Source organism: Dreissena polymorpha, chromosome 10 (assembly GCF_020536995.1).
Source record: "Dreissena polymorpha isolate Duluth1 chromosome 10, UMN_Dpol_1.0, whole genome shotgun sequence".
Lineage (NCBI taxonomy): Eukaryota > Metazoa > Mollusca > Bivalvia > Myida > Dreissenidae > Dreissena > Dreissena polymorpha.
This window is the reverse complement of record NC_068364.1, coordinates 24,786,664-24,858,752: the sequence shown is the minus strand read 5'-3', so window position 1 is coordinate 24,858,752 and position 72,089 is coordinate 24,786,664. Positions and strand designations below refer to the sequence as shown.

The window sequence follows — 72,089 nt, the reverse complement described above, 5'->3', positions numbered from 1 at the left end:
CTTGTTTACTCTAACTCGTGGTACTTAATTAATTAAACGTTTTTTGTTCTAATATATAAAACACATGTTTTATTATATGAGTCGGTCTGTCAAGTGAAAAATATGTGATAACCTAAAAGGTCAAGGCTATGCTATTAAGTCAAATGTCAGACTACCGCAGGTTTGTTAAATTCAGCTTTTCGGTTCAATAACTTTATCATGCTTATTTTACTATTTAAACGACAAAAAGGTTTCTATATATGGACAGTATTTTTTCTCTCCTGAATGTCATTTCTTGATATATATGTGTGCGTCAAAGCGGCGTGATTATAAATCGCTTCCAGCGGTTAGCTCCTATTTCGTGAGTGATAGATAATCAAAAGTAAACACAAATCCTTAGTATCAAAACTATTCGCTAAAGAGGTCACCTGACTTACTTATCATGACATACTTACTAGAATTGACGTAGACTAGACATAATTATCACTTAAAACTTAGTAGTAATTTATATGCATGCTATTTCTGAAAACAAAATAGTAACTTATCGTTTTATATAAATTGCATTATCATAGTGTAGGTCACATAGCACACTTGTTGAAATGGTTTATTTCTCTAATAGGTTTATTGTGTTTGAAACATTAGGACCACCAATCAATTGAGCATCCATTCGCAAAAAAATGATTATTTCAACAAATTCTAGTTAATAGCAAACTATTTGTAGAGAGAAACATTAGGAGCCTATATCATAAATATGTTATATATATTTCAAGCCAAGTTTGCGAATAGATACGACTAAAATATTTTTCCTGGGGCTCTCCAAATGTAACATAAAGACGTAAAAACACTTAAGGTTTATATTTCGGAATATGTCTTAGATGTAATCAGTAGTTTTGGACAGTTTTGAAAACGCCTCACTGGTTACAGTGTATACCAGATAAAGCCTTTAACACCCAATCTTTAGAAATATGAATTGCACACATAAGTGTTATTGTGTTGAATTATCGCATTTTCCAATGTCAGACGCATTTCCGGACAACGTTAAATCTCATAGTTGGTATCATGTTCATGTTTCAAGTTCATGATTTCTGATTAAATGGCTACACATGACGTCAAAAGTTCTTCACCTGGTAGGGAAATATTAAAGTGCCCTCAAATTAAAGCACACTATAAGAAAACAAAAAAATATATCGTTAAAGGGAATAGAGGGGCCTGATGTAAAGAGAACATTTATACTGAAATAAAAATCGCAAGCATAATTTCTACGCGTAATTTTGTATAAAATGAAAATAACATGTAAACACATGGAGTCAAAAAGCCATGTGTTGATAATACTTTAAACTGTTTTTAAGATAATCTATATATGTGGAAGCACCTATTTTAGTTAATAAAATCTAGAACAGGTATTTGTAAAACAGCAGCGCCCTTACGTAGCTTCTTTGTAATGAATTTTTGCAACATTTTGGCTTCGTATGACTACTCACTACAACGAATAAATGAGCACACAGTAAGTCGTCGCCGTGGCGTAGTTGACATGGTGTCCGCCTAGCAATCGGGCGCTCACTGGTTCGATACCCACAGTCGGAGCGTTCTTTAGATCTCCCCTTCAGACACCAAGTACTAGTTCTAGTCCCAGGAAACAGACTTGAGAGCGTTTCAAATTAGCCTTAGACTTTCTATGCAATCGATCTTAAATAAATAGGTTTAAACAAACTGAATTGTTAAGACGTACATCACTTAAAACAGATAATTGTTTATTGCTTGCCCGAATGCTTTATATGTTATAATTGCAGTATATTAACATTCAAATAAACAAGTACGTGTTACATTAAAGCTCAGTTTTTATTGCTATAGCAGCTGTTGCTCTGTTAGTAGAACATTATTAACGCATGGATAATCCAATATATTTACCTCAAGCATTTTACGCATACTAGTTAACAAATCAAGTGAACTGTGTGGTGCTCTGATGTATTATGTCATGTTTCGCCTAAAGGTATCTTATTGCTTCCTAAACAACGCGCTTATAGTGTGGCAATTTGTTAATTATTTATCAGTATGCGTTTTGCTTCCAGAATGGATATAGCCCGAGGCTTTCTCGATCATGATCTCTGAAATGGTACACCCAACGTCAAACGATGTTGGGGGTCGGCATTTATCATATACGAGTGGCGTTCATGACACTAAATAATCTATATCTGTTCGGGGCTATACAAGAAAATTATGACTGATGTCTTATGTTCAAGTTTACCAAGTCTCACTAAATGGATTCATTAAAAATACTTATCACGTAATTTTTATATATTTAAACGCCCTACCGGAGCAACACTTAATACATGGTTATTCAACTTTTTATGAACTAACACGTTTGAATTTTTTTTATTACTTTAAGTATCAATATAAATGGAAGACAACGATGCACACTCCGTATTGCAATATTCGCTCACTAGTACAGTAAAAGCCTTTAACGATTGAGTTCGTTTGGGATAAATTTACTTGAATTTTAACAGCTGCAACCGCTAGTTGCGCTGTTTTTTAAGCAATAGCGTGCTACGTATTCTGGCGATTGAACAACAATGACTTTATGTCTTAAAGCAAAGTGTACGAATGGCAGAAAATAATTCTACTATTTTGATAATAGCATGCTTTGTCTAATAATTTTTTCCATGTTTTCTTATAATTAGGATTACGTGGTTATTTGTTTTTCTGAAAATAAAAGCCATATATTAAACAAGTATGTTTGAATGCAGAAACAGCAAAACTAGTATTGTCTGTGGAACTATACTTATAGGATAACTCATATTTTTATCGTATCTGTATTTTTTACATAAATTTTATGTATTGTCTTACCTTTCCGAGAATACAAGAAAAATATGATACATGTCACGGATTAACGGTCTTTTAGAACATTTTATCGGTCACTGTGTGACAATTTATAGGTCAGGCAAACCTACTGATATATACTGTAGGAGGACATTGTCGCATTTGGTTTTTTTTCAGTGGTGTATATGACTTTAATACGATTATTGCGTTAGTTTTGTATGTATCCAGAGTGCAATAAGAACCGTCGAGAAGAATTGATTTTCATTATGTGGTTTATGTATATTATGTTGTATGCTGTCTGCTGCCTTATCTGAAATCTAGATTGTTCTACTGTAAATAAATAATGCGCTTCCGTATTAATAGTAATGCATTGGGTTGCATTCCGTATTAATAGTAATGCATTGGGTTGCATTCCGTATTAATAGTAATGCATTGGGTTGCATTCCGTATTAATAGTAATGCATTGGGTTGCATTCCGTATTAATAGTAATGCATTGGGTTGCATTCGAAACATTCCTATTTGAAGAAAGCATATTGCGATTTAAATGTCTTCAACATTTTCAATAGAAAATCTTGTACATATTCTTATACCTTTTGAATTTTGAACGATCCATTTAATATAAGTTTCCTTAAATTTGGATATATTTAAATAAGCTATGATAACTTATAAATATCATACACATTGTTGATTGTCCTGACGCTTCACAAAGTATAAGAATGATCATAATTTTGATGTATCGAACGTTTTATGTTGTTAAGAAAGCATGAATAATGCTAACAGGAAGAACACTGACACGTTATTACAATTTATCACACCAAATAGGATAATAGGATAAAAACCGAAAGCATCAACCAATGATTTGCATTAATAGACATTTACTTAAGACATACGCAGAGGGTTGTGGCGTAGAGTTGTTTCAACTACATAAGGGGATTATTCAAGGTGTGCGATGTACCATGAGGAGAATATACAACTATTTGGTAACTAGCGTTTTTTTTTAATTTGCCACAAAATTTGTAATAACTTCAACAACGAAAGACAGACGGATCAAGACCACAACTAACTGGACTTCTAATTTGCAATATACTTTCAGCGAAAAAGAAAATGGTGAGCTCGATTAAAGGAAAACACATGAAAATTGAAATACAAGCAAAACATCAGCAACTAAATATGCTTTGACTTAATCTTACTATTAAAAGCATAATATCTAACGCAATGTCCAATAAACTCGTTTTGATTAAATCGTACCCAATTAATTTATTGCGGTTCCATTAATGCATACATGTGCCCTATACGATAAATAACTATAATCTTTAGTCAGCTAGCCTGCTTGTATGTGATTTCTGAAATGATAAACTGCATGTCACATCGGAGAGGTTGTCGCCATTTATTATTATCGAGTTTCTTTGATATCGAAGGATGCATGATGCTTTTTGGGCTACTTACCTCTCGCAAGTTATAAGAATTACCATGGCGACACTTTATGACAAAGAAAATATGTTTTGAACGACATCGGCATTTTTTCTTGAAGGGATAAACAATCAGACCTGTTATATATTATACAACGAACTTAAATTTAAATCATATTGCATAGCTTTTTATTCTACCAGCCAAATATGACCTCTCTGTATGCTCAAAGTAAACAAGATAAAAGTAAAGCAATCGTCCTTTGACGTCAACGTAAACTTCAATGATTTTCGAATGAAACGAATGAACAATTGAACTAACTAGAAAATGTTGTTATGTGTATAAAGCTGAACAGAACATTCCAAAGAAACATAACTATGTTCATTTGTGTTATGTATGACAAATACTTGGCAATTTATTAGTACCGATGATTCTTCTTTTTGTATTTAAAAAAAACACACTGAAAGAATAGATCGGAGATGAACATTTATGCATATAAAAATCTTATATTATATTTTTGTTTCATCCGCTTCTTAATGAGTCTATACGACATGCAGTAGATAATTATCTCAGGGTTAAGGACTAGACTTTAATAGAAATGCATAGCCTGAATACATACGTGTACAGTCTTAACGCTTCTATGTATTTTATTTGTTTGAAAAGGCACCATCATCTCCAACATTAATTGCCAATTATCAGATGACAGAGAGTTGTTATGGATAAAAATAATAAATAATTGTATTCCTTAATTGTCATAATATGAGCTTATTTGCAATAATTAGGGAAACAAATCGCTTTAGCAAAGGGAATCTTAGGAAATGTGTTTGATCGGATATATCGATAATTTATGTTTTTAAAACGGATTTCGCGTTTGTGACCTTATTTTATGCTAGAATAATCTTGATATCCATGCTAATGAAACATAATATACTATTTACAATATATGTACATTTTTAGAGCACTATGACTTCGAAAGTAAAACCATGTCTACACAAAATTTTTGACTTTATATAAGTCTAGTCGGCCCAAAAGTTGATTTGTTAAGGTATTTAAAGGTAAACTACAATAGCGTGACGATTTTATTAATAATTATAATGATGATAATTGTAACGATCATGATTGTAATTATGATGTGCCAAATTAAAATTGAGATGCAAAAGCAAATCTAATGATACAGGGCATTGTGTTCTTACTAAGAGTATTAATACAGTAAATCAGACTAGTTGGCGTCCATTAATCATTATCCACCGATGCATCCAGATGGTATCATTTTCGCTTTTGCTCGTCGCTTTTATAGAATTTTCCTGAGTGTAGCCGCGGTATTGGATGTCAGTTACATGTTTTGTTTTTGCTGAAAAAAACTGATCTAAGTCATGTACTGGCCACTCTTAATCAATTGTATTTGTTTTTAACCAAATTTTTTTTCTTTAGTTCGAGCATGTTATAACAGTTGCACTGGTAGTCCCGTTTTGGGATCGCATACAAATGTTAAACACAATCTAATAGATGCACAACGAAAACAAATTTTTGAAATTAGTTGATTTGCAACTTATGCATATTTGGTAAACATTTTTACATATTTCAAGTTTACCGTCGAGCAGCCCTTATGGCAGTAAATAAAATTATAACATAAACAAATTGATACAATATTTTAAAGAATTATCTAAGCATATTGTTAGACGAGCTTTACGAATGTTAAAAGCGTGTTCCGACATGTTCAGCAATAGTTAATGTACGATCAAACTGAATAGAATCCGGTCGGATGCAGAAGAACGCGAATGCGAAAATGACATATTTAAAAGAGAAGGAATCTCATGAGAATGCACCAACTGACGATAATGAAGTATTGTGACTATTTTGATGTCCATTACTAAAGCACTTATGATGTGGTCGACCCCACTGTCAACGTCACAGGAATGTGAAAAGCATCAAATATGACCAAAACCAATTTGTCGCGCTTGTAACATGATGCGTTTACATTACCATGGCACGCTTGTAATGACATGCATTACTTAATTAAAAAAATAGGGCTTCGATTAGGAAAAGGTGTATATTTGATTCATGTGAAAGCAAATAAATTCAAGATAAATAAGTCTAGTTGAGTTATATGCGCATTATTGAAGGTGGTGTACTTCTTTTACGTCAAACAAATGATCGGCAAAACATAACGAAATAGGAAACACATTAAGCACATGAATTTCAAGTCATACTAAAACCGAAAGTTTATAGATAGTTATTGTGTTATGTTACTAGTTGTGTATCAAGGATACACTATACAAATATCAATTGTATCTCAAACATGGTGGCCTTCAGGTGTCATAATGACATCACGTGCCTTTGATACCACAAAATAGCCAAAGCCGTTTTCACCAACACATTCTGAGATATACGAATCAATAATAAACGTACACCAAACAACATGAGATAAGCTTTTGAATATATACAGGAAAGTGCTTATGACAGAAACTAAGTTGTATATAATTTTAGTCAAATAACAAACTTAGCCAATAAACTAAATAAAACAATACAAATTGAAGTTGGATTATCAGTAACCAAACTATCTGCTAGTAACGAAAATGATGTGGTATTTTAAAATTTTGTGTTAAATTGAACTCTTTAAACACTTATTTAAAAATTGTCAAAACATTCGGATGGACGGCATATGCCAAGATTGGCAGTTTGTTTGCACATGCATGTGTTGCACAAGATTTACACAGAAATAAAGTGCTTGCTTGTTAATTTATTCGTAAATGCATTTAATAACGCATACCCATCTGCATCCGATCAGTTACTTTACATATAGAGCTGAAATTTGGCACATCTACATAAGGAGGATACTTGGTTATGCCAGTGCCATACCGTTTAGAATAGTACGTAACACATAAAATTAGTATTATTATTTTTAATAGAAATTTGGACAAAACAATGCAAATAACAAGTATTATAAACAGTAACTTTAGTAGTAATTTATATAATTATTTGTAATTTACAATGCACAGTTTGCATTAAACAATTTTATAACTGATAAGCATCGAATATATAGATTCTTTTTGCACATATTTTGAAACGACAGGTATCCACACCTTCAGTAAAGACATTTCCAAAACATTAATGATAATTTGACAATCGTCAATGCAAAGTTTGCATGTTTGAAAAGTAAGAACGCTATATATTAACAACGGCACTTCTGGAATTTTATCTAGGGGAGAACCTAACACCATTGTCGGGTACATATTTTAGGTCTGTATCATTTTAAATTTTGAATGATAATCCGACAGGCGATCACTTTGCCAAAGTGTTTGTCTTTTATCTTCATTGCGCTCGTCAGATCGTAAATTCGACTGGTACAGGTCGATTGACGTCATATATTAATAAAAGAAAACGATTAGCTCGACATCGGAATAGGGATCTTTCATACCCAAAGCTGTTAATCTGTTGGGTGGCATAACTGTCTACAAGTTGTTTATTGCGTATTATAAGGAGAATAAAATTAACATCATATGTAACTTATGTACGTTCGCGTTATCATTTCATAAATGTGTTACTATATTCGGCGACTTTGTATTCATAATCGGTAAAAAGTACAAAGAAAAACCATATCAAGATAATTTTATTCACATTATTCCAATAGGGCACACTTACATTCAGGGCAATGATAGATGAGATTATTTTCAAGCTTAAAGTGACTGATAACACTTATTACCTCGCACATTTTTTGCGATATCTGATCACTGACCGATAATCTAACAATTAAGAACATACAACTCATTAGTCGCCTAGAATGTTATTTCTGTCCGGCCCTCTTTATGGAACAATTTACGATGGACATACAGCTGAATAATTGCTGATATTGTGAGTCACTCACAGGATCAAGGTCAAACTATGAGGTGGAGAAAGGACATTATTATGCCACGACAGCGCATTTACGTTGGAGACGCTGACATGATATTTTAAAGTGTTATCGGATACCCATCCGATAACAGTTTAAGCTCCGCCCATCAATATCCGTTTTAAAACTCCGCCAATATTTGGTTTAGTCAATTTTTTTAGCGTTCCATGTTTTAGCCCCGCCCATTCTGAGAACTACTTTTTGAAGGCGTGGTATGTCGCTTCTTTGGTTTAAATGGAAACAAACAGCGATTCATATTTTATTCAGGAGTTAGAACATAATTAAACAAGAAGTTGTTTTTTTTAAACCAAACTAACATTTTATTAAGTATATATCTATAGGGAAATATGAATTAAATGAGCATTAATCAATGGAAAAAAAATAAACAAATACAAATGTGCACCGCTACCATTCATTAGGCTGCAGATGAACACAATTTTAAACAGTAATGATAAACATTTAACGTAACACAAACATACTTAACACGAAATAAAACATGACAGATTTGATCAATTTGAAGAAGAATTTATGACAAATATTCACTAAACATCTCGTCTAAGATTATATATAAAAAATTAACTAATACTTTACAAATGCTTTCCTTTTTTGTGTCGTTCTAATAAAAAGCAAGGCAAACAGGTGAATAGCATACACAATGAATTAACATTGACAAAGTTAAATAATTGATACTTGATTGAGATGCTTTGCTAATACCTGCCATGCCTAATAATACATGACAATTTCAATTTTAAGTGTCTGAAATCAAACTTTTACAAAATAATGGTTCTATCTCCACAACCAAACAGGAAATTTGTGTAGTCAACCTGAAAATAAAATAAAGAATCCTTTAGAAAAAAAAACATCATCAAACACTCATTGCACAACTGCTTTAATAATAAAAATCCAGATATATAATTTGTATTAAAAAATTTAAACTTTATAAATATAGTGACATATAGATTTATAACATGTTCAGATAAAACAATAACATAAATACACTCAAAAATAAATTTGTCGACAAAAAGTATTACCTTTCCGACAAATTAATTAGATGGGTTGATGTGAAGCTGTGCAGGGATGCAGTTGGGGGGGGGATATCTCGAGTTGGTTGAGAGGCAGAGAAAGACTCAGACCAGTGCAACTGACGAGGGTAGAACTGTGCCGCCAAGAATTTTGGTAGATATCATCACCCATGGAATGTGTGGTCGCAACTTTCTGCCATTAAAAGAAAAACATTTCATATTAAAATAAAATAAAACAAATCCAACAGGAGATAACATTTCAAAATAGAGTGTATTAATAACATTTTTATGGCACAACTTGAACAAATTACAACTTTAATAGACACAATATTATTAATACAAAATGAAAATGTATAAACTCCACTTTATATAAAAATAATTAAGAATTTCTTTTAACTGAAAATATTTTTATTATGGACTCGGGACTTTTTTGCTTATTAAGGGAATATGTGTTTTCCTAATTTGAGAAATTTGCGACTCAAATTTTCACAATTTAAAGAAGTTCGCGACTCAAATTTTCACAATTTAAAAAAAGTTTACAACTCATTTTTTCACAATGTTGATCTGTGGGCTACACAATTTTGAACAGTTTTCGACACATGTTTTCAAAAAAGTTGCACAGCGCGCAACTCATTTGTTCACAATTTTCAACAGTGAAATTTTTTATGAACAGTGCGTGACTCAATTTGTTCACAATTTTGAACAGTGTTCAACTCATTTTTTAAAATTGTGTACAGTGCGCAACTCATTTTTTCCACCATGTTGAATGAACAGTGCGCGACTCAATTTTGTCCAAATTTTGAACAGTGCGCGACTAATTTTTACAAATTTTGAACAGCGCGTAACTCATGTGCTTTCACAATTTGAAGAGTTTGTGACTTATTTTTTGTAATTTTGAATGAACAGTGCCCCACTAATTTGTCCCCCATTTTTGAACAGTGCGCAAATGATTGTTCCAAATTTTGTACAGCGCGTGACATGATTTTTTCACAATTTTTAACAGTGCGCAACTCATTTTTCCACAATTTTTAATGAACAGTCCGTGACTTATTTTTTTCCAAAAATTGGAACAGTGAGCAACTCATTTTACAAATTTGGTACAGCGCGTGACTCATTTTTTCAAAATTTAATTTATGAAAAGTGTGGGACTCATTTTTCCATAATTTTGAAATCAGAATGAACAGTGGGCACTAATGTTTCCCACAATTTTGAACAGTGCGCGACTCATTCTTTAAAATTTTGGTACAGTGCGTGTATCATTTTTTCACAATTTCGAACAGTGCGCAACTCATTTTTCCACAATTTTGAATAAACAGTTCGCGACAGTAGAACAACTGGCAGTGATCATTGGTTCATCAGCATTAGAATGGGTGTAAAAAAATGGAACAAATAATGAAACATGCGTGTATAAGCATGTATACATAACAATGAAACTTACCAACTATTCGGCCAGGAAACATATGGTGCAGAAGCGGCGGGATTCAGCATGCTCTACCACTGATATCATGCAGATCAGTGGTCAGACTGGTAGTCAACTTATGTTGGGATTTCCCAATTGTGAAGATATTAATCTCACCAATCTCCAAACACAAACATATGTTCATTTATTGTGAGTCAAACAGCAATTAATCCATCATGTAACCCAGACAGTCTCAAAACACGATGCAAAACCAAAGCATTTTCGTTTCGTCTAGCACACAGCTGGTAACGTCGCTGAATATTGCACAAAGGCAGCTTCATTATGAAGTTCCAGCGACTCGAAATACACAAGTAGTCGCGTTCCCCACCCACTTTGACTTCGCACGTGAAGACCTGTTTTTGGGGGAAACTGTTAACATCTCACAACTAAACGTATATTACGGAGATGGACAAGTTGAAAAATAAATCACTCTTATCACTTCCAAATTGCGCACTACGTTAAAATCCCGTTCCATTTGATTATTGTCTTTATTGATTGAAATTTTCACTCTATACATTCGCTTTGAAAATAACGGTTGGTGTGTACTCTTGGAAGTACATGTCGAATGTGTTATTGTAAAAAATATTGGTATTGTGTTTTTAGTGCAGAAATTGTTCTTGTAAGTATCGATTTCTCGATTCAATTTTTGTATTTTTTTTTTCAAATTATGTGCGTTTCAATTTGATGGTTTGTTGATTACTTGCGAACTATTTTTTTATATGAAAATATTTATGCATAGACGCTAGCGGATGTAATCAGGTTGCTACTAATTTGCATATTTACTACATCAATGAAATTTAGCGGTTGTTTGTTTTGTTTGTTTTGTAAATATTTTCTTATTTACTTTACAATGTGGCATAACAAATAGAATATATGGTTGGTGACTTTTGATATCATGTGATATAAGACTCGTCCTATATGGCGTGTGAAAAGGCTCGGCAAGCCTCGCCCTTTCCTACGCCATATCAGACTCGTCTTATATCACATGATATCAAAAGTCACCAACCATATATTCTCTATTTAGTGTTACATTTTATAATGTCGAAGCTATACCCTTACCATGAATCGAATGTCAAAGTCGAACGTTGTGTTAAAACAAAATTTTCAATACATGACATGTTAGTTCTAACAATTAGTCGTAAATTAAAATGTTGTCAAAATCTGTTACACTTTATGAGTCAGTAAGTCAAGTTAGAAAACCACAGCTGGTTACATTGTATGTTAATTCCATCAAATTTACAATACAAATAAGGATATGAAAATAGCATGACCCAACTATTAGAAAATATTTACCGCATTTTCGAGCAAAAGAAACAACATACCTCATTGAATGCCATTGTTTGATTACAAAGTGAATTGTGAAAGATGAAAGTGCGTGTCAAACCGGCGTGAAGGTTATAACTCGATATCAGTGGTAGCTCCTGTATCGTGATGGAAAAGTCGAAGACAGACTCACTCATGACTGGTTGTAATACTTTAAGATCCGTATCAGTCAATTATATGTGTCTTTGAGTGATGCGTTTTAATTAGATCTGATTTAAAACAATCTGTGGTTGAGCAAATGTGACATAATACAATTAGTATTTCGTCTGCAAACATTGATAGCACATGATATCCCGAGTCATTAACCATTTTGTTTTTGTATAAGCTTGAACGCAAGAAATGCATTGTATTGAACTTGCTACAGGGCATTTCAGGATCTCACATACATGCGCAAAGTAAAAGGTATGGTTTACTTATATGTATCACTTATCGGGACATCTACAACGTTTTCAGTGATTTGGAATTTCATTGAAGTGGACACACAATGTGAACATATCAAGTAAATGTTATCTTTAGACAGTATATGATACTATTTAAAACGCAGTTTAGCGATGACAACAGTATTAAGAAGGAAAATATATTTTTTAAATTGAACACAACTACTTTTACATCAAGATAAATCGTCATAAACGTGGAGCCAGTAATCATGTAATGATTACTAGAATGGACGTAAACTAGCATTTGTAAGCAATATCATCCCAATTAATCTAGGTAGAAATACATATGCAGAAATGTTCTGAACAAATAAAGAAAATAACACACAAACAAAACATTAAAACACTCGTCAAGTAGTCAAGCTTTTAAAAACAAGTATTTAAACACTACCTACATCAAATACCTATCGTGGTTATAAAGTTTTCATATTAAATTGTTCTTAATAATGTATATGTGCATCACAATATTCTCGGTCACTAGACATTTTTGTGCTAACGGTTGGTCCCGAAATTGCATTGTTTTGCTTCAATGCATAATACAATTAAAATACATAAGAAACAAACATTATTTGATCATCAAATTGCGAGATACTATTATATCAATTTAATCGTTCTGAATCGAATATACATGCATAACTGACGATGGCATTGACAATTCATTATTTAAACATATATCAGTTAATATCGATCTATGAGTAGATGGAAACGTTTTGGACATTCAAATTAATGCTATTAATATTTAAATATATATTGATTAAATAAGCAAGGTTTAGAAGAGAGACTACTAAAATAATTTTCAGGGGCAATCCAAATGCAACCGAACGACATACACTTACTAAAAGCAGCGTAATTGTAACCGAAATATTTTCTAAGTTATGAGTTAAACAAATCTTGCCTGAAACACATACGTTCGTCATCTTAACGTCAGCAACAAATATTTATTCTCATACATCATCACGTCGATTTATTTAACGGCAATTATATTTGGAAACCAAGCGAACCCAAAATTGTGATGTGTATTGTGTGTTACAGACATGACCGTTAACAATCACGCTTTTTAATTCTGAATCGCACACATGAAAACATTTGTTCTAGCATGCTAATACATCATAAAACTGTGCTACCAGATTGCATGATCGCATTTACCGACACCAAACGAATGTCGCTCTCATGTTCATTTTACGTTCGTGGTTTCGGATCTTATGGCTACACGTGAAGTCACACAAATGCTTCATTTTATCGAGACATATTGAAATGCGCTGACAAAGCATGGCAGTGAAGAAACACAGGAACTATCAGCGTCACATGCCTTACAACTAGATGCAAACGCATAAAATAAATCATAAAATAATGCGATAACGCAATAACTTATCCCCAGATGTTTTTGTTTAAACCGTCTTAAGCAATGTTTAAGTGGAGGAAGACAATTAAATGGGAAAGGTAATTTCAAAATCGGAGTTCCGCCTGTTATTTCACGAATATATAGTTTTTTTTATAGAAATCTGTAATCCATGAAGAGTTATATTTATAACACATATCTACATGCAAGAAAAAGCGTTTTAATGGTACAATTGATCAACAACTAACTGTTTAAAAAAAGATTCCTTAGAACAAAATAATACGATGTTAACGTAGTTACGCTATTTTTGATTTATACCATTTTTATTATTTTCATATGAAAGAATTTGCAAGTGAAAATACATTTCAACACCTTTAAAGACATACATACATAAATGGGGCTACACAAAATCTATGATTTCATTAATACTGATTTCATAAATATTAACATACACATCCACAATAACGTCTTACATTTACGCTTAGCGTCCAAATAATGGTTGATTTGAAATTATAACACAATTAACTCATTGATATTCCAATTAATTTACCTTAAGTCTTTGGATGCATAACCTCTGACAAGTAAACTATGTGTTATTCTGGTATACAATGTCATATATTTTGGAAAAACAATCGTATAGTTTCATACACGTGATTACAGCGCGTTAATGTATGAATTTTTGTCCCCTACCGGTTTCACCGGAGGGGACTTATGGTTTGCGCTCTGTGTGTCCGTCTGTCTGTCACACTTTTCTGGATCCTGCGATAACTTTAAAAGTTCTAAATATTTTTTCATGAAACTTGCAACATGGATAGATGGCAATATGGGCATTATGCACGTCATTTTATGTTGTTCCTACGACAAAAATTGTGGTTGCTATGGTTGCTACCAAAAATAAATAAAATTTCTGAAAATGGTGGAATTTCTGACAATAATGGAGCCGGTAGGGGACCATATTGCTTGACAATAGCCTTGATATCAATGCGCTCTCTCTCTCTTGTAGAATTTACATAGCTCGAGGCCGTCTCTATCATGATGTCAGAAAAGGAACCCCGATGTCAAACGATAGTTGGCATTTTCCACACACGAATTTTATTTATGACACTTAATCAAACAATCCCTTAAGAACTTTTGGAGAAAATTGTGACGTCCTGTGTTATAGATTAGCTAAACCTTGATTTATTAACTTACTAGCAATACTTATCTAATAGTTTTGATATAGTCAAATACAATGCTGGAGAAACTGTGCATACAGTTGAATACAATATGTAAAGCTCTTGTACCAATCGAATTTCAAATCCCAAACATGTATATTTCCAACATCAATTATCGATATAGATTTAAGACAAAACGCCATGTATGAAGGGTGTTATACCAACAAAATAGAATATTCGGTATTTAATGTTTGTTGTGTTTGAATTTATCGTATATATATAATCGAAATTATGCCATAGTAACAGTTGTGATCGCTAGTTGAGCTGTTATTGAACTAATAATTTGCTATTTATTGCTTGCGATCGACCAAGACAGACTTGTTTGAAAGGGAAGTGACAGAACGGTCGAGAATCCTAATGTTATTCAGATTTTGTAACGCTTTGTCAAACAGTTTTGCTAGATTTCCTTTATAATCAGGACAGTTCTTATATTGGAGAGAGTGTTTCAGAAAAAAAAATCAGCGCTAAACGTGGAAACATAAGATCTTTTTTGTTACTTTTTGGACATATTACATATTCATTGTTATGGGATTCATGATGATTAAGTAAAATAATATACTCATATGAATATTAGATTAAGAGGACATGTGTCACGCTAGGCACGAAACATCTCGCACAGCATGTCACTAATCTTTTTCATAACCACCTCTAAAAAACCATGTCTGGTATATATACATTTAGTTAACTGATTTACATTTAATACATCAGAACATGCGCAATTCTTATACAGCATCATGAAATAGGTCATTCACTAACATACAGATTAGCATTTAGATTAAAAATTATGTTGAATATATAAATAAATTGTCTATGCTATAATAAATACAACTGAAATAATATGTGCAATGCTATAATTTAATACTTTAGTGCATAAACAAATATATAGTGTGTTTAGAAGACGAAGTATAAAACACAAATTATATTGTACTTTATGCAAATTTTTAGATTCATACTAAATTATATTGTGCGCTGAAAGACATTACAGGCACGGTGAAGGACCATTTCGTATAAAACAGTAACCGACGTAAAACATTTTACAGTACAATTTCGTCTGATGACGAATTCCAATGAAATAAAGCTTATCATTCCTACATTCTAGTAAAGTATATTAATTGTTATTTAATGATGGCGCCAATTGTAGCAATCAATAATTAAGACGTTATGTTTAAAAGATCTCGTAGTGGAAGTTACAGTATTCTATAAAAATTCCTTAATTCATATTGTCGATATGTTGTAGCTAAACAATTAGTCGATTACCTACCCTAAAATGTTTTTATTTACATTGTTGTATATTCATTTATATAAAATTGAACAGCTAAGATGCTAATAGTTAGCAAACATTTGTACGGCTACATTATAATAACATAGAAAGACATTGAACATCTCGTCACATCAAGACATAACACTGTTGGATAAAAACAGTTAAACTTGTTTATACATGTGTATATATATCGATATATATATATATATATATATATATATATATATATATATATATATATATATATATATATATATATATATATATATAAGCAGTTTTATAAAATAATGTTCATGGAATAAAGCATCTTAAACTTAAATAATGCCAAACTGCGCATTAGAACACAATAATTTATTATTCCAGTTGTAATTTAGTTGAGGTCTATGCCAACTATACTACACGTATATGAGTTCGTAACAATTTTCTAACGACCTCGCTAACCTGCAAAAGAGTGTGTCAAACTGAACCAAATTTATAAAACCCCAACATGTAACACAAATATAAGTTGAAGGTCATTTAATGCGTAGTTTGGACTGAGTTTTCTTCCCCCATTCATTGTATTTTTTTGTTTTGGTTACCGAAACAGTTGAGGATAGTACATATTGTTTCCTATTATCATTTATGTAAATATTACTTTGAGTCATACTTAAAAATGGCATGTCTTTAAGATTATCATGTTGTTACGATGAGATGGTTTTCATAACAAATATTATACTTTTGTCGATGATAAGTAAAGGTTAATTTAATAGTTCTTATTGGTTCCTTAATATAAAGTTCATAATGAAAATATATCAACCTATATACTGTTATAATAAATCCACATTTTTCATTGCAGTTGTTGTAAATTTTGGATACTTTTACTGTATTTGTTTAAACACAAACAAAGTAAACTACAATTGCATAAACTAGATATAAATTTCAAAATCATTGCGGGCCGTATGGGCACGTTAATAATTGACCAACATTTGAATATGGGACCAATTACGCACACTGTAGTTAAACAGATGGATCTTGCTTATTTTATGAGCTATGATTATGCTTGCTCAACAGCAGCACAGGTGGTTAGCGTGTGGCTATGATATTCATCAGTAAAAAAACATCATTTTGAATGATAAATTATCATATTATAACGAAAAATTAAATTATATGTAAAAAAATCACTATCGAATATATATATATATAACAAGGTATGCAACTCAAATCACCCCAAAACGGGGCGCATCGCTTTGAACAGCCATATCTTCATCAATTGTGCAGCGAGTTTTACGATCTTGGTCTTATTCAACGCAGAAATGAATTTCCGTTCAGGAAATGTACATGTCTTGCAATATTTTTACAAATGCTGGGTCAACTTTTAAGATATAACACGATACACAACTCGCATTAGAAATTCAACAAGGACATTTATTTAACTATTTGTATGTGATTGTATTATCATACTAAGACAGTTTTTACAAGTGTATAGTCGTATAATAAAGTTTTATTCGATCACAGGCTCAACAAAACAAGTGTATAATGAACAGAACAGAACATAATTTTATTACACATAAACTTTGCAGTTTCTAGTGTTAAACAAAAACAATAATTCAAAATACATAAATATAGTAAGTGGATTTAGCAGAAATGTTATAAAATAGTTATGGATGAACTATACAGATACTTTAATAACACTCGTTTTAAAACACAGTGTATATTGCTACATACTTTTACTTCTTTTAAAATCATTAATAAGGTAACACATTAATTGTAAATTTGAAGGAGCATAGAGAATAACAGTGCGCATCCAAACCACATACATTTTAGTAGCAACGGCGCAATTACAAATTATAGTTGAACTGGTATAATATACATCAGCATAGTCTATAATTAGTAAAATATAAAAATTATTTTAATATCGAAATATAACAAGAATTATACTTTTGAAGGAGAACACATTATACATTCGAATCACAATCACACAATCAGGTATCAAGACAGTACCGGATAATACATACAGTTAATATAAATGCAACATCTATATCATCATATACTAAAACAATACATGTTCAAATATAGCATATTCATATATATATATATATATATATATTATTCATATACTAAACAAATACCTATTCAAATATAGCATATCACATGATGTCATATTGCGTTCAATATACATTTTAACCTATAAAACGAATACATTGAATGAATTATACATTATTATTGATATAACGATTGCGAATCTTGAGTGCTTCTGAAATGAACTTTCCCGTACTTTAGCAATTCATTTTTATTTTCTGCAGTTAATAATTTTGTGAGTTTCAACATACTAGGTCTGACTCTATAATAGGTTTTAATGTAGTTTTCTCTAATTTGGGCAAATTTAGAACATTTCAACAAAAAGTGGTATTCATCTTCTGTTTCATTACTGCCACATAATTGGCAGAGCCGCAAAGTTCGTTCTAATCTATTATATCTTCCAGTCTGTATTCTCAGGTTATTTGCACAGATGCGTATTTTCGTATAATGCATGAACAAGTTCAATAATATAATCGATCAACATTTCACATTTGGTTAATGCTAAACAATCCCCAATTATCAATAAGTGTATTTTCCGTTGTTCACAGATATACTGATCTTATAATAATGATGTATTGACAATAGGTTTTAAGGGCAAATACACAAGTCAGACATATATTTTTTACTGAGCGTTTATACAAGCATATCAGGGAATATAAAACTATTTCATAAATCTTTTTGAAATTATTCGAAAATTTAAGTTTTCTTTGGTGTATTTTTTAATTGTATTTGCTCAAAAGATTTAAAGAGAAGAAAAATCAATAGTGGCTCAGCGGCGAATAAAATATTGTTGTTAAATGAACAAGGGTGAAGTTATAATTCAATCATAAACGGAGAAATGAAAGCAAAAAGATACATGTTTTTAATAATTTTGTACAATACATATAGTGGTAGCGTCTTTGTACCATAACATGACTTTGTTGATAATGTTGCATGTATTTTTCTATTAACATAGTTATGGTGTATGCACTCATATTGATTAACGACGTCATTTCACACAGTTAACAGTGGAAACTGTCGAGAAATGTCACTGTTATACGCCACTGTAGGAAAAATTGATAAACAGTATTTATACTGTTTAACTGAGATTGATTTAGTATTGTAAATATGCTAAAACAATAAATACACTTACTTGCAAAATAACAAAATAAGCTTAAGCTTATCTTGAATGTTCAAAAATAACGAAGAAAATTTTGAAAACTCGAGGTCATGACTCCATTACTGCGAGGTTAAAGAAGTAGCATACATAGGATAGAGAAAACTACATATTTCATGCCGTATTTAGCGTGTAGTATACCGACCTTATTTTTTTATTCAAACGTTCGCTGCATAATTCTCATCGACCACTTTGCTTAAGTCTTATTTAATATTCCATAATCATTATAATACTGTTTGCAACCTTAAACAAATGCAAAAATAGTACTTCAAATATTGCGTCGGTCGATTATTTGTTGAATCATACTTTTGACCATTGAACTTAAAAATGCGACACATACTTGACTAAAAACGCATTTTAAGACAAACATACTAAAACAAACAGGGTGCTTGTATAAAGAATGATACTATGAAACAGATAAATGTTCACTATCTGTCGGTGTTAATTAGGGAGTTCGTGAGAAAATGGAGCTTGTGTTACATATATTCTGAATGCTTTTAATTCAGATTCAATTATGTGTTGAAATATATACTCTGAATTTAATGTATATTAGGTACGGATTGCATTGAGAACACACGAACCATTTGCTTGTTTAAAAGAAGCATTTTCACTTTATTGGCAGGCATTTTTCAACAGGCATGTTATGAAGATAATAGCAACAAGCGTGTCCTGCCACATATTATGGAAAACGCGCACAACAACAGCACAACAGGGGAATGTGCACGCCATTGCAGTGCCTTCAGTAATGCGGAATGTAGGTTGGGTATATTTTGTATATTTTTTCTGGAATGCAGTCAGTCATACTGTCGGGGTTGTAAAAACTAGACAATTTTAGTAAAGTTGTGTAAGCATTTGCATAACACGTCGCATGACATTCATACATTAACGATTTTCGAAAGCGTATTTGTTACTCTCTTTTTTAACGTGAGGCGTTTTATTATAGAACTATAGAAACGCTAGGGACGGAACCCAATCAACCATTGACGCGATTTAAGTAACATCTTTGCAAACTAGTATTAGATACTTTTTTAAATATTGATATTCACGGTCGAATTACAATCAAATAAGGGGGAAACGCACGCATGGTCACGAATGACAAAGCTTCTGTCTGCAATGTTGACTGTTGTTGTTGTTTAACACACAATGTCTATTGTTAACAGATCGATTTGTACGATAAAGAAATGATGTATTTATCAGCAGATCATTTTGTAATTGACTGATATGATCTAGTTTGCCATTACTGGCAATATTATCTAATACACAAAATAGTACAAAAATAATAGGAAAACAATTATGTATTAACAAAATGTAAAACACATAATAATGATAACATAAGAGAAAGTCCGCTGTTGCACGTTTTCGAATAACTATAAACCTTTTCATTTAGTTCTTGTGGGAATGCTACTGTGGTATTACCTTGAACGCAACAGCAGTGCCGGAATCGGACTGTAATATAAACAGTCCGGGATAAAAAAGCAGGAAATGTGGCGGGTTTTCTAGGATCTATAACAACTGTGATATAATATATTTATAATAACAATTATTACATGTTGTACAAGTTTATTATGCACCTGCGTACGTCTGGAATCAATGTTCGCATGGTTCAGCGATATTGTAGACAAAGGTTATATACAATTAAAACCAACGCTGATAAATAATGTTGTTTTAGTTCATGTGTAATTTCAAATACAATGTTTGAACATACAGCCGCTGGTTTCAAACGAGTTGTTCTTGGTGAATGAATTGGAAACAATTCGACAACATATTCAATATTTATATCTCCAGTTGAAATAACATATATGCTTCATATTGTACGGAATAGCGTTAGGACCATCGTGGTTAAACATTAAAATCCAGAGGGCGACATGCGATAGTGCGATAGTACGATGGCGACAATGCGATAGTACGATGGCGACAATTGGATAGTACTATATCGACAATACGATAATTGTCGTACTGTCGTCATCGTATTATCGCATTGTCACCATTGTACTATCGCACTGTCGCCATCGTATTGTCGCACTGTCGCATTATCGTCATCGTACTGTCACATTGTCGCCATCGTACTAGCGCACTGTCGCCATCGTATTGTCGCACTGTTGTCATCGTATTATCGTACTATCGCATTGTCGACTATCGCCTTCCGGTACACAAACTATTCGTATTGCAGAAACAAAATAGATACCTTTATAAAGAAATACTTTGAAAGAGGTTACATTTATAATGAAATCAAATTCCTATTAAGTTATAGAATGGGTATTAATGTAAGGTATGCCGAACTGTAAAGTATTTGCATACGTGGCACCATCTACAACAAAAAACGATGTGCGCATGTGTACCGGAAGGCGATAGACGACAATGCGACAGTACGATGACGCAAATGCGACAGTGCGACAATACGATGGCGACAGTGCGATAGTACGATGGCGACAATGCGAAAATACGATGACGACAATACAATAACGCGTTACTACGATGGCGACAATGCGATGATACGATTGCGACAGTACGATATGACTAACGCATTGTCACAATCGTACTATCGCGTTGTCGTACTGTCGTCATCGTATTATCGCATTGTCGCCATCGTACTATCAAACTGTCGCCATCATATTGTCGCACTGTCGAATTGTCGTCATCGTACTGTCGCATTATCGCATTGTTGCAATCGTACTATCGCATTGTCGCCATCGTAATATCGCATTGTCGCTATCGTACTATCTCATTGTCGCCCTCTTGATTTGAGTGTGTAACAACGACGGCACTAACGGTATACCGTAGTATTTTATATGTTTCATAATTGCCTCCCTTATGTTTCCCTTCACAGCATGTGCAAACGGAAATACGACGTTACGCAAGGGTACCCATTTAACATACGGTCCAATGGCTGATATTAACTGTGACCCGGGTTTCATTAGCAACTCCACAATCATTTGCCTAGCTAACACATCATGGGAAAATGCGACTTTCGAACATCAAGTTAAGCTTCTACGTGTATATATGAAATAGTGTTTTACGCATTTAGTGATAATTGAAGATGAATATTATATTGGAATTGTAATTTATGTATTACGTCACAACCTATTATGTCTAACAAAGGATTAAAGAATTTTAAATAATTTGACAAGTATGTATTTAACTGATTAAAATAATGTAAAATCATTTTTGATCAATTTTACCTGATACAACAGGGAAAGTGTATTGGTACTGCCTGTATGCAATTTGTTATGTATTTAGCTGTATTTATGATTAATATGTCTTTGTTGTTCCTACTAGCTTCATAGAGAAAATTAAGAAAAAGCAGTAACATTAACTATACAAGTGTTCGACTAATTTAAGGACACAAAGGGCATTGCTGTAGAGTTCATCAATCTATCCTTTTTGATTATCTAACAATATAAACAAGTGCGATCAGAAACACATCATTGACTTACTTTCAAAATATTTGTACGAATAATGCGACGATACCGCGCAAATGATATTTAATTTAGTAACGTTGATTCATTTTTACCGTATTTAAACTATATTATACATAGGGCCATGTAATCAGTATATCTTGTAACTGGTTTAATAACTTATTCAATGCGTCAGTTATTTTAGTAGAATGATTGTATAGGTACGTTAAATTGGTTCAATGTATACTTAAAACATGATTGCATATACGAACACGCTTTACATAATCATATTACTGTAAGTGCTTATACGGAAATAGAGAATTTATACTTTCGAAACGACTCTACATTTTAATATGCAAGTGACTCATTATTTATTATTGAATATTTCATAAGAAAGACAACCGAACAGTCATCTTGTTTCAATATTTCAAATAGCATAGTGGCATTATTGCCGTACCTTTATTTAACATCGTTTGGTACACATACATGGGATGTTTACATCGTTATCTCACAATGACGCAGCTTTAATACGACTGCACATTCGTGACAAATTATGTCAATAAAGCCTATATCTATACCGAGAGAAAAAAAACACATACATTGGAATTCCTGTATTTAAAACAACGTAGACCTTCAACATTATTGGTCGCATTTTCGCATCAGTACGAAACAAATGTGAGAATGTAATATTTATTCATATAACATTTGCGATTAATACTGTTTATCTCGCGTTACGTTAATTTCCTTTTTAAGTTGACTGTGTTGTTGCATAGTTATTTTATTTGTGTGTTAGGTGTGCTTTATTGTAATGTTTATACGTTTTGTTCACTTACTTACGTACCATTTTGTTCAGTGTCTTACAAACAAGATTGTGCTTAAACATTTATTCCTATTTCCTAGGCGCAATTTTCGAGACAAAAGATACAAATCTAGATCACTGTCAGCGACGTGTCGTGTCAGTTGTTAATAACGTTTTCTTACATTTTAAACCTGATTGTGACCGTGACATTTCAACTCGTGGCACATGCATTGTACGCTACATGTCAGCTAAACAGTGTAAACAAGTGAGGCATAATCCGTGCTAAGTATGCTGGGCCTCAAACGGAATTAAGCCTCTTATGCTTTGTCAGTTCCAAAGCGGCAGTAACACTGTTTTTTGTTTATCATGTTATGGGTATTGTTCGTGTTACTGAGAACAAAAAATCATCTCAGGAAAAAGTCTCTTTTGTTGCTTTGTAAGCTTTATGATATTTTAAAAGTGCCGTTGCATAATGAAGTTGGGTCTGCAAAGCTTGCATCATGCGCATAACTTAAGTACAGTTTTTAAATTTGATAACTGACCGAGCAATACAGGCCTATAAAGCAAATCGACGTTACCAAAAGTAGAACATGTTTGGACGCACAGCTCTTGCACAATTGTTCGAGGAATGATGAAGTTGTAGTCTGCAAAGGTGTGCGAACTGTGCTTTTATTTGAAACTTGTTTTTTTAATTTGTCATGATGCTTTGACATTGGAATTAAGGTCTTACTAGAAATGAAGATCATGCGCGCATGATGACTGTTTCACATTATGAGACTATACTGACAAGCAAATGCAAAAAAATATGACCTTCGAACAATGAGTGTTTCCTTGAACATTGAACTACGGGCATAGGTATTACACATACCTTCATACTCAATGTGTTGACAATATAACCGTTTTATCAGCTTAAGTTTTCAGATATTGTTTGTGCTTTTTGGATGTATCATCTTCAAAAGACGTTTCATTGCATGTGTTATTATATTTAACGACTTTGCCTACATGGAAACAAGTGCATGAATTTATTAACTGTGTATGAACGCGTATTTACCTCATTTCAAGTTCGTTTTTGAAAGAACACACATATTTTGTTTTTAGTCGGCCTTTTTATTTGTTTGCTCAGATCTAAATCTTGTGGGACAGTTTTGTACTCAATATGGATATCTTACTTTGATCTATCATCTCTTTCAAATGTGAGACAGTATCTTATTATACACGGATTTGTGACTCTGCTAGAGTATTTGCACTTCCTTATAGGATGATTTACACCGACATAACACTCGAGTTACAAGTGTTTACTTGAAAGCTTGCACAATAAATACTCCCGAATATGTTTACGTCCAGAACATAAAACATTTTACGCGAAGAAAGTTTCTGGTGTAAAACTGATCCCGCTGTTTTCCAAAATTTCGCCCGGATGCCGTCTCAATTGTTTGTATGTTGACGGCTGCCTTTGTATGTGACATACACGGGTAAACTCATAGCATACTGGGTCAGAATTCTTCAGATGCCAACAAACAGATACCCGAGAAAAATGTACATGCTTCTTCGAAACCTCAATTCATCAGGCAAAACCGATTGGGCTACACATGTGAAAAGAGTACTTTTCGAGAATGGCTTTGGCTATATTTGGTTAGGAAACGAAGTCGGAAATGCTAAAATGTTCATGTTCTCATTCAAAAAAAGGCTTAAAGATTGTGCTATGCAAAATCTCCAAGCTCAAATGGATAGTTCTCATAAGGCGAAATATTATCGGGAATACACAACATTACTTAATGTTGAACGATATTTGTCAATTGAGTTGCCTTACGCATTAAAAAGATGTCTTTCAAATTTCCGATGTTCCGGACACGATCTCGTGATTGATAAAGGCCGACACTTGAACATACCGCATAATCATAGATATTGTAAATTTTGTCTAATGCGAAATTTCTATATTGAAGAGGATTAGTACCATATGTTTATGCAGTGCCCAATGTTTAACACACTTAGACACGATTTGTTTATTCCGCCGTGGCTGAATCAAATAGAAACTGTTCGCTTATTCAATATGCTTATGGCCGATGAAAATGACAAGCACATATTTTTGATAGCCAAATGTTTGTCTGAATGTAATAAAGTACGAAGACAATTCAATATCACACAACATTTATAACGGTTGGATTAGATGTCCAAAATGTAAATCCCATGTATTTAGACTGCCATAAAATATACACATATATATTTATGTGCCTGCTAATATGTAATAATTACGTAATTATCATGCAAACTAGCTTTCATTTTAATACTGCATGCTTGTATTGAATTGTTTATTTATCTTTGATAATGAATAATGATTCTTAGATTACTTTATACGTATGTTACTATTGTGCATGCTAACTTGTCATAGGTATTTCATTATTAGGTAAACCATGTTTTGGTTAAAAAACTGCATAATTATATTGTTTGGCATAGATAATGAATCATAATCTGTGGCTTACCTTATAAATATGTTTATACTTGCATTTTGATATTTAAAATTTTTGAAATTATAATGTATAGCAGTATTTGTTCTAGAAAAGTGCATGTGTGTGTTGCATCATATGACTTTGTATTATTTAACTACTCAGTTTATTTTATATAAAAATGCAATTACACTGTCTGTATTATGGGCTGGTGGCCTTTGACTGCAAATACATATTGGTATTCGTATTCGTACAGGTTACAGCATTTATAAATTACCACAATTATTTGAAGATTATTATCATAGTTATTTAATTAACTGACATATGCGGTATTTTAAGGAATTACACGAATTATGGGTAACATAAATAGTTAGGACGAGTGTGAAAAAAGTTGTGTGTACAATTTGGTTTTAAACAATTGTAACTGTACCTGACAATAAATAATTTGTGCATTGACATTATGTAACATATTTATCTTCAATGGTCGCCAGATGCACCATTTGTTTAATTGAAGTCATATGCTATACAAACAATAACCTACGTAAACACATTGTTACGGAATCCGGATAGTGTCATCTAAAATCTCGCCCTTCTTTCATCAAGGCGACACTAGGCACACGAAGCGTTACACGATATTTTTCGCGACAGTCGCGGCGACGCACGATATTTTTCGCGACAGTCGCGGCGATGCACGATATTTTTCGCGACAGTCGCGGCACTGTTAAACCCATTTATGCCTAGGCGTCTTGAAAAAAGGCATTGGCAAACAGTGTAGACCTAGATGAAACGCCGCATGATTCGGCGTCTCATCTGGGTCTACGCTGTTTGCTTTAAGGAATTTCTGTAAGAAATATTCTAACTATAGAAATAAATATGCTAGACAACCCCTAATTTTGGAAATAAATTGATCCAATTTAGAAGGATGGGAGAGTCCACTAGGCATAAATGGGTTTAACTAAATGGTACTAGTTAGGATGTAGTTAAATCCTGTGTAGAAAACACGCGTCATTGTCCATACTACAGGGTTGTTTGGGCTGAGTTAACTTCCTCATTCAGTCGGTAAACATATTTTGAACCGTAAAGAACGGAAAATAATGTACGTTTACAAACTTGTGTTTGTTTTAATACTGGCTAAAGCAACAGTAAAGGGTAAGTATATTATTATATATTTGTGTTCATGTACATACACATTTATCTGATTTCGTTTAGAGATGTAAATAAAACGTGTCTTACATATTATAATGTTGTGAAGATATGGTGGTTTTATCTCAAAACAGTATTGTGTCGTCGATAAGTAAATGTTACGTTGGTATGCAGCTTAGGTCTTTACTATGAGTTTGATTAGGATAACTAGTCAAAATGAATAACGTCATACTTAATCCATACGTTCAGTACTCATTTAGGGTTTGATCTCGGGGGATGTAATGATGTGAAACGTTAAAGTCTTTAAAATCGACTGTAGCTGCGCGTATTCAATGCAAGTCGACATATGCTGACGCTTATGTGATTACACATGTTGCAGTTGTTGTTAAAATTAAATGAGAATACTTTAAACGTCTTTATTTAAGCAAAAACACATTTGCATCAGTTGGATACGGGTCTCAAATTACTGCGATGTTACAACCCGTTTTGCAATAAACCCGTTTTGCAATAAAATTATTGCAAAACGGGTTGGAGTGTCTTATTGCAATTTTTTTTTAAACAACCCGTTTTGCAATAAACCCGTTTTGCAATAAAATTATTGCAAAACGGGTTGGAGTGTTTTATTGCATTTTTTTTTAACAACCCGTTTTGCAATAAAATCACCACACATTTATTTGCAATAATTTCATTGCAAAACGGGTTGGAGTGTCTTATTGCAATGAGAATTTTGTATAACAACCCGTTTTGCAATAAACCCGTTTTGCAATAAAATCATCACTCTTGTATTTATTCAAATGGATTGGAATAGTTAAAAGTGATGTTCAAATTTTGTATTTAAATAATATTGTTTTAAAATAGACAAAACTGTAAGTTAAAACTAAAAATTAAAAAGCATGGAAGGTGGTGAATTTCGAGATTTAATACGATAAAACAAAACAGAATGTGTGTCGAAACGTGTTGAAGTGTCTTCATGCAACGTCAGTTGTGAGTTACAAACCGTTTCGCAATACAATCATCACATATATACTATTTCTTTCAAATTGATTTGAAACGGCATAAAGGAAGTTTAAAATGTCGCCTGCAAAGTAAAAATGATACAACTAAACTGAATGTATATATGAAGTGATTTTCACCAATTGGGAAATTAAGTGAAAACAACCCAGAAGTGCAATAACTTTATTGCAAAACGGGTTTGAGTGTTTTATTGCAATTTGTAATTTTTATAACAACCTGTTTAGCAATTAACCCGTTTTTCAAAAATTTTATCGCAAAACGGGTTGGAGCGTCTTATTGCAATTTGAAATTTTTATAACAACCCATTTTGAAATAATAACATGACACATGCATTAACTAATTCAAATGGAATGGAAAGATTAAAAAGGAAATTTAAAATATCGTATTGAAATAATATTATTTCCAAATATAGACAAAACTGTTAGTTTCCACTAAAAAGTAAAAAGCATTGAAGGCGATGCATTTCGAGATTGAATGCGATAAAACAATACAAAATGTAAATAGAAAGTGTTTCAACCTATTAAGTTCTGAAGTGAAGATAACGCCGAAATGCAATAATTTACTTTAAAAACGTGTTGAAGTGTCTTCATGCAATGTGAGTTGTGTGTAACAAACCGTTTCGCAATAAAATCATCACATATATACTATTTTTTTCAAATTTCTTTGAAACGGAATAAAGTAAGTTTAAAATGTCGCCTTTAAGGTAAATATGATAAAACTAGAGTGAATGTATATATTTATGAAGTGATTTTCACCAATTTGGAATTAAATGAAGACAACCCAGAAGTGCAATAATTTTATTGCAAAACGGGTTGGAGTGTTTTATTGCAATTTGTAATTTGTATAACAACCCGTTTTGCAATAAACCCGTTTTGCAATAATTTTATTGCAAAACGGGTTGGAGCGTTTTATTGCAATTTGATTTTTTTTATAACAACCCGTTTTGCAATAAACCCGTTTTGCAATAATACAATGACACGTGTATTAATTAATTCAAATTGATTGTAAACATTAAAAAGGATATTTAAAATATCGTTTTTTTTATTTCCAAATATGGACAAAACTGTTAGTTTCCACTAAAAAGTAAAAAGCATTGAAGGCGATGCATTTCGAGATTTAATGCGATAAAACAATACAAAATGTATATAGAAAGTGTTTCAACCTATTTAGTACTGAAGTGAAGATAACGCCGAAATGCAATAATTTACTGAAAAAACGTGTTGAAGTGTCTTCATGCAATGTGAGTTGTGTGTAACAAACCGTTTCGCAATAAAATCATCACATATATACTATTTTTTTCAAATTTCTTTGAAACGGCATAAAGTAAGTTTAAAATGTCGCCTGCAAGGTAAATATGATAAAACTAGGCTGAATGTATATATTTATGAAGTGATTTTCACCAATTGGGGAATTTAATTAAGACAACCCAGAAGTGCAATAATTTTATTGCAAAACGGGTTGGAGTGTTTTATTGCAATTTGTAATTTGTATAACAACCCGTTTTGCAATAAACCCGTTTTGCAATAATTTTATTGCAAAACGGGTTGGGGCGTCTTATTGCAATTTGAATTTTTTATAACAACCCGTTTTGCAATAAACCCGTTTTGCAATAATACAATGACACGTGTATTAATTAATTCAAATTGATTGTAAACATTTAAAAGGAAATTTAAAATATCGTTTTTTTTATATTTCCAAATATGGACAAAACTGTTAGTTTCCACTAAAAAGTAAAAAGCATTGAAGGCGATGCATTTCGAGATTTAATGCGATAAAACAATACAAAATGTATATAGAAAGTGTTTCAACCTATTTAGTACTGAAGTGAAGATAACGCCGAAATGCAATAATTTACTGAAAAAACGTGTTGAAGTGTCTTCATGCAATGTGAGTTGTGTGTAACAAACCGTTTCGCAATAAAATCATCACATATATACTATTTTTTTCAAATTTCTTTGAAACGGCATAAAGTAAGTTTAAAATGTCGCCTGCAAGGTAAATATGATAAAACTAGGCTGAATGTATATATTTATGAAGTGATTTTCACCAATTGGGGAATTAAATTAAGACAACCCAGAAGTGCAATAATTTTATTGCAAAACGGGTTGGAGTGTTTTATTGCAATTTGTAATTTGTATAACAACCCGTTTTGCAATAAACCCGTTTTGCAATAATTTTATTGCAAAACGGGTTGGGGCGTCTTATTGCAATTTGAATTTTTTATAACAACCCGTTTTGCAATAAACCCGTTTTGCAATAATACAATGACACGTGTATTAATCAATTCAAATTGATTGTAAACATTAAAAAGGAAATTTAAAATATCTTTTTTTTATATTTCCAAATATGGACAAAACTGTTAGTTTCCACTAAAAAGTAAAAAGCATTGAAGGCGATGCATTTCGAGATTTAATGCGATAAAACAATACAAAATGTATATAGAAAGTGTTTCAACCTATTTAGTACTGAAGTGAAGATAACGCCGAAATGCAATAATTTACTGAAAAAACGTGTTGAAGTGTCTTCATGCAATGTGAGTTGTGTGTAACAAACCGTTTCGCAATAAAATCATCACATATATACTATTTTTTTCAAATTTCTTTGAAACGGCATAAAGTAAGTTAAAAATGTCGCCTGCAAGGTAAATATGATAAAACTAGGCTGAATGTATATATTTATGAAGTGATTTTCACCAATTGGGGAATTAAATTAAGACAACCCAGAAGTGCAATAATTTTATTGCAAAACGGGTTGGAGTGTTTTATTGCAATTTGTAATTTGTATAACAACCCGTTTTGCAATAAACCCGTTTTGCAATAATTTTATTGCAAAACGGGTTGGGGCGTCTTATTGCAATTTGAATTTTTTATAACAACCCGTTTTGCAATAAACCCGTTTTGCAATAATACAATGACACGTGTATTAATTAATTCAAATTGATTGTAAACATTAAAAAGGAAATTTAAAATATCGTTTTTTTTTAATTTCCAAATATGGACAAAACAGTTAGTTTCCACTAAAAAGTAAAAAGCATTGAAGGCGATGCATTTCGAGATTTAATGCGATAAAACAATACAAAATGTATATAGAAAGTGTTTCAACCTATTTAGTACTGAAGTGAAGATAACGCCGAAATGCAATAATTTACTGAAAAAACGTGTTGAAGTGTCTTCATGCAATGTGAGTTGTGTGTAACAAACCGTTTCGCAATAAAATCATCACATATATACTTTTTTTTTTCAAATTTCTTTGAAACGGCATAAAGTAAGTTTCAAATGTCGCCTGCAAGGTTAATATGATAAAACTAGGCTGAATGTATATATTTATGAAGTGATTTTCACCAATTGGGGAATTAAATTAAGACAACCCAGAAGTGCAATAATTTTATTGCAAAACGGGTTGGAGTGTTTTATTGCAATTTGTAATTTGTATAACAACCCGTTTTGCAATAAACCCGTTTTGCAATAATTTTATTGCAAAACGGGTTGGAGCGTCTTATTGCAATTTGAATTTTTTATAACAACCCGTTTTGCAATAAACCCGTTTTGCAATAATACAATGACACGTGTATTAATTAATTCAAATTGATTGTAAACATTAAAAAGGAAATTTAAAATATCGTTTTTTTTATATTTCCAAATATGGACAAAACTGTAAGTTTCCACTAAAAAGTAAAAGCATTGAAGGCGATGCATTTCGAGATTTAATACGATAAAACAACACAAAATGTATATAGAAAGTGTTTCAACCTATTTAGTACTGAAGTGAAGATAACGCCGAAATGCAATAATTTACTGAAAAAAACGTGTTGAAGTGTCTTCATGCAATGTGAGTTGTGTGTAACAAACCGTTTCGCAATAAAATCATCACATATATATTTATTTGCAATAAAACACTCCAACTCGTTTTGCAATAAAATTATTGCACTTCTGGGTTGTCTTAATTTAATTCCCCAATTGGTGAAAATCACTTCATAAATATATACATTCAGCCTAGTTTTATCATATGTACCTTGCAGGCGACATTTTAAACTTACTTTATGCCGTTTCAAAGAAATTTGAAAAAAATAGTATATATGTGATGATTTTATTGCGAAACGGTTTGTTACACACAACTCACATTGCATGAAGACACTTCAACACGTTTTTTCAGTAAATTATTGCATTTCGGCGTTATCTTCACTTCAGTACTAAATAGGTTGAAACACTTTCTATATACATTTTGTATTGTTTTATCGCATTAAATCTCGAAATGCATCGCCTTCAATGCTTTTTACTTTTTAGTGGAAACTAACAGTTTTGTCCATATTTGGAAATATAAAAAAAACGATATTTTAAATTTCCTTTTTAATGTTTACAATCAATTTGAATTTATTAATACACGTGTCATTGTATTATTGCAAAACGGGTTTATTGCAAAACGGGTTGTTATAAAAAATTCAAATTGCAATAAGACGCCACAACCCGTTTTGCAATAAAATTATTGCAAAACGGGTTTATTGCAAAACGGGTTGTTATACAAATTACAAATTGCAATAAAACACTCCAACCCGTTTTGCAATAAAATTATTGCACTTCTGGGTTGTCTTAATTAAATTCCCCAATTGGTGAAAATCACTTCATAAATATATACATTCAGCCTAGTTTTATCATATTTACCTTGCAGGCGACATTTTAAACTTACTTTATGCCGTTTCAAAGAAATTTGAAAAAAATAGTATATATGTGATGATTTTATTGCGAAACGGTTTGTTACACACAACTGACGTTGCATGAAGACACTTCAACACGTTTTTTCAGTAAATTATTGCATTTCGGCGTTATCTTCACTTCAGTACTAAATAGGTTGAAACACTTTCTATATACATTTTGTATTGTTTTATCGCATTAAATCTCGAAATGCATCGCCTTCAATGCTTTTTACTTTTTAGTGGAAACTAACAGTTTTGTCCATATTTGGAAATAAAAAAAAACGATATTTTAAATTTCCTTTTTAATGTTTACAATCAATTTGAATTAATTAATACACGTGTCATTGTATTATTGCAAAACGGGTTTATTGCAAAACGGGTTGTTATAAAAAATTCAAATTGCAATAAGACGCCCCAACCCGTTTTGCAATAAAATTATTGCAAAACGGGTTTATTGCAAAACGGGTTGTTATACAAATTACAAATTGCAATAAAACACTCCAACCCGTTTTGCAATAAAATTATTGCACTTCTGGGTTGTCTTAATTTAATTCCCCAATTGGTGAAAATCACTTCATAAATATATACATTCAGCCTAGTTTTATCATATTTACCTTGCAGGCGACATTTTAAACTTACTTTATGCCGTTTCAAAGAAATTTGAAAAAAATAGTATATATGTGATGATTTTATTGCGAAACGGTTTGTTACACACAACTCACATTGCATGAAGACACTTCAACACGTTTTTTCAGTAAATTATTGCATTTCGGCGTTATCTTCACTTCAGTACTAAATAGGTTGAAACACTTTCTATATACATTTTGTATTGTTTTATCGCATTAAATCTCGAAATGCATCGCCTTCAATGCTTTTTACTTTTTAGTGGAAACTAACAGTTTTGTCCATATTTGGAAATAAAAAAAAAAACGATATTTTAAATATCCTTTTTAATGTTTACAATCAATTTGAATTAATTAATACACGTGTCATTGTATTATTGCAAAACGGGTTTATTGCAAAACGGGTTGTTATAAAAAATTCAAATTGCAATAAGACGCCCCAACCCGTTTTGCAATAAAATTATTGCAAAACGGGTTTATTGCAAAACGGGTTGTTATACAAATTACAAATTGCAATAAAACACTCCAGCCCGTTTTGCAATAAAATTATTGCACTTCTGGGTTGTCTTAATTTAATTCCCCAATTGGTGAAAATCACTTCATAAATATATACATTCAGCCTAGTTTTATCATATTTACCTTGCAGGCGACATTTTAAACTTACTTTATGCCGTTTCAAAGAAATTTGAAAAAAATAGTATATATGTGATGATTTTATTGCGAAACGGTTTGTTACACACAACTCACATTGCATGAAGACACTTCAACACGTTTTTTCAGTAAATTATTGCATTTCGGCGTTATCTTTACTTCAGTACTAAATAGGTTGAAACACTTTCTATATACATTTTGTATTGTTTTATCGCATTAAATCTCGAAATGCATCGCCTTCAATGCTTTTTACTTTTTAGTGGAAACTAACAGTTTTGTCCATATTTGGAAATATAAAAAAAACGATATTTTAAATATCCTTTTTAATGTTTACAATCAATTTGAATTAATTAATACACGTGTCATTGTATTATTGCAAAACGGGTTTATTGCAAAACGGGTTGTTATAAAAAAAGTCAAATTGCAATAAAACGCTTCAACCCGTTTTGCAATAAAATTATTGCAAAACGGGTTAATTGCAAAACGGGTTGTTATACAAATTACAAATTGCAATAAAACACTCCAACCCGTTTTGCAATAAAATTATTGCACTTCTGGGTTGTCTTCATTTAATTTTCCAATTGGTGAAAATCACTTCATAAATATATACATTCACTCTAGTTTTATCATATTTACCTTGAAGGCGACATTTTAAACTTACTTTATTCCGTTTCAAAGAAATTTGAAAAAAATAGTATATATGTGATGATTTTATTGCGAAACGGTTTGTTACACACAACTCACATTGCATGAAGACACTTCAACACGTTTTTTAAGTAAATTATTGCATTTCGGCGTTATCTTCACTTCAGTACTTAATAGGTTGAAACACTTTCTATTTACATTTTGTATTGTTTTATCGCATTCAATCTCGAAATGCATCGCCTTCAATGCTTTTTACTTTTTAGTGGAAACTAACAGTTTTGTCTATATTTGGAAATAATATTATTTCAATACGATATTTTAAATTTCCTTTTTAATCTTTCCATTCCATTTGAATTAGTTAATGCATGTGTCATGTTATTATTGCAAAATGGGTTGTTATAAAAATTTCAAATTGCAATAAGACGCTCCAACCCGTTTTGCAATAAAATTTTTGAAAAACGGGTTAATTGCTAAACAGGTTGTTATAAAAATTACAAATTGCAATAAAACACTCCAACCCGTTTTGCAATAAAGTTATTGCACTTCTGGGTTGTTTTCACTTAATTTCCCAATTGGTGAAAATCACTTCATATATACATTCAGTTTAGTTGTATCATATTTACCTTGCAGGCGACATTTTAAACTTCCTTTATGCCGTTTCAAATCAATTTGAAACAAATAGTATATATGTGATGATTGTATTGCGAAACGGTTTGTAACTCACAACTGACGTTGCATGAAGACACTTCAACACGTTTCGACACACATTCCGTTTTGTTTTATCGTATTAAATCTCGAAATTCACCACCTTCCATGCTTTTTAATTTTAAGTTTTAACTCACAGTTTTGTCTATTTTAAAACAATATTATTTAAATACAAAATTTGAACATCACTTTTAACTATTCCAATCCATTTGAATAAATACAAGAGTGATGATTTTATTGCAAAACGGGTTTATTGCAAAACGGGTTGTTATACAAAATTCTCATTGCAATAAGACACTCCAACCCGTTTTGCAATGAAATTATTGCAAATAAATGTGTGGTGATTTTATTGCAAAACGGGTTTATTGCAAAACGGGTTGTTAAAAAAAATGCAATAAAACACTCCAACCCGTTTTGCAATAATTTTATTGCAAAACGGGTTTATTGCAAAACGGGTTGTTTAAAAAAAAAATTGCAATAAGACACTCCAACCCGTTTTGCAATAATTTTATTGCAAAACGGGTTTATTGCAAAACGGGTTGTAACACTGCGATGATCATTATTAATGGCATATAACCCACAAATTTAAATACGGGACATAATCACAAAAAGAAACAACAAAATAGATTAAAGAACATGTATTTATTTCTAATCATCTTGGTTCTGCACCTGGATAAACTAGGCTTTGCATCAGCTATTCTATGTGCGATATTCAACACTATTTTTTGTAATTATTTGTATGTTATTTTGTTATCGTTATTAGACACCTGTTTAAAAAAGTGCATGGTTAAACCATTACGCATTAGTCGATCAAGGCTAAATAGAGGCAGTTTTCTATGCTTGTACGAGTTCGGCAAGATAATTGATTAAGATCCCGCGTTAAATTAATGCTCAACAATATATGGTCAATATACTCTTTCATATGAATCGTATCATTGCCTAAATTCAAAGTATGATTTGGCATATAAGTAATCTTGATTTTAACAAAGCACACCTAAAATGTTGATGTATTTTTTTACAAGGAAGTTAAGTCATGTGAAATACGAAACACACCCGTAGCGCGTCATTATGTACGAATATCTCACAAACACATGATTATGACACATAATCATGTGTATCTTTGTCCGTGCCATCAAAAGAAATTGTTAACTGGAGAATAAAACATAAATCAAACACAACCATGTTGTGTAATAAGTATGACACATAACGATTGTAGTAGAATGTTGTAGTTGGGGACATGAAGTTGATACAAACCTATATGCGTTCAACACGCGAATTTAATACACGGAGATAAATACGACGCACGATCTATAACGGGGCGGTGGGGAGGGGTCTGCACAATATCTGACACATATTGTGGTCTTGTTTCATCAGAGAATAATAATGTAAAACTATTTAAATATACAACTCTTTATATTTGAAATCATATATTACATGTCAGCTTATACAACCCCAAACGGTTGCAGTGTTTAGTTATTATTAAACGCATTAAAAAGCATATATATAACAAGGTATTTAACACAAAATGATCCGAAAACGGGGTGCATCGCCTTGAACAGTCATAACTTCATCAATTGTGCAGCGATTTTCATTAACAGGTCCTTATTCAATGCAGAAATAAATGTCCCATCTGACAATGCACATGTATTGTAATATGTTTACAAATGCTTAGTCAAATTTTAAGAAGTAACACGTTACAAAACTCGTCACCGATCTTACCCGATCTAAGACTGAAATTGTCAGTGAGTAAAGGGCATTTTCTCTGCAAAGTTCACGGACCTCGGCACCATAATTCAATGAAACGTCTAAAACTTTATCACCGTTCTTGCCGTTACATTATGCATGAACATACACTGTCCAGCGCCGTCTGAAACCTGCGTTTACATAGATTTCAACTGTCCGACATTTTAAACACACGAGTGATTTCATTATTCCAACGCGATGGTGTGTAAAAACTCCTTGATTTCATGCTTGAATCGGGTCTGATCAAAGACGAGTAGGTCAAGCGAGTTGTATATCGTGTTATGTCTTAAGATTTGAACCAGCATTTGTGAACATATTACAAGATATGTACATTTCTAGAAATGAAATGTATTTCGGCGTTGAATATGACATAGTTCATAGAAATCGCTGCACACTTGATGAAGTTATGGCTGATAAAAGCGATGCACCATATATATATATATATATATATATATATATATATATATATATATATATATATATATATATATATATATGTGTGTGTGATAGTGAAATTTGTTTTTCAGAGTATTTGGGTTTTCGTTATAATTTTATTATTTTTAATTGAAAATGATGTTTGTACTTATTGATATCATAGCCACACGCTAACCACCTGTGAATCCGGCTTGATCACAATTTTCTCTTGCGGTCAAATTTAATTGTAGGCAAGAAATGTACCTTGTATAACGGGACAGAGATCAACAATGGCGACAATTTTAACGATGGCTGTAGAACATGTAGCTGTTTAAATAATGGAAATGTTTCATGCAAGCCCACGCTATGTCCAGGTAAATATGTACTTCAAACAATGTATTTATTGACATGTATGTTTGGAGGTGCCTCTATTTGACTACATAACTTATGACACTTTTTAATATCGGTATATAATGTATACCGATTTGTTTTTCTTTATGCATGCATCAATTGCTATCTTATTTGTTAGACAAGAAATCTGTATAATAGAATTAAAGAATATAACTAATGACAACGTTTATTTTCGATGGTAGTACATTTGATAGTACATTAATGACTCTAGATTCCTATATTAAATATTGAAATATGTATATCATAAAATTTCATTTGCTTTTAAAATTATATATAGCATTTTAATTGTATACATCTTATCTAGATTTTACGATCACGCTAAATGTTTCTATAGTATTCTTATATGTAAACAACCATGAAACACTATATTTAATCACCTAGTATATGGTGGAACCATGAAACATCTCATACGACTGAGTTCACACAATCAACGTTTTAGACATATATATTACTCTTGACAAATGCACCTTGTTTCAAATGATCAAATAAGCCACAACCATAAAGTCTCCAGCACATATTTCATCACAACAAACAATGTCAGAATCCTCGATCATACCCAGCACAGCAGCTGCATCATCAACATCGCCCTCAAACAACACCACAACACCGTCTTCGTCCACATCTTCGACATCTTCGACAACTGGCAAAACGTCAACAAGCGCTAAGTCTGATGCAGCATTTGCAGATTCTTCACGCGGTAATATTACAATTTAAATGTTACGCAACGTGTGTACCATCTTTGTTGTTTTTAGTAATTACGAGTGTATTAGCAATGTGTCTTTATTATGTCTCTAAACTATATGATCCGTATATTAATTTATTTTTTATATAGTTTGTCAATTACAAACCATTACGATTTAATTATTACTAAAAGTTTATACGTAAGTACTGGTTACATAAAAACAATTCTAACACAGTATTTGTTCATTCCATCACCATGTCCACTTAAAAGAAATAGGATATTATCTGATACATTTAATTGTATGTCACAATTGTTAAATACAGCAAACATGCGAAGTATAATGACGTAAATGTGTACAAGTTAACGGTGTCATTTGATATTTGTGTACATGTGTTTTGCAGCTCTTTTACATTTGCTATCGAAATAAAGACAGATAAAATAAGGCAATGGTCGGATAAATTGATTAAATGTAACATATACTACTAAGTAAGTGCCACTCACACATATGCTACATGTAATTTTTATAATCACGAACAAACGAAACACTCGTAAAGATTATGTTTAGGCAAAAACTAAATTGTATTTTTCATGTTTAATGATAGCTTCTTTAAATGCAGCAACAGCGGCCGGAGTCTCAGTTGCGGTCGCACTGGCTGTTGCAGCTGTTGTGATCCTTTTTTTCCTTAGAAAGAAGTAAGTGTTTATTCACTTCCTTGCCATACTGTAAAGTTCGTGTTTTAAATACTTCGCATTGTGTTTCACAATAACCACACATTTGGTAAGAAATCACATAACACATGGTATTTTATTCTGAATTATTAACTTATAAATTTATTAAAAAACAATATTATGCTTTATACTATTTGTATAATATAGCTTAATTGTTTCAGTTTTTTACATGAATTACCTACTGAAGATGAAATGTTTAAACACAAAATATGCATATATTTGGTAGGAAAAAAGTGTGCTTCGCAGTCACAAAGGGTTCGAAATTGGAAAATCCTAACGACAATCACCATATATCTTTAGCGAGGAAAGAATCCGAACCAAACGCAAACTACCACAGTCCACTATCACTTAAAGAATTGGAGGCTCACAGATACAGTGTCATAGCAACAGGTGTCATAGCAACAGACGGATTTGAACAGCAGAAAAACGCTATAACGCCAGAGACTGCAGACGTTCATGGGTACTTTGTTCTAGAGGAACATAAATCCGGTATTGGAAACGGCATTTCTATTAACGAAATCCAACCATCCTTGGTTCTGGAAAAACAAGGCTGTCAACCGGCTAAAACAACGCATTCAAATTCAAATAACTCATCACCAATAAATAAAAGGAATTCACTTTACTTGGAGAACGATAATGTAGATATGTATCAAGAGATAGATTCAAATGACACATACGCGGACATTGATGATTCACGACAGGGCAACAACGATTACGATTACACTGATAAGACATTCAAAGACTTGAAAACAGACAAATCAGACAATGTTTACAACCATCTTAATGCTACTGGCAACGAGTATGATCATCTGGGCAAAGAGTAATGCAGCGTTAGGGCGATGGCAAATAACTATAGCATAACGTCTAATGTATTTAGAAAATAAACACGGCTATGCAAACTACACTTCCCGGATGTGTAAATAGTATTCATAATATACATCTTCTTTATTTGTTTTGATTTGCATTTCTATGTTGAAAGGTAAACCGCTCATTGCATAGAACGAAATGTTGAACATTGTGTGTATACAGTCATTTCATGTAATTCGTATATGATGCTGTTGTTTATGTATGAATCATGGGACTTGATTATTGCATCCCTTATTTTTGTTCGTATCTGTATATTTTACACGTTTTTAATGTATACTCGGGAAATAAATGATACATGTCATGGATTAGCGGCCTTCTAGACCATTGTTTCGGTTATTGTATTTCAAAAGGAATAGTCGAGAATCAAATTACACGATAAGATACATGTATGTTAATTTGAATTCATTGGTCCACCGCCTGACCTGAGACGAAATAATATCTTTTACGGTAATATACTTATTATAATTTTTGGAAGTATGTTCGAAAAACACGTATCTAAACAAACATTAGCATTTTTATTTCTTCAACATTTGAACAAAGTATCCAGTAAACATCCTTGTGATTGTTAAAAGAACTGATCTGTTAAAAATAAGCTTCATTTGATATTAAATTTCGAAATATTGACACAATCCATGGTAACTTCTGGTTAAAAATTGTGTCATACTTGTTAATATCAGAAACATTACCGTCGATGAACGCATTGATATATCATTGCTGTTACCTTTGTGAGAAAAATATGGTGTATACACCGAAAATAAACAAATAAATATTATACAATGTATTTGATGCGATAAACTTTATAATGCTTACTTGAATACAAGCACATGTAGCATGTTGTTAAAGTCATCACACCATGGTGGAACAAACAAGATAATTAAACCGAGCATAGCAAAAATTTATCATTACACATAAAAAAGGTAATCGTGTATTTAACATTTATATTAGATATATCCTGATCCATTTGCTCCAAGTAAATCATCGGCATTAGAAACATTGTGCGGTGTATTCTGATTAGATTTGCCAATAATTTGTTAACTATATATTTTTTAATCATTCCGTTACTAAAATTGTTATAGCTGTAAAGTATGGGACTAGTATGAATGAACCACTGAATCTCCCAATTTTACAGCCGAACTACCAAAATATTCAGTTGCAAAGCAACGTTCACCAAAAAAAGATGTTGAATCTAGTTAATGGAAAAAAATGAAATGATAGTTAAACAACAACAACAACAAAACCAACTCCTTTTATTGTATATTTCGTTTCAAATTATATTATTGTATACAATGTCCAATATTGCTTTGATTAAATCGGCGTCAATGCATTTATTGCGGTTCCATTAACTCAAACTTTTGCCAATGTAGTAAACAATTATAATCTCATGTCGGCTGGTCTGATCATGAGTGATGTCTAAAATGATACTGCTCGCAACACAAAGTTGCCGTCATTTATCATAATCGCAAGTCTTTGATATTCTAGAATAAACGGTGTATTTTAGGTTAGAACCTCTCTAACAAATTATAACAATTACCATTACGACCTTTTTTCAAAGGTATTATGTTTTGGACAACGCTTGCGATTGTCTTGACGGGATAAACAGTTAGATCGGGGGTTTTTTTCAGGAATTTTACATCGAGATATATTTAAAACAGGAAATGTTGATTTGTATGATATTTTACAGAACATAAATGAATTCTGCAGATTCTCAAAATAAACATTCGATAAGAAGCGAAATCTTCATTTGGCGTTAAAGTAAACTTCAAATGTTTTTATAATGTAGAACAATAACAGATTGAGCTAACAAAAATACTTCTTTATAATGTTGTTTCTTTTATAATGTGGATTTTTTCCATAGTAACATAATGCATTTTTAAACTGTGGGACTAAAATGCTGCATTGACGAAAAAACAAATTTGAAAGTCTTAAGCCACGCGTTAGATGTATAGTAGCATGCGAAAAAGTGTGCCAATTAGTGCCGAGAATCATGTTTGAAAATAAAAATTTATCCCTAGAATTAAAATCAAATAACTGAACATATAGACCGGGGATGAACATTCATGCAATATGACAAGTGTGTATTGTATAGTCTTATCATTGCTTGCTGTTAATTCTCTTCCTGATAAGTGTGTATGACACACACTAAGTGATTCTCTTTTGATTGAGTTATTTACTATCATCAAACTGCACAGAATAATTACATACTGATTACAGTCTTCATCTGCTCGTCGATGTCACTTTGTTTAAGAAGTATCACCAACTTCAACAATTATTGCCAATTATCTAAGGACAGCAGGATTCAAGAGAAAAAAAATATCGCAATTATTTCGTCATGCCTTGTTAGTATAGGATCATTTAATGCTAATATTGACTTAACAAATCTGTGTCGAGATAGCAAACTGACGCTTAATGAATATACATGATAGGATATGCTTATAATTGCTGTTTATGAAATAGATTTTATATAACCGTTTAACATTTTCACTTTCGTATTGTAAAAACCCGTTATAATCATTCTTATTAAACATAATAACATATCTAAAGTAAATGTACACATGTAAACCATTATGACTTGGAAAGACACATCGCCACATAGACATGTTCTGTATTTGCGATTGTCATTGCAAAAATATGACGGTTTTTGGCAATGTGGCAGCGAGGTACGCATAAGCATATCATATTATTTTTTCGGCACATGTCTTGATGTTTTCCGCATATATAAATAAGTGCATTCAGCATCTGTTATAACAACGGACACAAACACTGACGACAATAATGGTTACGATAATGATAATGATCATACAAATAATTGCATGTGACCAAGGTCAAGTTGAGACAATAGCAAATATGTTAATTTATGTCATTGTGTAACTATTTAAATTATGAATAGAGTAATTTTCTCTAATTTGTTTTCATTGGCCATTTTCGCTTTAGATCGGCGATTTTATTAGAATATTCTGAATGTGAATATCTAGGAAATGTTGTTCAACTTAAAAATAAAAATGCTTCCAAAATCAAGTCTTATCACTTAACTATGCTTAAGTTCTATAAAAAAATCTTTAACTAAAAACATTAACTTATTACAATTGTTATCACAATAAACTCTCACTGAAATCGAACATTGATTAACTTTGGACAGTTATTTAGACATGGTAATGGTATTAAAATACGTAGTAATCAGTCGAGGGGACGAGTATTTAACTGACCGCAATGATTTTAGTCAGAATGAGTTGTTTGGGTTTATTTTCGTTCAGGTACAAAACCTGATAAACTTAGATGATTTACTGGGCCAACATTACTGAAGTGTGTCAGCAAACGTGTGCAACCTTTTTTCTATGGAATGAGTGATGTATTGGACGTCATCATTGATGACGTTCATTCGAACGAATGATAAAGGGGGCTAAGTTTCGTTAAGCTGGCGAGAATCACTGCGATTTGAGGCGCTTGAAAACTGGTCGAACACGTTTGCTGAAATTTGACATGTATATGGACAAGAATGCGATCTACCTGTTGGCGTAGGCGTTATACCTGGGAAAAATCAAGTTTTCGAGTATTTTGTGTTTAATTTTTTTTCTGCGAAACACAACGCGCGTAGATAAACATTGTGACGTAACGTCATGAAAAGCGCTTAGGCTAGCTTCCATCTTGTTAAGAAACTAAGTTACGCGTTATTAATTCAATATAATATTATACAGTTATGCGTTAAATCTATAAACAACGACGTAATAATTGTGTTTAAATATCAATACGAAGTACACATGCATGTCTTTTGTGCAGATCGAGTGTGGTTGTTTAGATATTCATGACATAAATCTATGTTATTGTGTGCGACGAGTTGAAGAAAGGTTTACACGGCGAGGCTTTCCGAGACGTGTCGGATAAATGTAAGTACACACTGGTATTAACAAGGTATTCTATTTATCCGATAATATCTTTAATATACATGATAATCATGAGACAAATACATTGTTAATTTAGAGTTTAATTATTGAATCAATAAAGAAACGTGAGCAGTAAATCAATTGAGTATAAACAACTAGCTTACCTTAATGACGACAATAATCCAATATAATAAAACAATTACAATTATGTATGATAAACACACAATCCGAAATACGTTTTTGCATTCGTTCGATGCTTTAAACAAATAAATAACTGTTAAAAACATCCAGAGAATTTAACTTAAAATTGTTTGTTTTGACAAATAAATTACGTCACACAACATACGTCATAAATTGCGCAATCAGTTGCATGCAAAATAAAAGTACGGAAAGCCGGTTTTGAGAAATGTTTATATAGAGTTGCAAAAAAGTATAATATAAACAATAACAAACGATAGAGTGGTGACGGACTTCTCAAAATAGCATTAATTGAAATAGTTTCATGTATATTAAAATATCTGTGATATCTTTGGATACCATCATCAAATACACAGAAAAAATAAAATACAATGTAAGTATCACGTGTACTTGAATTTGTCCGACGAGTTGAAGAAAGGTTTACACGGCGAGGCTTGCCGTGAGCAACACATCATTAGCAGCATAAAGTGCGTAACAAATAAACAAAATAATCAAACATAATTATAATTTCACGTAGCACATTAAAATATCTATTGCAAATGACACCGTTTTGTAGCGAAATTTGATGACTCAATTTCAGCTTTAACAAGAGTTATAAAAATACTTAGTTAAGTATAAACGTCACGCGTATCTAAATGACATCGTTAATCCAATGTTTGTAACAATAAGTTGACTACTTTAATCCAAAGTTTATAACAAACACCTTGAAACGATATGCACTTCCACCTTTATTAATCCATGTCTTTGTCGAAACTTAGTTCAAACCACACAATTGTATTGTATTTCTATCTATGTTTACATTTATGCATGATGAACACACAATCCGAAACACGTTTTGCATTCGTTCGATGCTTTAAACAAATAGTTTACAGATAAAAAACACAACGTCCGCGACATGTTCTTAAATTCCAGAGAGTGTAAATAAAACTGTTGTGTTTCGTCACCGAAATGACGTCACACAATGTACTGCGTAGTACATTTCGTAATATAAAATCAAAGCGCTGATTGCATTGCAAAATGAATTCAACACTATCTTGAACGCAACGCTATAATGATGTTTAAATAAAATACACAGAATTTTGTAAACACAGAAAAAGGCTTAATGCTAGTCGATAGTGTTTAAGATGGGGATGTCCGACACAATGCAGTGGTTTGCTCTTTTCACGTTTTTAATATTATAGTAATGGGAATTGAAGTTCTACTTTTTAAGGTAGCTAATCGAACGGCTTCGAAACAATAAACATGTCTGCGAGTATTATGGTTAATTTCATGTGATGTGTATATTAAATTTTTGCGAGAACTTTGGTTACCATCATTAAATGCACAAAAAGAAATATGGAATGAGTGATGTATTGGACGTCATCATTGATGACGTTCATTCGAACGAATGATAAAGGGGGCTAAGTTTCGTTAAGCTGAGGCAAATCACTGCGATTTGAGTTTCTTGAAAACTGGCCGAACACGTTTGCTAAAATTTGACATGTATATGGACCAGAATGCGATCTACCTGTTGGCGTAGGCGTTATACCTGGGAAAAATCTAGTTTTCGAGTATTTTGTGTTTAAATACTTTTATGGGAAAGGGCACGCGCACAGATAAACATTGTGACGTCACTTCACAAACAGCGTTAGACATCCGCCATCTTGTAACGCGACAAAGAAACTCAGTGTTATTAGTTCAATAAACACAGAAAATATGATTGTGTTTAATTATCATTAATACAAATGTCTATATTTTGTGCAGCGGATGTTTATTCAGACGGATACGACAGAATTACGTAAGTATCATTGTGTACTTTACAGTAGATTTTACTACGGAAGAAATTTATTATATCTCACTCAGTCACTGACAAAATGAGCTTGACACATAAACAACAACCGGATCGGATTTACATCCACATAATATTGTGCGAATCCGATGCAATTCAAATTACTAATGTTTGATAACGTTTGATGAATTCGTTATATCAATATGCATGAACTTTCAAGGGGAATAATTATAATTGAAATGTGCGATTCAATGACAGTGTTATATTGGGATAATTAGTCGTTTAGCCGTAACAGATAAGTATTTAGTTTGTTGTGTTTCATTTTCAACATAGTTTTACCGTTTTTTCCTTAAAGCAAAACAGTTCAGTCGTCATTATATCTTGAATTTTAAATATTGAAATACATGTCGGATATTTCATATTTTCGGACGTTGCTACGTAAGCTAGTTGTCAACATAATTATTAAGATACATATTTACCTTTTACCATACAGTTGTGCAGCTGTTGTCTACTTAATGACGCGCTGTTTAATGTCTATAAATTTTTTTCTGCCCGTGATGATAATAAGTCTTTAAATCAACAAACCCCAGCAATGTCAATGGTCTGTCAACATTAGAAAAATATTAGATAAAAAACTTCAGCGTACAATTTATATGGTATTGACATACCTGTACTCTGAAGCCAACTCTGTATCGAAAGTCAACCAGAGTCGTAACATATTTATGTCAAGCTATAAATCAAAGAATACTCATTTTCTTGGATACATTTCTACATATATTGGTGAATGAATATAAATTACTGCATCGAGGAATATTTTAAGGTTTAAATGTTTCAAATGCATCTTACAATAGATGAAAATAACTCTCATCAGTCTGAAATTCACAATTTTGAAGCCATTGTCGCTTTGTCCAAGACTTAGGTTTTCATTTGGATACTGTCGGATCATCCTTGACATCTTTTGCTGATATTGTAAACATTACCTTTGTTTTCTGAAATCTATTATTTGTGATTAACAACATACGTCTGGTGGATTATAAAACTGATTTCAGTGTGAATCGGGTAGTTTTAAATATTTACTTTGAGTTTGTATTTACACTACAATTTGTTAACAACACAAGCCAGAATATTCTAAAATACCGGGAAATGTCATTCTGAATTTGACAACACTTGAGCACATGGTATACAAATATACAAATACAAATTTTATTTTAAGTCAGTTTGTACATAACAAGTATAACATTAACATCTACATTTTCACAACAATAACACGTATACTGAAAGCGCTTGGACAAAGCGGAAAGAATCCGGGTATTTCGGACCAGGGTATTTCCGGGACAGATTTACTCAATATGCAAAGGAAAAATATGATATGCCTAATCGACAATTTCAATTGGGTCACGGAACGCATGGTTTTATTTTTCTATGCGTAATCGGCAATTTTACATTGGGTATTTACACAAATGCGCACCTAATTTGTAGCTCTGTTACAGTAATCTGTGAAACAACGTCATTAATAAAACAAAAAAATATGTTTGACCACAACGGTGGCTAATGTTTAGGAAAAATTACAAACAATATAGATTTATCTATAACATAACATGTTAGAATTTTATCATGCATTTATAATCACTCATAATGACATTTCTATATACAGTTACATGCATAGATAGTTTTTTTAAGCCAGTGCCTTTTTAATTCAGAAAATAAGCAAGATAAACCATAAAATTGGGAAAAATAGATAGTAAACCATAAAATGGAGAAAAATGAGGCATTATTAATATGATTATAAATAACAGAATCACAATAATATTGTTTTTAAGTGCACGATTTAGTGCATTTTTAAATTTATATTATAAAATGCTGCTTGAATTTCTTTTTACCTTTCATATGTAAAAAAAGAAATATCATCTGCTAGTGCAAAATATGACTGGTCATTTCGTAGCAAAAGAGAAGAAAATAAGTGCATTAAATAAATGAATTAATATTTTTGTATCTGGAATAGTTGTATTTTAAATTGATCCTCCACCCTATTATGGCCGAATAAGGGCTAAATTGCTTTCCAACTTGAAATGAAAAGGCATATTGGTTGATCGTGTAGCATTTATGTGCAAAACTAGAGGGCCAATTGATAAAGCTTGTTGATGCCAAAACAGGTAATAATAATAATTTATTATCAGGTACATGTACACAAGCAAATAAGTATATTTAACCCTTTCAGTGCGGGAACCGAATTTTAAAGGCCTTTGAAAACAGTTTGGATCCAGATGAGACGCCACACAACGTGGCGTCTCATCAGGATCCAAACTGTTTGCTATTCTGATAGTATTCTTTGATAAAAAATCGAAGAAAATGCTAATTTTAGAAATTCAGCAGACGACATTTTAGCAGACGACAAATTTCCCAGCATGCAAAGGGTTAAGATGCTTAAGGTGTGGAAGACTCATAATCAGGTTTGGTGTCCCTCAAACCCTAAGCGTCTTGTTATTTCTTATGCAGTTTGTATAGATAGTGCCACATCCTGACACGTAAAGCTTGTGCTTTGTTGGCAGCGTTAGTTGGCTGTTAACAGGTTCATTGTGGTTATCTCCACCATCAGTCTGTCCGTCTGTCCTAGCCACTATCTCTTACACCATAAGCACTAGAACCATGAAACTTAAACACATGGTAGCTATGAGCATTATGTGCGACCCTGCACTATTTGGAATTTTGATCTGACCCCTGACCTCGCAAACCAAATAATGTTTCTTTAAAAAAATCTATGGCGGTAAAAAGTTAATGTGCAACGTCGCGGAAAATATTATACTTGACGACGTCATACAATGATGCGACTTTTAACAATTTAAGATTTAAAATTAAATCACATTAATGATTTAACAATGAGTTTTGATAATATAAATGCCATTGAACAGAAAATTGACATAAATGTGACCATATATTAATATTTGTACAAAATAGCCGACAACAACCGATTAAGTGTTAAAATTCCCGGGTACATTTTAGTATATTTACCGTACCCAGGGTACGAGCCTTACTAACTGTATTATTATTATATCTCACCGACTACAAGGTACCTTTACCTTGTTGTGTTTATCAACCTGGAATTTATGTAAAATCCGGCTTTCTTTACTTTTATTTTTCATTCATTTGATTAAGCAATTGTTGACGTATCTCGTGGAACATTATTTGAATCTTGGGATTTTAATGGCGACAAGCTGTAAGTGTCAATTTATTTTAAAAACAAATCTAAGATTTTAAGTTTTGTGTGTTTGTCATGCATAATTCAGTGTTTTCCAAAAAAAATTGAGTAGCCAGTTATATGGCCAGCAACAATGCAGTAAAACTAAAGCATTTGTGACATTTTACTTGATATACTTGGGGAAAGTAGTTGGCGTCTAGAGTAAATGTAACCGGCGAAATGGCCCGCTGCCGGTCTTACAGAGAACACTGATAATGGTAAACTAAATAAAAAAAACTCGCTGCAACTGGATTACGGGTTTGTAAAATTGTTTTTTGGGTCATAATATGGTTAGCATTCAATACAAATGTTATTATAAAGTATTGTGGTTTAAAATTCATTTTGAGAATAGGATGGAAGAACAGAAAATGAAAGGGTATACAGGGATGAAAATTAGTGGTTTCCCGTGAGCCCAGGACAAGTAGTTTTTGCCTGGGCAACTCAATTTCCAAAGTTGATAGTCCGGCCGGGCAACTTGTTTTTTTTTTAAAGCTTAAAACAATTCAGTGCAATAAAAATTGAATAACAATTGACCACCATGGATCAATACTAGTTAAATAACATTCATTATTTAGGAATAGGAAATAATTAAATTCAGGCTCATAATAAAACATCAAACATTGAGTATTGCAATGTCAGCAAATTTATTTAATTATCTATTATTTTATTAAAAGAAAGTATAATATACACATGTACATATTTCTGGGCTCGTTATTCTTTATCTGGGCAACCAAAATACTAAAGATGGTTGCCAGTGCAGGCAACCAATAATAATAAGATAGTTTTAATCAATGAAATATCATTGTAACTTTATTGTTATAAGCATTGCATTAAAGTTGTGATTGAGGTAAGCTTGTTGTTAATAATATAGTATATTTACTTTTTAGCTCGACTATTATATATGAAATATATAAAGTGGAGCTATCCTACTCACCCCGGCATTGGCGTTAGCGTGCAAATGTTATAGTTTGCGTACCACCCCAAATATTTCCTATGTCCCTTGACATATTGCTTCCATATTTTGCATATTTCTTAACCAACATGACCCCAACCTAAATACAAGAGCAGACAACTGTATCACTTGCATTTTATAAGAATTATGACACTTTTTCCATGTAGAATATGCATATTATTGATAACTCTACAATGTTCGAAATTCGCACTAGCCCGGAGCTAGTTGATCTTGTTTCGGGCTACTGAATTTCAATGGGTACTAGCCCGATTGGGCTATTGATTTTTCGAACTTTTGAAATTAAAAATGCTCAAAAATATTATTTTCATCCATCGTTTGAACCATACCTTAGAGGGTTTATTTAGCTTCGTATCGCGTTTCCTCACCCTTCCGATTATGTTGACATGACGAGAGTTTGAATGACAATTTTTTTTTGATACCGTGCAAATAAAATGCGGATCTACCCAGGTTGTTCAATTTGCTGTACTTTCAGAAAACCATACAAGTCTACAAATGTTTTAAATGTCCGCCATCTTGGATTTGTAATGATCTATTGACGAATTAACGCATTGCAATATCATATTTTAATAGAATATGTCAACCAAATTATATATTGATAGCGTAGTTGCTTGGTTACTTTTTACTGGTTTTCAGTTTTGGCAGTCAAACGTTATGCATATTTTATTTCACGTGCAAGGACTTACATTGATTGTTTTTGGACAGTTGTTTCCGGATACGGTATTATCTGTCGATTTTAATTTATTTTCGACATTCTTGATAAAAAAATATCTAGAATGATGAATACACATGCGATGTTACGGATGGTCTGGTTGATAATTTTTCACATTTTACTCACCAGAATTGGACCTAGAAAGACTATAAAAAAAAACAGTAAGCTAGGGGGAGGAGACACTGCCCTCTATTCGCTTTATCATACGGCCTAAGACTTTCGGCTAAATGTTTCGGATTTCAAATTTGGGACAATTGACATCTAAAATTATTTACAGACTGGATATAAACCTTTGCATCTTGACTGCATGTAAGGTATTGATTGACGAATATCGTCATACATAAATATTATAATCGTATTGTGTCATTGAAAATGAAATATTATAATAACATTTCCAGTTAATTGGGATCAACTGTTAGTTGCAATCCTCATCAATTACACCCTACCTGCAATAAAATCTACCCAGAACCGCAAAAATATAAACTTATTTTAAAAACTTGTGATAAACAGTTCGGGTTAGTAAACTTTGGTTCGGGCTAGTGAAAAATTCCATCTGGTAGCCCGAACGGGCTAGTGGTTTCAAATGTGAAATTCGCACACTGACTCTTTGTTAAAGTGTGCGTACCACCCCAAATATTTCCTATATCCCTTCAGGGGACAAAAATATTTATAAATGGCACTCGTCCTGCAGGACAAGTGCATTAAAATTTTCACTCGTCCTGCAAACACATGCACTTGTCCTTCAAATATGTGTGAAAGAAAGATTGCAAAGGACTGATATGACTAACAATGTTTCCTAAATCACTGCTAAAATGCTGCTAACTTAGTTATTCGTGCCAGCTGATCACAGAAGAAATGTTAACTTACTTTATTTATGAGGAACACAAAATAAATAAATGAAGACAAATTTGTTTTTTCCTTTTTCTAATGCTTGCCTGCTTTCCATTTTGGATGGTTAAACATCGCTCCTGCCCCCTTTAAAGAACGCTCGTATGTCAGACATTTTTCAGATGAAATTCAGACTGGTTTAAAACCGTACTTCGCAGTAAAATAATTCTTTAAAAAAATCAATACTTACAGTGAATGAAGTCAGATGGTTCCCTGTCAACATGGACGCGCAAAGTTTACACCAAAAAGCCAATATTTACTCGAGACACAGTCTCGCATAACAACGCGCACCTGCTGTATGAAATTTACAATTACGATTTCCGGTTCATTCGCGTTCTACTTTCGGAATAGATATGCTTTAAGAAATGATTTTATTTAATGAAAAAGAGTCTTACTGGTCAGAAAATACATATTTTAACATCAGTTTTTTTTCACTCGTCCTGTAGGACGAGAGCTTTAGGGAAATTCACTCGTCCTTTCAAGATTTCACTCGTCAATACGAGCGGACGAGTGGAATTTTTGTCCCCTGCCCTTGATATATTGCTTTCATATCTTGAATAATGTTAACGTGCATATTTTGTATTAACGTCTTGTTATTGTAGTGTACATATTTTTCGGATTTCGGACAGCCCATTCATTGAGTATTATTGTTGTGGTTTTGTGAGTACTCTTCATGTAAAATACTGCTGTTTAGATGTTCATTTTTAGTCGTATATATATCAGGATTCAATACCTATACCTTAGTGAAAATGGCATCGGAAGAACATTTGTTCATTGTACTAGATAAAAGTAAACATTATATCTATCCATCTTATTGTTTATTGCAGTTTCAGTAATATTCTGTCTAAAAATGATTTCAACATGATATAATTATAAATCATGGCTAGGAAATGTGTATATATGAAGCAAAAATTAAAAATAGATGGTTCATTTTTTCCCATTTACATGTATGTATATTTATCTATGTATACATCTTTTGTTGTAAACAGTTATGCGACATGTTGGGAAACGCCCAGGACAAATATATCGACGTAATGATTTTTTCACTTATGTGGGTGTATGTTGGCTCCACTTCACACGATACAGTCATTGTAGTTTAATTGAAAAATGCATCTTACAATGTGAGATGAGTTCTGGGTTCAAGCCCCAGCAGTGGCCTATCAAGTGTGAAATACGGAGCCATTATGATTAAATATACACAGTTATCTTTTTAAACAATACAATTAAATATAAGGAATAATGTTAAAGGGGAATTGCTGCTTAGCTATTTTTGACATTGAATAACAGGGTTTATATACACCCCAAGGATAAATGCTTCTAAATTTGTAAAAAAAACAAAAAACAAGTCGAAGTGTGCAGAATATTAAACATTTGCAACTTTCTGATGTCTAAAAGTCATCAAATGCCACTTGAAGTTTACTTTTTTTTTGTACAAAATAACCCATTTTGTGCTGTCCATTATCGGTTAATGTTTTACGCTGTCAGGTCCAGAAGCGCTCATTCTGTAGCATGTTTGGACCATAATGTATAATGCGACCAAGTTTCAGCAGATTCAGCCCAGTGGTTCTGATTTTATACGCTGTGCCTAGCTTTTATTGAGTATAAGTACTATTACTCACTGATTTATGCATATGAGCTTGGCTGTTTTCGAACAAAACCTGAGGTTTTGTCATAGCAAGCTCATTGTGTCATGAAGTGTCTTTTCGCCATCCGGCGTCCGCCATGCTAAAACCTTAACATGAACCCATTGTACCCACATATTTTTTCGTACCCATTTTTTTCGTACCCAAATATTTTTCGTAATCAAATGTTTTTCGTACCCAAATTTTTTTTGTACTCATTTTTTTCCTACCAAATTTTTTTTTCGTACCCATTTTTTTCTTACCCAAATTTTTTCGTACCCAATTTTTTTTTTCGTACCCATTTATTTCGTACCCAAATTTTTTTCGTACCCAATTTTTTTTCGTACCCACATGTTTTCGTACCCAAATTTTTTTTCATACCCTTTTTTTTGTACCCAAACTTTTTCGTACCCACTCTTTTTCGTACCCACTCTTTTTTTTTAACCCAAAATTTTTCGTACCCAATTTTTTTCGTACCCAAATTTTTTTCGTTCCCATTTTTTTACTACCCAAATTTTTCGTACCCAAATTTTTTCATACCCAATTATTTTTTGGTTCCCATTTTTTTCGTACCCAATTTTTTTTCGTATCCAAACGTTTTCGTACCCACATTTGTATATTCTTACCCATTTATTTTTTTGTACCCAAATGTTTTTCGTACCCAATTTTTTGGTCGAAATAATCGGTTTTCAATTTGATTTGATCTCCCCACTCATTCCATCCCGCGAAACCCTTAAGGTGTCGCAACTCTGGTACTGTTTACGAAACTTGATATGGAATGAGTGATGTATTGGACGTCATCATTGATGACGTTCATTCGAACGAATGATAAAGGGGGCTAAGTTTCGTTAAGTTGAGGCATATAGCCGCGATTTGAGCGCCTTGAAAACTGGCCGAACACGTTTGCTGAAATTTGACATGTATATGGACAAGAATGCTATCTACCTGTTGGCATAGGCGTTATACCTGGCAAAAATCAAGTTTTCGAGTATTTTGTGTTTAAATACTTTTATGGGAAAGGGCACGCGCACAGATAAACATTGTGACGTCACTTCACAAACAGCGTTAGACATCCGCCATCTTGTAACGCGACAAAGAAACTCAGTGTTATTAGTTCAATAAGCACAGAAAATATGATTGTGTTTAATTATCATTAATACAAATGTCTATATTTTGTGCAGCGGATGTTTATTCAGACGGATACGACAGAATTACGTAAGTATCATTGTGTACTTTACAGTAGATTTTACTACGGAAGAAATTTATTATATCTCACTCAGTCACTGACAAAATGAGCTTGACACATAAACAACAACCGGATCGGATTTACATCCACATAATATTGTGCGAATCCGATGCTATTCAAATTACTAATGTTTGATAACGTTTGATGAATTCGTTATATCAATATGCATTAACTTTCAAGGGGAATAATTATAATTGAAATGTGCGATTCAATGACAGTGTTATATTGGGATAATTAGTCGTTTAGCCGTAACAGATAAGTATTTAGTTTGTTGTGTTTCATTTTCAACATAGTTTTACCGTTTTTTACTTAAAGTAAAACAGTTCAGTCGTCATTATATCTTGAATTTTAAATATTGAAATACATGTCGGATATTTCATATTTTCGGACGTTGCTACGTAAGCTAGTTGTCAACATAATTATTAAGATACATATTTACCTTTTACCATACAGTTGTGCAGCTGATGTCTAATTAATGACGCGCTGTTTAATGTCAATAATGTTTTTCTGCCCGTGATGATAATAAGTCTTTAAATCAACAAACCCCAGCAATGTCAATGGTCTGTCAACATTAGAAAAATATTAGCTAAAGAAACTTCAGCGTACAATTTATATGGTATTGACATACCTGTACTCTGAAGCCAACTCTGTATCGAAAGTCAACCAGAGTCGTAACATATTTATGTCACGCTATAAATCAAAGAATACTCATTTTCTTGGATACATTTCTACATATATTGGTGAATGAATATAAATTACTGCATCGAGGAATGTTTTAAGGTTTAAATGTTTCAAATGCATCTAACAATAGATGAAAATAACTCTCATCAGTCTGAAATTCACAATTTTGAAGCCATTGTCGCTTTGTCCAAGACTAGTTTTCATTTGGATACTGTCGGATCATCCTTGACATCTTTTGCTAATATTGTAAACATTGCCTTTGTTTTCTGAAATCTATTATTTGTGATTAACAACATACGTCTGGTGGATTATAAAACTGATTTCAGTGTGAATCGGGTAGTTTTAAATATTTACTTTGAGTTTGTATTTACACTACAATTTGTTAACAACACAAGCCAGAATATTCTAAAATACCGGGAAATGTCATTCTGAATTTGAAAACACTTGAGCACATGGTATACAAATATACAAATACAAATTTTATTTTAAGTCAGTTTGTACATAACAAGTATAACATTAACATCTACATTTTCACAACAATAACACGTATACTGAAAGCGCTTGGACAAAGCGGAAAGAATCCGGGTATTTCGGACGAGGGTATTTCCGGGACAGATTTACTCAATATGCAAAGGAAAAATATGATATGCCTAATCGACAATTTCAATTGGGTTTCGGAACGCATGGTTTTATTTTTCTATGCGTAATCGGCAATTTTACATTGGGTATTTACACAAATGTGCACCTAATCTGTAGCTCTGTTACAGTAATCTGTGAAACAACGTCATTAATATAACAAAAAATATGTTTGACCACAACGGTGGCTAATAATGTTTAGGAAAAATTACCAACAATATAGATTTATCTATAACATAACATGTTAGAATTTTATCATGCATTTATAATCACTCATAATGAGATTTCAATATACAGTTACATGCATAGACAGTTTTTTTAAGCCAGTGCCTTTTGAATTCAGAAAATAAGCAAGATAAACCATAAAATTGGGAAAAATAGATAGTAAACCATAAAATGGAGAAAAATGAGGCATTATTAATATGATTATAAATAACAGAATCACAATAATATTGTTTTTAAGTGCATGATTTAGTGCATTTTTAAATTTATATTATAAAATGCTGCTTGAATTTCTTTTTACCTTTCATATGTAAAAAAATAAATATCATCTGCTAGTGCAAAATATGACTGGTCATTTCGTAGCAAAAGAGAAGAAAATAAGTGCATTAAATAAATGAATTAATATTTTTGTATCTGGAATAGTTGTATTTTAAATTGATCCTCCACCCTATTATGGCCGAATAAGGGCTAAATTGCTTTCCAACTTGAAATGAAAAGGCATATTGGTTGATCGTGTAGCGTTTATGTGCAAAATTTGAGGGCCAATTGATAAAGCTTGTTGATGCCAAAACAGGTAATAATAATAATTTATTATCAGGTACATGTACACAAGCAAATAAGTATATTTAACCCTTTCAGTGCGGGAACCAAATTTTAAAGGCCTTTGAAAACAGTTTGGATCCAGATGAGACGCCACACAACGTGGCGTCTCATCAGGATCCAAACTGTTTGCTATTCTGATAGTATTCTTTGATAAAAAATCGAAGAAAATGCTAATTTTAGAAATTCAGCAGACGACATTTTAGCAGACGACAAATTTCCCAGCATGCAAAGGGTTAAGATGCTTAAGGTGTGGAAGACTCATAATCAGGTTTGGTGTCCCTCAAACCCTAAGCGTCTTGTTATTTCTTATGCAGTTTGTATAGATAGTGCCACATCCTGACACGTAAAGCTTGTGCTTTGTTGGCAGCGTTAGTTGGCTGTTAACAGGTTCATTGTGGTTATCTCCACCATCAGTCTGTCCGTCTGTCCTAGCCACTATCTCTTACACCATAAGCACTAGAACCATGAAACTTAAACACATGGTAGCTATGAGCATTATGTGCGACCCTGCACTATTTGGAATTTTGATCTGACCCCTGACCTCGCAAACCAAATAATGTTTCTTTAAAAAAATCTATGGCGGTAAAAAGTTAATGTGCAACGTCGCGGAAAATATTATACTTGACGACGTCATACAATGATGCGACTTTTAACAATTTAAGATTTAAAATTAAATCACATTAATGATTTAACAATGAGTTTTGATAATATAAATGCCATTGAACAGAAAATTGACATAAATGTGACCATATATTAATATTTGTACAAAATAGCCGACAACAACCGATTAAGTGTTAAAATTCCCGGGTACATTTTAGTATATTTACCGTACCCAGGGTACGAGCCTTACTAACTGTATTATTATTATATCTCACCGACTACAAGGTACCTTTACCTTGTTGTGTTTATCAACCTGGAATTTATGTAAAATCCGGCTTTCTTTACTTTTATTTTTCATTCATTTGATTAAGCAATTGTTGACGTATCTCGTGGAACATTATTTGAATCTTGGGATTTTAATGGCGACAAGCTGTGTCAATTTATTTTAAAAACAAATCTAAGATTTTAAGTTTTGTGTGTTTGTCATGCATAATTCAGTGTTTTCCAAAAAAAATTGAGTAGCCAGTTATATGGCCAGCAACAATGCAGTAAAACTAAAGCATTTGTGACATTTTACTTGATATACTTGGGGAAAGTAGTTGGCGTCTAGAGTAAATGTAACCGGCGAAATGGCCCGCTGCCGGTCTTACAGAGAACACTGATAATGGTAAACTAAATTAAAAAAACTCGCTGCGACTGGATTACGGGTTTGTAAAATTGTTTTTTGGGTCATAATATGGTTAGCATTCAATACAAATGTTATTATAAAGTATTGTGGTTTAAAATTCATTTTGAGAATAGGATGGAAGAACAGAAAATGAAAGGGTATACAGGGATGAAAATTAGTGGTTTCCCGTGAGCCCAGGACAAGTAGTTTTGGCCTGGGCAACTCAATTTCCAAAGTTGATAGTCTGGCCGGGCAACTTGTTTTTTTTTTAAAGCTTAAAACAATTCAGTGCAATAAAAATTGAATAACAATTGACCACCATGGATCAATACTAGTTAAATAACATTCATTATTTAGGAATAGGAAATAATTAAATTCAGGCTCATAATAAAACATCAAACATTGAGTAGTGCAATGTCAGCAAATTTATTTAATTATCTATTATTTTATTAAAAGAAAGTATAATATACACATGTACATATTTCTGGGCTCGTTATTCTTTATCTGGGCAACCAAAATACTAAAGATGGTTGCCAGTGCAGGCAACCAATAGTAATAAGTTAGTTTTAATCAATGAAATATCATTGTAACTTTATTGTTATAAGCATTGCATTAAAGTTGTGATTGAGGTAAGCTTGTTGTTAATAATATAGTATATTTACTTTTTAGCTCGACTATTATATATGAAATATATAAAGTGGAGCTATCCTACTCACCCCGGCATTGGCGTTAGCGTGCAAATGTTATAGTTTGCGTACCACCCCAAATATTTCCTATGTCCCTTGACATATTGCTTCCATATTTTGCATATTTCTTAACCAACATGACCCCAACCTCAATACAAGAGCAGACAACTGTATCACTTGCATTTTATAAGAATTATGACACTTTTTCCATGTAGAATATGCATATTATTGATAACTCTACAATGTTCGAAATTCGCACTAGCCCGGAGCTAGTTGATCTTGTTTCGGGCTACTGAATTTCAATGGGTACTAGCCCGATTGGGCTATTGATTTTTCGAACTTTTGAAATTAAAAATGCTCAAAAATATTATTTTCATCCATCGTTTGAACCATACCTTAGAGGGTTTATTTAGCTTCGTATCGCGTTTCCTCACCCTTCCGATTATGTTGACATGATGAGAGTTTGAATGACAATTTTTTTTTGATACTGTGCAAATAAAATGCGGATCTACCCAGGTTGTTCAATTTGCTGTACTTTCAGAAAACCATACAAGTCTACAAATGTTTTAAATGTCCGCCATCTTGGATTTGTAATGATCTATTGACGAATTAACGCATTGCAATATCATATTTTAATAGAATATGTCAACCAAATTATATATTGATAGCGTAGTTGCTTGGTTACTTTTTACTGGTTTTCAGTTTTGGCAGTCAAACGTTATGCATATTTTATTTCACGTGCAAGGACTTACATTGATTGTTTTTGGACAGTTGTTTCCGGATACGGTATTATCTGTCGATTTTAATTTATTTTCGACATTCTTGATAAAAAAATATCTAGAATGATGAATACACATGCGATGTTACGGATGGTCTGGTTGATAATTTTTCACATTGTACTCACCAGAATTGGACCTAGAAAGACTATAATAAAAAACAGTAAGCTAGGGGGAGGAGACACTGCCCTCTATTCGCTTTATCATACGGCCTAAGACTTTCGGCTAAATGTTTCGGATTTCAAATTTGGGACAATTGACATCTAAAATTATTTACAGACTGGATATAAACCTTTGCATCTTGACTGCATGTAAGGTATTGATTGACGAATATCGTCATACATAAATATTATAATCGTATTGTGTCATTGAAAATGAAATATTATAATAACATTTCCAGTTAATTGGGATCAACTGTTTGTTGCAATCCTCATCAATTACACCCTACCTGCAATAAAATCTACCCAGAACCGCAAAAATATAAACTTATTTTAAAAACTTGTGATAAACAGTTCGGGTTAGTAAACTTTGGTTCGGGCTAGTGAAAAATTCCATCTGGTAGCCCGAACGGGCTAGTGGTTTCAAATGTGAAATTCGCACACTGACTCTTTGTTAAAGTGTGCGTACCACCCCAAATATTTCCTATATCCCTTGATATATTGCTTTCATATCTTGAATAATGTTAACGTGCATATTTTGTATTAACGTCTTGTTATTGTAGTGTACATATTTTTCGGATTTCGGACAGCCCATTCATTGAGTATTATTGTTGTGGTTTTGTGAGTACTCTTCATGTAAAATACTGCTGTTTAGATGTTCATTTTTAGTCGTATATATATCAGGATTCAATACCTATACCTTAGTGAAAATGGCATCGGAAGAACATTTGTTCATTGTACTAGATAAAAGTAAACATTATATCTATCCATCTTATTGTTTATTGCAGTTTCAGTAATATTCTGTCTAAAAATGATTTCAACATGATATAATTATAAATCATGGCTAGGAAATGTGTATATATGAAGCAAAAATTAAAAATAGATGGTTCATTTTTTCCCATTTACATGTATGTATATTTATCTATGTATACATCTTTTGTTGTAAACAGTTATGCGACATGTCGGGAAACGCCCAGGACAAATATATCGACGTAATGATTTTTTCACTTATGTGGGTGTATGTTGGCTCCACTTCACACGATACAGTCATTGTAGTTTAATTGAAAAATGCATCTTACAATGTGAGATGAGTTCTGGGTTCAAGCCCCAGCAGTGGCCTATCAAGTGTGAAATATGGAGCCATTATGATTAAATATACACAGTTATCTTTTTAAACAATACAATTAAATATAAGGAATAATGTTAAAGGGGAATTGCTGCTTAGCTATTTTTGACATTGAATAACAGGGTTTATATACACCCCAAGGATAAATGCTTCTAAATTTGTAAAAAAAACAAAAAACAAGTCGAAGTGTGCAGAATATTAAACATTTGCAACTTTCTGATGTCTAAAAGTCATCAAATGCCACTTGAAGTTTACTTTTTTTTTGTACAAAATAACCCATTTTGTGCTGTCCATTATCGGTTAATGTTTTACGCTGTCAGGTCCAGAAGCGCTCATTCTGTAGCATGTTTGGACCATAATGTATAATGCGACCAAGTTTCAGCAGATTCAGCCCAGTGGTTCTGATTTTATACGCTGTGCCTAGCTTTTATTGAGTATAAGTACTATTACTCACTGATTTATGCATATGAGCTTGGCTGTTTTCGAACAAAACCTGAGGTTTTGTCATAGCAAGCTCATTGTGTCATGAAGTGTCTTTTCGCCATCCGGCGTCCGCCATGCTAAAACCTTAACATGAACCCATTGTACCCACATATTTTTTCGTACCCATTTTTTTCGTACCCAAATATTTTTCGTAATCAAATGTTTTTCGTACCCAAATTTTTTTTGTACCCATTTTTTTCCTACCAAATTTTTTTTTCGTACCCATTTTTTTCGTACCCAAATTTTTTCGTACCCAATTTTTTTTTTCGTACCCATTTATTTCGTACCCAAATTTTTTTCGTACCCAATTTTTTTTCGTACCCACATGTTTTCGTACCCAAATTTTTTTTCATACCCTTTTTTTTGTACCCAAACTTTTCGTACCCACTCTTTTTCGTACCCACTCTTTTTTTTAACCCAAAATTTTTCGTACCCAATTTTTTTCGTACCCAAATTTTTTTCGTTCCCATTTTTTTACTACCCAAATTTTTCGTACCCAAATTTTTTCATACCCAATTATTTTTTGGTTCCCATTTTTTTCGTACCCAATTTTTTTTCGTATCCAAACGTTTTCGTACCCACATTTGTATATTCTTACCCATTTATTTTTTTCGTACCCAAATGTTTTTCGTACCCAATTTTTTGGTCGAAATAATCGGTTTTCAATTTGATTTGATCTCCCCACTCATTCCATCCCGCGAAACCCTTAAGGTGTCGCAACTCTGGTATGGAATGAGTGCTGTATTGGACGTCATCATTGATGACGTTCAATCGAACGAATGATAAAGGGGGCTAAGTTTCGTTAAGTTGGTGCAAATCACTGCGATTTGAGCGCCTTGAAAACTGGCCGAACACGTTTGCTGAAATTTGACATGTATATGGACAAGAATGCGATCTACCTGTTGGCGTAGGCGTTATACCTGGCAAAAATCAAGTTTTCGAGTATTTTGTGTTTAAATACTTTTATGGGAAAGGGCACGCGCACAGATAAACATTGTGACGTCACTTCACAAACAGCGTTAGACATCCGCCATCTTGTAACGCGACAAAGAAACTCAGTGTTATTAGTTCAATAAGCACAGAAAATATGATTGTGTTTAATTATCATTAATACAAATGTCTATATTTTGTGCAGCGGATGTTTATTCAGACGGATACGACAGAATTACGTAAGTATCATTGTGTACTTTACAGTAGATTTTACTACGGAAGAAATTTATTATATCTCACTCAGTCACTGACAAAATGAGCTTGACACATAAACAACAACCGGATCGGATTTACATCCACATAATATTGTGCGAATCCGATGCAATTCAAATTACTAATGTTTGATAACGTTTGATGAATTCGTTATATCAATATGCATTAACTTTCAAGGGGAATAATTATAATTGAAATGTGCGATTCAATGACAGTGTTATATTGGGATAATTAGTCGTTTAGCCGTAACAGATAAGTATTTAGTTTGTTGTGTTTCATTTTCAACATAGTTTTACCGTTTTTTCCTTAAAGTAAAACAGTTCAATCGTCATTATATCTTGAATTTTAAATATTGAAATACATGTCGGATATTTCATATTTTCGGACGTTGCTACGTAAGCTAGTTGTCAACATAATTATTAAGATACATATTTACCTTTTACCATACAGTTGTGCAGCTGTTGTCTACTTAATGACGCGCTGTTTAATGTCTATAATGTTGTTCTGCCCGTGATGATAATAAGTCTTTAAATCAACAAACCCCAGCAATGTCAATGGTCTGTCAACATTAGAAAAATATTAGCTAAAGAAACTTCAGCGTACAATTTATATGGTATTGACATACCTGTACTCTGAAGCCAACTCTGTATCGAAAGTTAACCAGAGTCGTAACATATTTATGTCACGCTATGAATCAAAGAATACTCATTTTCTTGGATACATTTCTACATATATTGGTGAATGAATATAAATTACTGCATCGAGGAATATTTTAAGGTTTAAATGTTTCAAATGCATCTAACAATAGATGAAAATAACTCTCATCAGTCTGAAATTCACAATTTTGAAGCCATTGTCGCTTTGTCCAAGACTAGTTTTCATTTGGATACTGTCGGATCATCCTTGACATCTTTTGCTGATATTGTAAACATTACCTTTGTTTTCTGAAATCTATTATTTGTGATAAACAACATACGTCTGGTGAATTATAAAACTGATTTCAGTGTGAATCGGGTAGTTTTAAATATTTACTTTGAGTTTGTATTTACACTACAATTTGTTAACAACACAAGCCAGAATATTCTAAAATACCGGGAAATGTCATTCTGAATTTGAAAACACTTGAGCACATGGTATACAAATATACAAATACAAATTTTATTTTAAGTCAGTTTGTACATAACAAGTATAACATTAACATCTACATTTTCACAACAATAACACGTATACTGAAAGCGCTTGGACAAAGCGGAAAGAATCCGGGTATTTCGGACCAGGGTATTTCCGGGACAGATTTACTCAATATGCAAAGGAAAATATGATATGCCTAATCGACAATTTCAATTGGGTCACGGAACGCATGGTTTTATTTTTCTATGCGTAATCGGCAATTTTACATTGGGTATTTACACAAATGCGCACCTAATCTGTAGCTCTGTTACAGTAATCTGTGAAACAACGTCATTAATAAAACAAAAAAATATGTTTGACCACAACGGTGGCTAATAATGTTTAGGAAAAATTACAAACAATATAGATTTATCTATAACATAACATGTTAGAATTTTATCATGCATTTATAATCACTCATAATGAGATTTCAATATACAGTTACATGCATAGACAGCTTTTTTAAGCCAGTGCCTTTTGAATTCAGAAAATAAGCAAGATAAACCATAAAATTGGGAAAAAATAGATAGTAAACCATAAAATGGAGAAAAATGAGGCATTATTAATATGATTATAAATAACAGAATCACAATAATATTGTTTTTAAGTGCATGATTTAGTGCATTTTTAAATTTATATTATAAAATGATGCTTGAATTTCTTTTTACCTTTCATATGTAAAAAAAGAAATATCATCTGCTAGTGCAAAATATGACTGGTCATTTCGTAGCAAAAGAGAAGAAAATAAGTGCATTAAATAAATGAATTAATATTTTTGTATCTGGAATAGTTGTATTTTAAATTGATCCTCCACCCTATTATGGCCGAATAAGGGCTAAATTGCTTTCCAACTTGAAATGAAAAGGCATATTGGTTGATCGTGTAGCGTTTATGTGCAAAATTTGAGGGCCAATTGATAAAGCTTGTTGATGCCAAAACAGGTAATAATAATAATTTATTATCAGGTACATGTACACAAGCAAATAAGTATATTTAACCCTTTCAGTGCGGGAACCGAATTTTAAAGGCCTTTGAAAACAGTTTGGATCCAGATGAGACGCCACACAACGTGGCGTCTCATCAGGATCCAAACTGTTTGCTATTCTGATAGTATTCTTTGATAAAAAATCGAAGAAAATGCTAATTTTAGAAATTCAGCAGACGACATTTTAGCAGACGACAAATTTCCCAGCATGCAAAGGGTTAAGATGCTTAAGGTGTGGAAGACTCATAATCAGGTTTGGTGTCCCTCAAACCCTAAGCGTCTTGTTATTTCTTATGCAGTTTGTATAGATAGTGCCACATCCTGACACGTAAAGCTTGTGCTTTGTTGGCAGCGTTAGTTGGCTGTTAACAGGTTCATTGTGGTTATCTCCACCATCAGTCTGTCCGTCTGTCCTAGCCACTATCTCTTACACCATAAGCACTAGAACCATGAAACTTAAACACATGGTAGCTATGAGCATTATGTGCGACCCTGCACTATTTGGAATTTTGATCTGACCCCTGACCTCGCAAACCAAATAATGTTTCTTTAAAAAAATCTATGGCGGTAAAAAGTTAATGTGCAACGTCGCGGAAAATATTATACTTGACGACGTCATACAATGATGCGACTTTTAACAATTTAAGATTTAAAATTAAATCACATTAATGATTTAACAATGAGTTTTGATAATATAAATGCCATTGAACAGAAAATTGACATAAATGTGACCATATATTAATATTTGTACAAAATAGCCGACAACAACCGATTAAGTGTTAAAATTCCCGGGTACATTTTAGTATATTTACCGTACCCAGGGTACGAGCCTTACTAACTGTATTATTATTATATCTCACCGACTACAAGGTACCTTTACCTTGTTGTGTTTATCAACCTGGAATTTATGTAAAATCCGGCTTTCTTTACTTTTTAGCCGGATTTTTTTCGAAAAAATCTCGGCTTATAGATTGATGTTGTCGGGCGGGCGGGCGGGGGTGGCGGGGTGGCGGGCGGGCGGCGTGCTCGAAAATGTTAAAGTTCTTATTTCATGGTATAACTTTGGTATGCTTGGACCTAGAGTCTTCAAACTTGACATGAAGGTTGGCCAGGATTAACAGATGACCACTGGTCATTTCAAGGTCATTCATTTGAAGGTCAAGGTCACTGTGACCTTCAATATAAAAAATGTTAAAGTTGTTATAACTTTGGTATGCTTGGACCTAGAGTCTTGAAACTTGACAAGAAGGTTGGCCATAACTAGTTAGTAACCACTGGTCATTTCAAGGTCATTCATTTGAAGGTCAAGGTCACTGTGACCTTGAATGTAAAAATGTTAAAGTTCTTATTTCATGGTATAACTTTGGTATGCTTGGACCTAGAGTCTTCAAACTTGACATGAAGGTTGGCCAGGATTAACAGATGACCACTGGTCATTTCAAGGTCATTCATTTGAAGGTCAAGGTCACTGTGACCTTCAATATAAAAAATGTTAAAGTTGTTATAACTTTGGTATGCTTGGACCTAGAGTCTTGAAACTTGACAAGAAGGTTGGCCATAACTAGTTAGTAACCACTGGTCATTTCAAGGTCATTCATTTGAAGGTCAAGGTCACTGTGACCTTGAATGTAAAAATGTTAAAGTTCTTATTTCATGGTATAACTTTGGTATGCTTGGACCTAGAGTCTTCAAACTTGACATGAAGGTTGGCCAGGATTAACAGATGACCACTGGTCATTTCAAGGTCATTCATTTGCAGGTCAAGGTCACTGTGACCTTCAATATAAAAAATGTTAAAGTTGTTATAACTTTGGTATGCTTGGACCTAGAGTCTTGAAACTTGACAAGAAGGTTGGCCATAACTAGTTAGTAACCACTGGTCATTTCAAGGTCATTCATTTGAAGGTCAAGGTCACTGTGACCTTGAATGTAAAAATGTTAAAGTTCTTATTTCATGGTATAACTTTGGTATGCTTGGACCTAGAGTCTTCAAACTTGACATGAAGGTTGGCCAGGATTAACAGATGACCACTGGTCATTTCAAGGTCATTCATTTGAAGGTGAAGGTCACTGTGACCTTCAATATAAAAATGTTAAAGTTGTTATAACTTTGGTATGCTTGGACCTAGAGTCTTGAAACTTGACATGAAGGTTGGCCAGAACTAGTAAGTAACCACTGGACATTTCAAGGTCATTCATTTGAAGGTCAAGGTCACTGTGACCTTGAATGTAAAAATGTTAAAGTTGTTATAACTTTGGTATGCTTGGACCTAGAGTCTTGAAACTTGACATGAAGGTTGGCCAGAACTAGTAAGTAACCACTGGACATTTCAAGGTCATTCATTTGAAGGTCAAGGTCACTTACATTTGATAATGAAATTGATGGAAACTTCAAACAATATGTTACTAATTTGCTAATAAAAAAATTGAGATCAAACTTTCCTAATTGTCAATTCAAGTTCATATTTGTGACCTTAAATGTTATTGTTGTTCATGTATATGCATGCATTCAAAACATAACACAAGGTTTGCTCATGCCTTGAAAAGTACTTACATTTCATTTTGACCTTTGAACAATATTTCAGTAATTTAAGTATTGCATTGACAAAAACACGAAAGGTACTTTCCTGTCATTTAAATCAAAAATCCGGCTTCAATGCGGTCATCTCCGAGACTCCGACCGCGGAACTCTTTTATTTTTCATTCATTTGATTAAGCAATTGTTGACGTATCTCGTGGAACATTATTTGAATCTTGGGATTTTAATGGCGACAAGCTGTAAGTGTCAATTTATTTTAAAAACAAATCTAAGATTTTAAGTTTTGTGTGTTTGTCATGCATAATTCAGTGTTTTCCAAAAAAAATTGAGTAGCCAGTTATATGGCCAGCAACAATGCAGTAAAACTAAAGCATTTGTGACATTTTACTTGATATACTTGGGGAAAGTAGTTGGCGTCTAGAGTAAATGTAACCGGCGAAATGGCCCGCTGCCGGTCTTACAGAGAACACTGATAATTGTAAACTAAATAAAAAAAACTCGCTGCAACTGGATTACGGGTTTGTAAAATTGTTTTTTGGGTCATAATATGGTTAGCATTCAATACAAATGTTATTATAAAGTATTGTGGTTTAAAATTCATTTTGAGAATAGGATGGAAGAACAGAAAATGAAAGGGTATACAGGGATGAAAATTAGTGGTTTCCCGTGAGCCCAGGGCAAGTAGTTTTGGCCTGGGCAACTCAATTTCCAAAGTTGATAGTCCGGCCGGGCAACTTGTTTTTTTTTTAAAGCTTAAAACAATTCAGTGCAATAAAAATTGAATAACAATTGACCACCATGGATCAATACTAGTTAAATAACATTCATTATTTAGGAATAGGAAATAATTAAATTCAGGCTCATAATAAAACATCAAACATTGAGTATTGCAATGTCAGCAAATTTATTTAATTATCTATTATTTTATTAAAAGAAAGTATAATATACACATGTACATATTTCTGGGCTCGTTATTCTTTATCTGGGCAACCAAAATACTAAAGATGGTTGCCAGTGCAGGCAACCAATAGTAATAAGTTAGTTTTAATCAATGAAATATCATTGTAACTTTATTGTTATAAGCATTGCATTAAAGTTGTGATTGAGGTAAGCTTGTTGTTAATAATATAGTATATTTACTTTTTAGCTCGACTATTATATATGAAATATATAAAGTGGAGCTATCCTACTCACCCCGGCATTGGCGTTAGCGTGCAAATGTTATAGTTTGCGTACCACCCCAAATATTTCCTATGTCCCTTGACATATTGCTTCCATATTTTGCATATTTCTTAACCAACATGACCCCAACCTAAATACAAGAGCAGACAACTGTATCACTTGCATTTTATAAGAATTATGACACTTTTTCCATGTAGAATATGCATATTATTGATAACTCTACAATGTTCGAAATTCGCACTAGCCCGGAGCTAGTTGATCTTGTTTCGGGCTACTGAATTTCAATGGGTACTAGCCCGATTGGGCTATTGATTTTTCGAACTTTTGAAATTAAAAATGCTCAAAAATATTATTTTCATCCATCGTTTGAACCATACCTTAGAGGGTTTATTTAGCTTCGTATCGCGTTTCCTCACCCTTCCGATTATGTTGACATGACGAGAGTTTGAATGACAATTTTTTTTTGATACCGTGCAAATAAAATGCGGATCTACCCAGGTTGTTCAATTTGCTGTACTTTCAGAAAACCATACAAGTCTACAAATGTTTTAAATGTCCGCCATCTTGGATTTGTAATGATCTATTGATGAATCATATTTTAATAGAATATGTCAACCAAATTATATATTGATAGCGTAGTTGCTTGGTTACTTTTTACTGGTTTTCAGTTTTGGCAGTCAAACGTTATGCATATTTTATTTCACGTGCAAGGACTTACATTGATTGTTTTTGGACAGTTGTTTCCGGATACGGTATTATCTGTCGATTTTAATTTATTTTCGACATTCTTGATAAAAAAATATCTAGAATGATGAATACACATGCGATGTTACGGATGGTCTGGTTGATAATTTTTCACATTGTACTCACCAGAATTGGACCTAGAAAGACTATAAAAAAAAACAGTAAGCTAGGGGGAGGAGACACTGCCCTCTATTCGCTTTATCATACGGCCTAAGACTTTCGGCTAAATGTTTCGGATTTCAAATTTGGGACAATTGACATCTAAAATTATTTACAGACTGGATATAAACCTTTGCATCTTGACTGCATGTAAGGTATTGATTGACGAATATCGTCATACATAAATATTATAATCGTATTGTGTCATTGAAAATGAAATATTATAATAACATTTCCAGTTAATTGGGATCAACTGTTAGTTGCAATCCTCATCAATTACACCCTACCTGCAATAAAATCTACCCAGAACCGCAAAAATATAAACTTATTTTAAAAACTTGTGATAAACAGTTCGGGTTAGTAAACTTTGGTTCGGGCTAGTGAAAAATTCCATCTGGTAGCCCGAACGGGCTAGTGGTTTCAAATGTGAAATTCGCACACTGACTCTTTGTTAAAGTGTGCGTACCACCCCAAATATTTCCTATATCCCTTGATATATTGCTTTCATTAGTGCTGCAACAATACGCCAAAAACCGTATTGCAATATATTGTCAGTTCAAAAACCCGTATTGCAATATATCGCAATATATTGCTAACTTGTACCAAAATTATAACTTGCCAATTACCCGATAATCCCATAAATTCCAAGTTTAAAGCAAATTCTGGTAAATATTTACTATAAATGTGCTCAAGAATAATAAGAAACACAAACATTCGCAAATTTTCTTAAGTATCAAATACATTTTTGCAATTGTTACTATTAAAAGATGTGATGAAATAACGTCCAACCGGGGCATTTTCCCCACTGAACACGCGTAATTCAGCTGACGTGATGTTCCCGTTTTTATACAACACAAAATACACCCATACTTTCCATGCGACGTTCTACATGTCTGTATAATTTTCGCGCGCTTTTTATTGAGACAAAGGATAAAGCACTTTTTATTTGACGCTATAATTTTTTATTGTCGCGTTAGCATTCAAATTTTGAAGCGTGTTTCCAAAATTCGGATTACAAATAATGCTCAAATCAGAATCGAACGAAACATTTACAGCTGTGCGCAATTAATTCAACGATAATCTGTTCAAAAGCATCGAATGAATGCTCCCATGTAACAACGCTACTCCGTATAATACACTTTTTAGAATGCTATTTTTACGTAAAAAATAATTAACACTGCTTTGTTTTGTTTACCTTTTTATCATTATTTCGGATGGCTTTTCTGGACGAAATGTGAATGAATTTTTGTAAAATTTTCGTACCGGTATGATGAAAATCATATCGCAATACAATATGCGGATTGCGTATTGCGATATATACCGATATACCGGTATATTGTTGCAGCCCTAGCTTTCATATCTTGAATAATGTTAACGTGCATATTTTGTATTAACGTCTTGTTATTGTAGTGTACATATATCGGATTTCGGACAGCCCATTCATTGATTATTATTGTTGTGGTTTTGTGAGTACTCTTCATGTAAAATACTGCTGTTTAGATGTTCATTAGATGTTCATTTTTAGTCGTATATATATCAGGATTCAATACCTATACCTTAGTGAAAATGGCATCGGAAGAACATTTGTTCATTGTACTAGATAAAAGTAAACATTATATCTATCCATCTTATTGTTTATTGCAGTTTCAGTAATATTCTGTCTAAAAATGATTTCTACATGATATAATTATAAATCATGGCTAGGAAATGTGTATATATGAAGCAAAAATTAAAAATAGATGGTTCATTTTTTCCCATTTACATGTATGTATATTTATCTATATGTATACATCTTTTGTTGTAAACAGTTATGCGACATGTTGGGAAACGCCCAGGACAAATATATCGACGTAATGATTTTTTCACTTATGTGGGTGTATGTTGGCTCCACTTCACACGATACAGTCATTGTAGTTTAATTGAAAAATGCATCTTACAATGTGAGATGAGTTCTGGGTTCAAGCCCCACCAGTGGCCTATCAAGTGTGAAATACGGAGCCATTATGATTAAATATACACAGTTATCTTTTTAAACAATACCATTAAATATAAGGAATAATGTTAAAGGGGAATTGCTGCTTAGCTATTTTTGACATTGTATAACAGGGTTTATATACACCCCAAGGATAAATGCTTCTAAATTTGTAAAAAAAACAAAAAACAAGTCGAAGTGTGCAGAATATTAAACATTTGCAACTTTCTGATGTCTAAAAGTCATCAAATGCCACTTGAAGTTTACTTTTTTTTTGTACAAAATAACCCATTTTGTGCTGTTTATTATCGGTTAATGTTTTACGCTGTCAGGTCCAGAAGCGCTCATTCTGTAGCATGTTTGGACCATAATGTATAATGCGACCAAGTTTCAGCAGATTCAGCCCAGTGGTTCTGATTTTATACGCTGTGCCTAGCTTTTATTGAGTATAAGTACTATTACTCACTGATTTATGCATATGAGCTTGGCTGTTTTCGAACAAAACCTGAGGTTTTGTCATAGCAAGCTCATTGTGTCATGAAGTGTCTTTCGCCATCCGGCGTCCGCCATGCTAAAACCTTAACATGAACCCATTGTACCCACATATTTTTTCGTACCCATTTTTTTCGTACCCAAATATTTTTCGTAATCAAATGTTTTTCGTAC

General features: G+C 32.6%; 1 protein-coding gene across 1 annotated transcript; it reads left to right on the top strand.

Moving 5' to 3' along the window:
* Positions 1-27,070: 27,070 nt before the first annotated feature.
* On the top strand, positions 27,071-40,619 carry LOC127848430 (uncharacterized). The gene is made up of 5 exons (XM_052380892.1): positions 27,071-27,146; positions 37,877-37,999; positions 38,578-38,733; positions 39,336-39,411; positions 39,674-40,619. Exons 1-5 carry the CDS (start codon positions 27,092-27,094, stop codon positions 40,269-40,271), a joined length of 1,008 nt encoding a protein of 335 aa, XP_052236852.1. The 5' UTR covers positions 27,071-27,091; the 3' UTR covers positions 40,272-40,619.
* Positions 40,620-72,089: the final 31,470 nt, after the last annotated feature.

Bases quoted from the DNA above. Each gene is read 5' to 3' on its own strand.
- LOC127848430 (XM_052380892.1), top strand. From the start codon at position 27,092: ATGTACGTTTACAAACTTGTGTTTGTTTTAATACTGGCTAAAGCAACA. The intron at 38,000-38,577 runs GTAAATATGTAC...AAACAATGTCAG, and splicing joins CAAGCCCACGCTATGTCCAG to AATCCTCGATCATACCCAGC. The intron at 38,734-39,335 runs GTAATATTACAA...CTTTAAATGCAG, and splicing joins ATTTGCAGATTCTTCACGCG to CAACAGCGGCCGGAGTCTCA.